General features: G+C 35.7%; 1 long non-coding RNA gene and 1 pseudogene across 2 annotated transcripts; one reads left to right on the top strand and one right to left on the bottom strand.

Moving 5' to 3' along the window:
• Nucleotides 1-32,307: 32,307 nt before the first annotated feature.
• LOC117062090 lies at nucleotides 32,308-38,582 on the bottom strand. The gene is made up of 3 exons (XR_004428211.1): nucleotides 38,301-38,582; nucleotides 34,433-34,558; nucleotides 32,308-33,537 (listed from the first exon to the last, which is right to left on the bottom strand). It is a non-coding gene; the product is annotated as an uncharacterized LOC117062090 (long non-coding RNA).
• Nucleotides 38,583-63,849: 25,267 nt separating this feature from the next.
• On the top strand, nucleotides 63,850-65,339 carry LOC117062088 (annotated as a pseudogene). Its single transcript, XR_004428209.1, has one exon. The product of XR_004428209.1 is annotated as a phosphoserine aminotransferase-like (transcript).
• The last annotated feature ends 6,750 nt before the right edge of the window (nucleotides 65,340-72,089 follow it).

The following is a 72,089-nucleotide window of genomic DNA, read 5'->3' as shown; positions in this document are numbered from 1 at the left end:
CTGTACTCTTATGACTCCTTTACTTTGTTGTATGCTTTTATATTCTCTTTTCTGAGACTTCTGTGGTTGTTCTAGTGAAAAAAATTGATACGGTGAGTCATGAACTTCTAATTAGAGGTCCTCTTGAACCTGAAGAAAATTTGCTCAAGTAAACTTCTGAGATTCTAAGTTTTTACTTATTCACCTTATCTACTAGAAAGATGAGTAATGACCAGTCTTTTGTATTTTATTGATTAAGCCACATATATAAATAGATGGATAGACAAAATCCAAATATTAGTGATGAATATAAAAACCAAATTACAGTCCATTATTTGACCCGGAAGTGAAAGTTTGAAGACAAATAAGTATTTAACAGTAAGTGATAACATTTGAAATTAAAAAAAAAAAAACTAAAAAACAAAAAGGTGTCACTTATGAACATCAAACAAATATAAATGAAGAAAATTCTTAAGTGTGAAAAACCAGTGTGAAGAAAGCTTTATATAGCTAGGAGCTATAAATAATAAAAGCAAAATATAGTAACTAATGCAAAAGTTGTGCATAAGAATTGTATTTTAAAATGATAATATTTTAGTGACTATATATAATAATTTTGAAATGCAATATGTCACTAATGTTTATTTTTAACATGTTGTATCATGGACTTAGCAGTTTAGGTAGAAAGCTCTGTGAAAGTGAAAGTTTTCCAGAGGCTATAAAAGAGCTTTCAAAATTCAGGGGCATTTTCATAAGCCACCTCAAATTCATAAAGCAAACTGTCAATAGGATTGAACAGCAATATTTACCTACTCAGAAATATTTTCTTTCTAAAGGGTAGTGAACATATCACTCAGCACAACTACTTGTTTGAGATTGTTGTAATTACAATTTCTGTAACACAGCATCAAAACATAAATTTAAGAAATCAGTATTTGCAGGTGCCAGACTCCAAGAAGCATTTTCTTGGAATATTGAATATATTAAAGTCACAAAATTGACAGCCTGGATAACTTTCATAACTAGAATGTCAGCATCCTTTTGCATTTTTAAAACATGTGAGGGATGGAATTCATTTTCTTACTTAGATTCCAGCTGTGGGAGGCCCATGGGAGTTTCTGAATTCTCTGCTCCTTAAAAATATGCTGAGTTCCATCACTGGAAGAATTAGAAGTTCCAGCTTTCCTAAGGGACATAATTGACTCAGGTGTCCTATTTATAGTAGAAGCAAAAGGCTTTGTCTTTTGTCTCTTTGTAATTTGAAAAAAAAAGTAGTACTTTAAGTATATTATATTATAATCTCCTAAAGGATTCCAGATTTACTTGCAGAATGACCAACACACCCATATGCAGCTATTGCAAAGTGTCCTTTAAAATACTGATAAGTACAACACAATGAAAACACAACCCTACCAAGAAATTCAAACTGATAGTCAACCTACTAAAAGTGTGTGAGGGGCTGTGGAGGTAATAGGTTATTAATAATGCTAATGGAGTTACATTATGTGAAATTTGTTTTCACCTCAAGCCAAAATTACACCTTGATACATAAAATAGATCCCATAGAGGAAAGAAAGCCCCTCCTGCACTATAGGTCCCTCAGTGTAGAAACTGCATTGAGATAATGGGACAGCTATCCTGGACTGCACTGGATATTTCTTTTAAAGGTGAAGCCCAATCACCCCTTTCACCTTCAACCCTTAAACTTTATAAACTACTCAAATGTAGCAACTTCCAGAGAAGAAAAGTGAAGAAAGAAGGAGACTGGAAGAATCAGTAAGTTTCATATGTCACATTTTTCTATGAGAGGGTTTCACCATAAATATACTATTCTAAGCAGAAGTAACTACATCAAAAGTTCTCCTCCTTGCCATTTATGGTGGAATCTTTACCTTTTATTTTTGCATTAGTATAGTGCATTATAGAACCAAGTTTTAAAGTTAGAAGTCACAGTTTAATGTGGTAGTCTTTGCACTGAAAAACTTTCTGAGAAATTAAAAAATTAGACGAAGAACCATGCCCGTCAACCTGACCCACATCTTAAATTTGAGACAAGAATTCTGTCATCATCTAGTGGAAAATAAATGTCAAATTTTAGAAAATATAGATTGGGAAGATATTTATGTATACTTTTTTTGTAATAAAAAATTTAATTAAATTAAAATTTAAATTAAAAAGTTAAATGGAATTTCAATTTAAAAAATCTATGTTCTCATATTCCATCAGTGCTGGTTTAAACATTGTTAGATTTCTTTCATATGTCTTAAACTTCAGGCCAACTGTTTGTCCACGTTCTCTTTACTTAACCATGGCTTAACTGGTTATAGGTAGAGAGCTTACTTATAGTCCATTGCCACAAAATAAATTTTGCCACTTTGTAATTTCATGTCAAATGTGATGAAAATGAAGCAGTAGGAACTGAAATATATTTATTAACTTATTTTCAATTGACAAAAAATGGTTGTGTATATTTATGGGGTATACAATTTTGACCTATGTATTCATTGTCCAAAGGTAATTGTCCAAAGCTAATCCAGGGGAGGCTCAAAGCCACTCTGTACTGCCTTGTGGTCCAAGAGGATCTATGGATAGAAAGAGGAAAGAGACGTACAGTAAATAGAAGTGAGGTAGAGAAACAGCTGGAATGGTTACAGCATGGCATTTGCTTTATTTAAATATGGTTTGAACAGCTGGCTGCCTTTGATTGGCTGAAACTTGGTAATAGGCACAAGAGTAAGATACAATCTGCTTAGATATCCAATTAGGTTACAGTTCTCTATGTACAGAGAAACTATAGGTCAAATTTAAAATACCTACGGAAGCAGCTTTAGGCTCAATGTAATTTAACACCTTTGATCAATATTCCCCCTTTTCTCATCTCTCTGCCTCCCTTTCAGCCTCTGGTGGCCACCTTTCTACTCTTCGTTTCCATGAAATTGACTTTTCCATTTGGTTTTGTCCACATGTCTGTGGTGTCAATATTATACTTCAATTTTGGTGCTAATATAGGATTAAAGCAAATAATCTTACAAACAGTTTGCCACATAGAAAACCTATGTAGTATATTGGCTTTTGTTATTAATACTTCTTGTTACAATGTGGAAATGTTTGACACTTGGTGGGATCACACTTGATGGTAGGTATGAGCATATTTAAATTCTAATGAACTCAAATAATCTAAGTCAGCCTCTTCAAATCTCTTCCAAAGCTAATTTTCATTCACTATCTATTAGGTTGCCCTGTTTATTTTCTTCATAGAACATATTACCATCTGATATGTATTTGCTGGTTGAACAATAAAAAAATTAAGTATAATAATAGTAATTGCATCCTCACAATGTATGAGTCCTTACACATCACTCATTTAAGCCTCATTCTCATCCTACAAAAAAAGGCATGAAAATTTGTATATTTAAGAGGTTATTGTGGTGTACTTATATGTTAAGTAATCACTTTAAGATCACATGATTATCAGATGAAAACGTAAGTAATTAAATCCAAGTTTTTCTTATATAGTAGCTATCACTATGTTATTCTGCTTCAAGTAATATAGTTAACATTTTATATTATTCTACTAGTTATAATTTATTACTTTAGTCCTACTAAATTTTCTGACATTTTCCCACACACAAAAGAAAAAAAATAAAAGATAACAAGTTTATGATCTCATATAAAGCCAAGCATTTATTTATTTTCAATCCTTCATGAAAAAATATGCTCTTCCTTTTTTGCAAGATGATTGAAATACCCAAGATAGATCTTTCTTATGAAAAAAGAGTTGACATTAAACTATTAGAGCAATAAAGCAGAATATCCAGAGAGACTTTAACACTGTGAAAAGCGGTTGCAAAATTGTTCTGCTAGAACTGGAGTCTCAAAGGGCTCTGAGTGATAGTTACAACACAAAATAACAACTGAAACATGGGTAGAAACAAACTGCAATCTATTGGAAATGCAAATTATCTTTATTGCAAAGGTAATATATGCTTACTGAGGAAAATTTAAATAACCTTATCCAAAATAAAACAAGAAGAAAAATCTAAAACTCACATGTAATCTCACCAATTAAGAGACAGCGATTGTAAATATTTGGCTATAACATTTCAAAATCTTTTTATATTTATGTTTATACAAATGGGTTTATATTATACATAATTTTTAGAGTTTTTTCACTTAACAATAGACTGCAAAGATCTATTCATCACAATCACTTAGTTATCTGTATTATTATACTATTAACTATGTTTCCATTGTTGAACTCAGGAGAGTTTTTAGTTGTGTTACTAATTTAAATATGCATGTGAATCAACATTCTTGCAGGTGAAAACCTGAGCAGACTCTTTGTCACTCCTGTATGATAAATTCCTAAATGTGAAGTGAAACACACACACACACACACACACACACACACACACATATATATATAAAATACTCATTTGTATTCATTCACTCATTCAATTTGCACATCCATAGGTTGCTAGTAAACATGGTGATTTTCACCCATATGAATGTGGGTGACATTTTTAACATTTCTACCATTATTAACTACTCAGGCATCTAAATTATATGTATTAACTAATTATTTTTAAATGCTTCCAGCCTTTCTCATGTGATTAGTTTTTTCCTACGGTATTTTTCTTTCCTCATAATTTTTACATGCTCTTAATTCATTGAGGATTTAATTTTTTTCTCTACCATATGTTTCAGATAAGCATTTCTGCATCAACCATTATCATTTAAAGATGAATGATAAAATAATAGTACCTAGTTACTAAATAGAGTATAACAGGATGGATTGTAATCAGAAAATCATTAATAAAATACAATATATCGAACATCAAAGGGATTATACAAATGATAATCTCAGGTGATATTAAGTTTCTTTTTAGAAATTATCTTCAACTTCATTCATCTTCTCTTCCAATTTTGTTGTTAATAAAATAACTATTCTAATCCTTCCATCTGAGCTCTAGATGCCTTCTCATTTTGCCTTCTCATGAGCTTTGCTCATTTTATTTCTACTCTCCTATCCTGTAATTACAATTTATCCATATCTATCGACATTAGTATTATATTCACATCAAGTTCTAGGAAAGACAAGACTAATCTACAGTGAAGAAAAACATGCACACTGGTTGCAGGATTTTGGGAGAGGTTTGGTCTATAAATAGACTCAAAAATGGCATAAGGGAACTAGTAGTACAGTTGAAATCCCGTGGGTGATCTTTCAGGCCTGACCATAGTCAATCGCAAAGGCTTGGTCTGGCAGGTCTCATGGGGCAAAGCTACATACTCAACATCAAATTTAGCATATAGCCAATGCATTGCACCAAAAAACTCAGACCCGTATGATTAACTGTGCCCTGACAAATATCTGCATTCTTATCCCAGGTGCCTTCATTTGGAGGCCCCCTTATCTGAGGTCTTCCTCAGGCACCTCTGCAAACACTTCCTTATGGGGGTAGAAGAAGAGGCAGGGGGACCTTGAGGACCCTTCTCTCCACTCTGACTTAGTACTCCATACATTTTTATTCCTAGCTCTTCCATCTAACCCTCTCCAGACCCCAGCTACAAAAAACTGCAGGAGACTTTTAGAAAATACACTGCAACGAATGCGATGGAAATAAACTGCCACAAAACACACACACACACACACACACACACACACAGACACACACACAGAAACTGAGATGCTGCTAACAGCAACAGGAAACACACAGGGAAAGCATGGCCCTCTCCCCTTCTCCTCCAGCTTCCCAGTTTCCCTTCTGGTCTCAGAAGAATCTGAGCAGCTGGTAATGTTGAAGTGTGATTTGCAAAGTTCCAACCCCATCGTTGAAAGTAGAGGGATTGGAGCTGAAAGATGATGATTTAACAAAGGGCATACCATTCAACTATTACCATAACACCTATCACTTTAAGCCTCAATGTCCTCATCTTAAATGCATATATATGTGCGTGTGTGTGTGTGTGTGTGTGTGAAAAATGATTAACATATACACATATTTATGTATGTGACCAAATACACACAGATATAAATACACATGTATACCCTATACCAGACCAATAAGATTATTTGATACTACATGTGGAGGAAAAAAATACTCAGGACACCCTAACCAATGGAAGAATGTGATTTCTAATATTTATAATAGAATATTGCTATTGGAATCACTGCAGTTTTTACTTTTACATAATTAAATTTTGTTTTAAGTTTTTATTTTTTAACAAAGGAATTATTTCAAGTTTAAATTGTGTTTGTACTATAAAATAATGGTAACTATAAGATATAAATTGACAATGCAACATATCAATTATGGTCTGATCACACATAATATTCAAATTTGCAAGTATCCTGGAAAATCTTGAAGTTTATTATTGTAAAGATATGTTTTGAGCTATACATTTCTCTTTATTTTATGGAAAATAAGGACCATTCAAATAGCATGTAGGAAGCGTTGGCAATCAATCCAGTGGGTGCCGCCCAGAATGATTCTGAAAATTTGCTGATTTGTGTGTATGTATGTGTGTGTGTGTCTGTGTGTGTGCATGAATTTAAGGCCTATAACAGTACCTGGAATAGTAGGTTCACAATAAATATTTCTTAAATGCAGACATGGGAAATATCACACACATACGTTTGTATATTAAAAGGGCAATGCAACAATTTAAAGACTAAAATAATAAAAATAAAAGTGCATTGCAGAACTTTTTCTTTAAGGTCCAGAAGGACTTTGGACCTTTGGGTGGACTTAATCGCAAGCCTTACATCTTTCAGCAGATAGCCTATTAGGGCCATTTATCATGCTTGAGATGTGCACTTTATTTTGCTGACTTTGTTGTAATAGATTGCATTTATTGTCATTTGTGGGGTATTTGCACTACTTGAATAAAACATACGAGTTTTTCAGGGTAATTGTTTCATTTGTTAGTCTTCTTTTTGTCTCCTTTATAGCTTTCCTTTTTCTTGACTTGCTCCTTTTTAGTTGCTTCAATACATTTTCTCATGCCTAAATTCAAGGCAACTGTGATAGAAATTATGTAGCTCCTTATATTGTCAAAGGAGTTTAATATTGCTTAACTATGTATAGAAGTTAGGACTAGGTATTATCCCATGGAATAGTTCAGAGCCTGAAGGGAAGAGAAGTATGAGATTTTTACTTTTTTAACAAATGTGAAAAAGTTCGTTTTTAAAATTTCATGGTAGTGAATTTTGTATTGGTTACATGCATAGAGGGAAGACATCTACATTTATAACTAAATCATTGAGATAGAAAAATAATCTCACTGACTATATATTTTTACAATTGTGTCTTCCTTTCTGCCTATTCCCTCTTCAGGTTTGGCTCCCGGAACCAAAGTGACTTGTTCTTGTTGCATCTTGGGTTTGATGACTTTGGTTAGTAGCACTACCTTCATCTTCCCTCCTGATCTCCCTTCATTTTGGACGTAAATTTCTGCACATGTTGAGGGAAAAAAGTGCATTGCAGCAAACAGAAACAGTAAATATCCTTCCAAACTCTAAAGCTAAAAGACTTCTACATCTACTAACATTAAGTGGTCAGTGACTAAATGCCAGTCATTGGGCTAAGTACCTATGTACATTTTTCATTAAACTTGTGAAGATCACATGAGCAGATGGTACAGAGACAGCATTCAAATGTGGATATAGTCACCTCCAAAGGTATAATTCCTTATCATTTATTCTATAATACTTCAATAATTTGTCACCTTAGTACATGCTAAACTTGGAACTATGGTATTTAGTCACTAATTTATATGAAGGAATTTTGTTTTTAGTTTTGGCACCTTGTAATAATGTAAGCTAAGCATAAAAGTAGTAAGTGGTTGAGATCTAAAATAGATACATGTTAGAGGTCGACAGCGCAGAACATTTCTTCCATGATCTTTCAAAACTATGGCCTTTTGAAAAGAGGTATTTTAAAAGACCTCATTCTGGCATGATAGAACATGCATTATGGAAAAGGCATACTCTTGTTTGTTGGTTTTAAATCAGATGACCTATCTAAAACCAAATACAGATATCAATCAGGGTACAAGTAGGGAAAAATCAAAATTATCTAAAAGATTGGCTTCTTCACTCTGGAAAGCAATTTGGAGATTACTGAAAGAACTTAAAGCAGAACTACCATTAGACCCAGCAATACCATTACTGGATATATATCAAAAAAAAAAAGAAAAGAAAAAAATAACACAAAACATTCTACCAAAAAGATGTATGCACTCACATGTTCATCGCAGCACTATTCAAAATAGCAAAACAGGGAACCATCCTGATGTTCATCAGTGGTGGACTGGATAAAGAAAATGTGGTACATATATACCATGGAATACTATACAGTCATATAAGATGAAATAATGTCCTTTGCAGGAGCATGGATGCAGCTGGAGGCCATGATCCTAAGCAAATTAATGTAGGAACAGAAAACCAAATATCACATCTTCCCACTTATAAGTGAAAGCTAAACATTGAGTACTTATGGATATAAATATGGCAACAATCGAAACTGGAGACTACTGGGGGGAAGTGAGGGGAGAAACAGTCGAAAAACTATTGGGTATATGCTCAGTACCTTGGTTATGGGATTATTCATATTCTAAACCTCAGCATCACACAATATACCCAGATTATGAAAATGCACATGTATCTCCTGAATCTAAAATAAAAGTTGAAAAAAAGATAGGCTTCTAAACAGCATTTTGCACACATTAGAGTGTGCTAAATGATATAATACAAGATGATTTTGCTATATAGGACAGGGACTCTTCATTTTATGCTTCCTTCTTAACACAATGTAGTGAATTTACTAGGCCAAACACCAAACTCTTTCACAGAGTAGACCAGAGCAATAGATTTGTGGCTGTTGACTAAAATTCTATTTTTATTTCACTTTAAAACATACAGGTATCAGAGGCACTACCTCAGGAAATACTGGGAAAAAATTATTTTCATGGCTTGCTTGCTACTTTCTCTCTCTCTCTCTTCTCTCTCTCTCTCTCTCCCTGTCTCTCTGTCTGTCTCTCTCTCTCTCTCATTGCCTGCTATCTCTATCTCAACATATTTGTACATGTGCTCACACAAACATACATACACACCTCAACTTTCTCGTGTATTGCAATTATGTATAGCATATAGTCTTACTCAGCTCAGGCTGCCATAACAAATCACCATAGATCAGGTGTTTTAAGCAAGAGGAATCTATTTTCTCATAGCTCTGGGGGCTAGAAGTTCAAGATCAGGGTGCTAGCATGGGTGGTTTCAGGTGAGGGCTTGCTTTCTGCCTTGTACACAGATGCCTTCTCACTGTGTCCTCATATGCAGAAAGAGAGAAAGGGAAAGAGTGAGAGAGAGAGAAAGAGTGAGAGAGAGCAAGCATTCTGGTATCTTTTTTTGTAGGGGTACTAATATCATCATTAAAACCACACCTTCATGACCTCATCTAAACCTAATTAACTCCCAAGCACTCCTCCAAATATGATCACATTGGCAAACAGGGCTTCAGCATGAATTTTAAGGGAGCACAATTTAGTCCATACCAATGCTCTATTTAAAATTGTTTATGAAAACAATGAATGTAACCCTCATTATACATTTTATTTATCATTTTCCAATTCAAGTTAACCTTCCACATTTTTTAACCTACATTTTAATAGAATTCAATTCATCTATGTCCTGTCCATAATATCTAGCAGATACTTCACCTGGACTTCACTTAGAATATGTATTTTCAATATTACATATACTTTAAAAACATGTATCTTATCTCTTTCTGTTTAGATATTAAATAGACAACGAGAGATGTGACCTAATTCTCTCACAAATTGCCAACTCTGGCTTTTTCTAATTTTATATATTCAGGTGAAATGTTGAAGGATCAGAATTAATTCCCAGAGGCATTTTCAAGTGTATGAAATATGTGAAATATCACAAAAAAACAAAGGTTACTTTGTGAAGACTTTATGATTACTGCCTATGTTCCTCCTTCTTTATCACTCTCCTAGAAGAATAGCTGAAATTAAAGCAGTTAGTTTTTAACACTACTTTTTCTATTATCTCATTTATTTTATTTCAATATGTAATGGCCATTATTTCAGTCTTGGTTTTGAACTTTAAATTTGATGCAGAAAGTTAGATATTCTTTTTTATCATTGAGTTTCCTAGAGCAATGAGTTATATGTTATGGGAGTCTCACATGCTTTAAATGTGTTAAATATGTATATTCATTAACGTACATATGTAACACACACACACACACACACACACATTAAAAAAACAAAAACAAAAAACAAAAAACAATTCCAAGTCACTCATTTAATGAACTAAGACTTTGGGAATATCCAGCTCCAAACAATTGGAGGCAAAACCCAGCATAACTTTACTATGCTCTAGTGTTCATCTATAACATAAGAAAGTTCTGTTTGATGTTACTGAACCTCAGAATTGCTCCCTTGAAAGTCTGATCGTTTTATGGAATGCACTAAGAAGCACAGCCTTATGCCACATGAAAAGGTTTATCTGAGACCTGGACATTATCAGTGCCAGTCCTCAACCTTAGATTTGCTATTTTAATAAGAGCTGCTCTCCGCGCCGCCAGGAAATGAACTTAACTTCATCTTGGTGTAGGTGTGTGAATATGTGCTTTCCATGGAAACAATCAATCTCACAGCAAATCAACCTGTTAATGCCATACTATTCCACAAGTGTCTCTAAAGCATAGAATATTATGGCAAAACATGGCTTGTCTGTTAGGCACAGTTCAGAATATACCAATGTGTTCATATTTATCTTATAACCATGACCTCAAGGCCATTCTTATTTCATGGCCATGACAAAATAGGATAGAAGTACATCATATCTCTGAGAAATGTTCTGTTTACCTCAGCTTCCAGATTTTTTTATTGTTGATATTAGGCATTCTACTTTAGAAGAATGAATTGGCAGTCATCTTGAATGAGAAATGTTCCATCATAACCCACTTCATTTATCCCATCAGTACATGTTTGAGCTTTTGGGCAATATTCATTCTCATGTTATAGAAGCTGATTGATTACTTTTATTCTAATTTCATTCTTTCAAAGCTGTTATCCTCCAAAATTCCTCAATCAAAAGCTGTGTTTTTTTCTAAGCTATAAATATGAGCACAAATAAAAACTGGTGTAAGCTTATTTTATATGATGATTCTTAAATGCATATATATAGCCTTAAGATGTGTGTAATCTTTGACTAGTAGTTCATGTCCAAAAACATGTCAATGTCATAAGAACATATTTAAGCTTGTGAGCAAATTTGTCATTAAAATGGTGTATGCTATATCATTGTTTATCATATCAAAAATTTAAAGACTACTTGATGGATAAACTGATATAGCAGCTTTGAAAGACAGTCTATCAGTTACTTACAAAGCTAAGCATAATTTTTATATATTATCTAGCAATCATGCCCGTACTTATCTACCCATATGAGTTAAAAAGTCATGTCTACACAAAAAATCTCCATGCAAATATTTAAAGCAGCTTTATTCATAATCTCCAGAAACATGAAGCAACTAAATGTTCTTCAAAGGGTGAATGAATAAGGAAACTGTGGCACATCCATACAATGGAATAGTGTTCATTCATAAAAAGAAATGAGCTATTGAATCACAAATAGATGTGGAGGACTATTAAATGTATATTGCTTAGGGAAAGAATCCAGTCTAAAAAAAGTGCATACTATATGATCTAACCATATGACATCTGTCAAAGGCACATCTCAAAGATGTAGAGACAGTGAAAATGTTCAATGGTTACCAGGGCTACGGGAGAAGGAGGAGGGATGAATACATGGAGCACTGGATATTCTTTAGGAAGTGAAACTATTCTCTATGATATTTTAACTGTAGAAACATGATATTATGCATTTGTCAAAACTCATGGAATTATATAACACAAACCATGAACCCTAACACAAACTGTAAAATTTAGTTCATAATCATGTATCAATATAAGTTTATCAACTAAAATATATGTGACACACTAATACAAGATGTTAATAATAGGTGAGACTGTGAACAGGAAAGAAAGAGAATATTTTGGGAACTCTCTGTACTATTTACTCAATTTTCTGTAAACCTAAAGCCATCTTAAAACTAAAGTTGTTTAATTCAAAAGAAATGAAAGTGATTCTCCACTCCTAACATCAAGTACATTTTGAGCCATGTAAATACTTATTTATAATTATTTAGGAAGCTAAATATTATCAGAAAGATAGAAAATTAGAGGAAGAGAAACAAAACAAAGCAAATTGATAAACTTATTATGATGAAACTTAATAATTATTGAAAACTTTTAATCAAATTATTCTTATTTATAAAAGTATTTGGGACAAAATAAAAGAATATCCTAAAATTTAAAGCAATATGTTGTGACTCTGTACCAGAGCAGAATGCAAATATGTAAAGAAATAAAAATTATAAAGTAAAAATAAAAAGGCAATAAAGGATAGATTCAATATATCTAGCTACTGTGTATTGTGAGTTCTATGAGATGAAAATCTAAATCATGGAAAACATAGCAAGAAATGAATTGCATTAGTTTGTTGAAAATAGCAGCAAAAGACTTAGATTAGGTTTTTGACTAAATGATTGCAAATTCTAAGAAAGATAATATGTATTTCAAGAGAACATGGTGAAGCTACTTAGCAGTTAGAGAAAATTATCCAACCGACATTATGTCAAGGAGATAAGAGAAGACATGGGAATAGAAAGTAGATAATAACAGTGAATAACATCTGGGTCATAATCAACATGAGTTAGCAAAAGAGAACTCTTTCTACAATTTTTAAAAAGTTTTAAAATACTGCAATAGCTAGAGAAAAATAAAGTTCAAAATATATTTTTATAAAATGGGAACAATAAATACATATTATTGGCTAAGGACAGGGCACTAACTGTCCAACAGAGTGAATACACAAAAGAGAAAGGATACGTTCAATGAGGAAAGTTCTTAAGTTATGTCGTCAAGGAGAACAACAATGGCCCAGATTAGGAGAAGAAGGACTAATCGTTTCAACAATTGAGACTAGATAAGCAAGACCTGTATGCTGATGTTTCTAAGTTTGTGAAAGAGACAATAATTTAAGGGGAAATTATGAAAGAAAGCAGAACAATTTTTTTGAAAGTACAGCTGGGATTTCTATTATTGGTCTTTGTATTTGGAATACTGTTTTTTAAAATGGATGAAGTAGGATATAGAGGTAAAATTAAGTGATTGATAAATGGTACTGAGGACATTTTAGTTTAAAACTCAGAATTGTTATTGGTGACCAACTAGTTCAATGATTTTCTCCAATTGCACACAGTAATGCAGATATAGGACTATTAGAGTTATTTAAAATTTTCCCCATTTTTCTGTTTATTTTTCTCTTTTCAAGGGGAGGGGCTGTGTAACTGGAGTAAGGCATGAAAGGGAATTCAGATGCTGGCAAGAGAATACTTAAATGTAAATAATAAGATGCAGAAGGTAAGTTAGCTTAGCTGATGCATAGTCTAAGAAACACTGCCTGTCATGAAAGCATAATTCTGTGAGGCCTAGAATTTATGAATGGGAGTGAGAAAGAGATAACAAATTATGAGGTTGTGTCCAAAGACTACAGTATTGAATTTTAATATTTACTTTGTGAAGTAACTTTGTGGGTTAGAATATCTAGGTCAGTGTTTCTCAAAGTGCAAGCAGGAGCACAACCTGAATCAGAATTGCTTGGGGTTTTTATGACTATGGAGGTTCTAGGGCCCTGTTCCAGAACTAAGAAACCTCTGAGGGTGCTGCCTGGGGGGTAATATTGTTAACATAGACCCAGATGATTCTAAACAACAGTTGAAAAATCTGTAATAATAATTGCTATCACTATGGATATGGCAGAAGCTGAAGTGAAGTTAACTGGAGTTTGGGAATTAAAACATAGTGAGAGTAGAATTTTAAAACAGTGAAACCTTAGACATTGATGAAAAATATTAGAATGAAGAGAAAAAATAAAATGAAGTATTATTTCCTTAATCATCAAATAAGTATACATTACAACAAGTATGAGCTTCCTTGCTGATATTTGCTAGTCTGAATCAGGTGAAAGCTGGAGTAAACAATCCATGTATACATAGTGAAAGTTAGGAACCAATGAATCACAAATCAATGGTAAAACCTCAAATGCAATGCTGAGTTCTATAGTGCAACCACTGATTCTTTCCATATACCTCAATCAAATAGCCTTGACAGATTTATTACTAATGTCACCAATCTTTGATATATAGGAATGTTGAATATGCCAGAACATTTAAAATACTTTAATTCACCTTTCTTGTGCTATCATCACTACCCATCCTTACTGTCAGGGAGTCAATTGGTAAAATAAAAATTCTGACATAGTATTTAGCTTTTATTAAAAGGAAGTGAGACAAATATTTAGGAAGAATCACATTGAGACATTTTCACCTCTGGAACATGGCAAGAAACAGGGAAAGCCTGGGAAGACCTGTCATCATGAGCCCAAAAAGGACCAACATCAAGGCATTCTGAATACCACCAGACAAAAGCTAGAGTTATTTCCTTACTTCATTTACTTCTGTGAGGGAGTTCATTGTATGATTTCTTTCTTAAACAGAATGAGATCAGGAACATGTAAAACTGAACTTCAAGAGTTTGACAGCCATGACTTCATCTGGAAGAGTTACAGAAATTCAGGAATTCAGAGGCAGATCCATTTAACTTTTAAATGAAGCACCCATAGGTATTAGCATGATCTTCCATTTTCAGTTGTCTCTTGTGTGGAAGGAAGTGCATCCAATGTGGAAACAGTTTTGCATAAAGGAAGCACGAGATGGTTTGACTTGTGCAACAGAGGAGAACAGGTATTTATAAAGCATTTAACCAAAGAGAAAATAATATAAATCGTAAACCTAGGGACCTCAAAGTCATTGAATAGTGTGCAATGAAAGGTGTGTTTTAAATAGAAATGCCAGCTTTTGAGAGCTTTTCTTTTATTCTTCATGTTTTGATTCCTCAATATTGGAGTTCTCCAGATAGAAAACAAAGAATAAGCTGAAACAGTTAGTTAATTTATCTCATTCAAATAGAGTTAAAATTGCAAAGAGGGATTTGAATTAACTGTGTTCCAGAATTTCAGACTACACTAGACCCCAATCAAAAGCCTCCTCATATTTTTACTTCTCTGTGTGTGTGTGTGTGTCTGTGTGTATGTCAGTGAGGAAGAGAGGGAGGGAGAGACAAAGAGGGAAAGAATGTAAGTGTGTATGTGTAGAGTGTTACATGAGCATAGTCTACAACTCCATGTATTATTGTGTGTTTTGGTAGTAGGCTTACTAAAACATAGAAGGTAAGGCACTAAGAATTAAATTTGTTCAAGCTGCTTCAGCTCTCTGGATATTTTCAATATATGAAAGATCCCTGATATGTCCCTTTTTAAATGGAGGAGTGAGATGTGAGATTATACTGTAAAGTGTTATAGTGGCCTTTTCTATGCACATAAATGTAGACTGAAACACAACGAACATTTTTTAATGACTTGTTGGTTCAGAATTCACACCTAAATAAAAATGTACTAAGATGCTCTTTGATCCAGAAGTAGCAGTCAGTCAAGTATATGTAGTTAAATTGATTAAAGAACAAAATCAAATGCAGAAAAATTGTTACTACCAATTCTGACTACTGTGTTGTCGTTAACCTAAGTGCACTCGCTACTAATTTCCTTAATCCAATCCAACCAATTAAACAAACAGATTTTGAGGCACCATGTTATTTCCTAAAATAGTCAACACAATATTTTGAATGTTGTCAGACATAATCATGGGTTATTTATACCATTAAAATAGCTGGATGCCATTGAATGTAATACAAGAATAATCTTCATTAAATCGGTGTTTTTAGTTACCTGGAAAACACTGTATTCTGCTATACTGGTTGTAGGTAGAATTCTGCCACAGTCAGCCCACCTGAAAGCTGGATATCAAAGAAATCTCTTTGATCCAGCAATTAAATAAGAATTACTGGCCTAACTGGTTTATCTAGGATCCTGCTCTAGCTGTAAGACCAGCATCTATGCTGAAGAATTGGTGCTACACCAGTTGTTAAAGATTTTGAACATTGCCTCTGCCATAAACTCATCTGAACTCAGAGACATTCAGTCAAGGTATCTGAAGATGATATAGCCACAGAGGGCAACAAGAAATGAAAACAAAGGAACATATTTTTAAAAATCTATATTGATGCCCCAACCTACAGTTTGGAGAAGCTGAACTGAATTATAGGCAGCAATGTTATTTTGATAAGCTAATTTGGAGTAAACAATTTCACACCAAACCACATACTTAACAATTGCAGGAAAGTATCTTCAATGAGAGAAAGACAACAAAAAAGCCCAGAACTTATCACTTGTCTCACGTGCCTGGTGATAATCTGGCTCAGGTTGCTAGACTACTGCTGGTTAGTCTCCTGCTGGCTGTCAGATGGGACGAGGGAAAACATAGCAGACAGCTGGGCCCGCACACAGGGAGCGTACCTTGGGGCCCATTATGCTTATACGGCATATGTGCAAGGCAGAAAGGAGGGCTTCCAAAGCATGCCTGGATCTCATCTCACGGACGAGGCTGTGGTTTACAGCACCACAGTGGTATGAAAAGGAGAAACGAAGTCACTTCCACGCACATCACGCGCAGCACACTTTGATCCTGCCAACATGTAAATCACCATCCTGCAATCTATCACTCAGCTTAGTATTAATATCTGAAGTGTTTTTTTTTTTAACAATTTACAGATTTGACCTTATCTACGCCTACAAATGCTATAGATAATAAACCTAGTGCTTTCGTATGTTTCTTTAATTTTGTACATTATACTTTGAAACTCATTTTTGCATAAATGTTGAAGGTGACTGGGTAGAAATTATAAAAAAGGAGCAAGGCTGCTTGCTAAGACAGGGCTTCACAAGTAGAAATGGAAGATTAGAATCTAATCTGTAGTTTTAAACATGCGATTTTTTTCATGTTTATTTTCCCTAAATTTTCCAAAAAGAATTAGATATGCCAGGCACAGTGGCTTACATTTGTTTTATAATCCCAACACTTTGGGAGGTTGAAGTTGGAGGATAGCTTGAGCCCAGGAGTTTGAGACTAGCCTAGGCAAGATAGAGGGACTCCATCTCTACAAAAAACAAACAAACAAAAAAATTAGCCATGTGCATTGGACATCTCAGCAATTTGGGAGTCTGAGGTGGGAGGATCACTAGAGCCCAGGAGTGGGAGGCTGCAGTGAGCTATGACTGTGCCACTGCAATACAGGCTGGATGACAGAGTGAGATCCTGTGATGGTTAATATTGAGTGTCAACTTTATCGTATTGAAGGATGCAAAGTATTGTTCCTGTGTGTGTCTGTGAGGGCGTTACCAAAGGAGATTAACATGTGAGTCAGTGGACTGGGAAAGGCAGACCCACCCTCAATCTGGAAAGGTACAATGTAAACAGCTGCCTGCGCAGCTAGAATAAAAGCAGGCAGAATAACGTGGAAGAGCTAGACAGCCTGAGTTTTCTGACTTCCATCTTTCTCCCGTGCTGGATGCTTCCTGCCCTTGAACATCGGACTCTAGGTTCTTCAGCTTTTGGACTCTTGGGGACCTACACCAGTGGTTTACCAGGAGTTCTCCAGCCTTTGGTCACAGAATGAAGGCTGCACTATTGGCTTCCCCACTTTTAAGGTTTTGGGAACTGGCTTCCTTGCTCTTTGGCTTACAGATGGCCTCTTGTGGGACTTCACCATGTGATCGTGTGAGTCAATACTCCTTAAAACTCCTTAATAAACTCCCTTTCATCCATACATCTATCCTATTACTCCTGTCCCTCTAGAGAACCCTGGCTAATACAGACCCTAACAAGAAAAAAAAAAAAAAAAAGAAAACCTGACGTATAAACTAGGATTTCTTTTCCTCTATACAGAATCAGAGTAAATAAAGTTACCTGAAGACTCTTCATAGGAACAAGCTCTGGAACCTATAACTACCATCACTGCTATAAAGACATTTGCCATGTCAAAACATTCACATTCGTGTGGGCACAAGGTCATCTGGAGAGAGCTCAAGACACATCAATAAATAGTTACTCTAAAGAAAAACTCACTTCATTCAACTAATTCTACTATTCATAACGTTATATACATTAATCTTCCCTTAATTTTTGCCAAGGTTAAAGATTACTTAGCAGTCATCTTGATTAGATTTCAGCGTATTGTCAGCCATGTATTTGCAGAAAATATCCTTGGGTGAATTACTTCTACAAATAATAAATAATATACATCAGACATTGAATGTTGAGGCTTGTCTGTCAGTTGGTCATTTTATAATCAATCTCTGAAGGAAAGTTACTTTAGCCCCATGTATTTCTTCTTTTCTTTCTTTTTTTTTTTTTTTTTTGAGATGGAGTCTTGCCCTGTCACCCAGGCTGGAGTGCAATGGCACGATCTCGACTCACTGTAACCTCCACCTGCTGGGGTCAAGCAATTCTTCTGCCTCAGCCTTCCAAGAAGTAGCTGGGATTACAGGTATGCACCTCCATGCCAAGCTAATTTTTGTATTTTTATAAAGATGGAGTTTCACCATGTTGGTCAGGCTGGTCTCGAACTCCTGACCTTGTGATCCACTCGCCTCAGCCTCCCAAAGTGCTGGGATTACAGGTGTAAACTATCACGCCTGAGCAGCCCTATGTATTTCTAAAGCATTCTTGCATTTAATCCTCACATGCCTTGAGAATAATCTGGGTTTGTACTTGATGTTGTTGTTTTTGGTGTGTTTGTTTTATGCTGCCCACATTGGCCTACTCACTTGTGTCATATATTTATACCATCCATTATTCTTTCTAGTTGCTCCCACCTGTAGATTTCTTGGTAACATTTTAGTATTAGTTTAAGATTGTATCACCTGACTCTTTGTCATTCTCTTTACTCAAGTTCAGTAATAGATTATGCAAAGTTAATTAGGCATGCAGACTGACATCCAACATGTAAACTTCTTAATTCCATAACGTTTTCAACTTCTGGGACCTTCACTTTGACTCTATTTCAGCCACTGATTTCCATAATTATCTAAACTCACTGCAATTCTGAACTTTTGAAATCAACTCTCCCACTTTTTCCATCCTAACCTATCCTTGTAGCTTTCACATGTGACTGCCCCCTATACCTGTCTTGCATTCTCACCAAGAACTCTAGGCCTATTATTCCTGTAATATCTCTTTATTGATTAGCCTCCTAGCCATATCCCCACTACTGAATTTTCTATCTTCCTCTTTTATCTAAATTCTCTGCTGCATCATTTTAATCATTCTCTTGACAACATCTCAAATTCTTTTCCTTATTTGCATGCCTATTACATGCTGCCAGTTAAACTGTGATTTTGTAAAAATCTAAATATTGGCTTCTCAGCTTTTCCATCTAGCTTTCAAAAACTACTGGAAAAAAATAACAACTTTTTAAAGTGTTATTGTATTCTTAATTGACAAAGAATGATTGCACATATTTATGAAGTAAGACTGGTGGTATTATATTGTCCAAGGATCATTCTGCATTTACCTCATCATTGTAAGTATTGGTAATAGTCTCTAATTCTCTCAGAATATCTATCTCATCATATCTGTCCCTTATTCAGAGAAACATAAAGAGAAATAGAAGCCTCACCTCATGAATGTCGTTAACTTTTTGGAACCACATCATATTGGAATTTTATCTCAATGTGACGCAATTCGATAACTACAGCCTTTCTCTCCTTTGTTGTTCTTAGTTCGCATCTCTTCCCTTCCATTTTTAAACATGTTTAATGTCCTCACCCATTTAAAAAATATTCCATTGACTTTAGGTCCAAATAACAACCAAACAAACAAACAAAATTCAACCTTTTCACAAATAAGGTGTTTGAGATAATTTTATATATTTGTTATTTCCAACTTTTACCTTCTCTGTACTCCTACAATAAAGAATATGTGTAACCACTCACATAAACTGTTCTTGTCAAAAAAGGCACACGTACAATTGATTCCAATGAATACTCCTTAAAATGCTTAACTTCTCTAGCACATTTGACCGTGTGGACTGTAAAATAAAGCAGACTTTGAATATTTCACTTCCCATGATCAGGAGGCAGGCTTAGAGACTATATGCTCTAAGAGGAGTAGTATTCAAAGAATTATAACTCAAGAAAGCAGTTTTGGATACATCCAAATAGGTATATAGGTGTCAATATTCTTCAGTGTGGAGAATTTCCAAAAAAAGTTGGGGGTCATTTTATGAGTAATGGCAAAAAAATTACATAAGCTTGAGGCCTGAGGGCTTATGGTGATGGTATAAATCCTATTTATGGGATTGAGCTATGTAGTACACTCTATTTTTTCTTTTCTGTTCTCATCACCTTTAGTTCTTCAAGGTCAGTGCATGGCATGAAAGTGTTCCAATATGCTTGCATGTTTCACTGGGAAATCATAGGGGTATCAAAGCAGAAAGGCATCTTTGGTAGAATAATTTATGACCATGGGCAAATATCTAGGATCAGGAACTTCTCCCAGGAGTGCCAGTATATCATCAACTCACCAATGAAACTCATTTGCCCTCACTGGTTATCCCAGAAAGAGGAGCATGGCACCAATTTACTGCAGGTCTCAGAGTATTCAGATGACACAATGTGTATATGTGGACTTCATCTCTCACACCATGAGATCATGTTAACCATACCCCTTTTTCCTACATCCAGATAACACATCAAACATGAGCATATGGGATATGAAAATAAATTTTAATCAGACAGTAAGTTGCAAAAAGACACAGTCGTTAGTTTGGGCACGGATTACTGGAACTGGCCATTATGACACTCCCTATGCCTCATGCACCAAGCAGAGTAAGGGAGATAAAATCAGCAACAAAGAAATAAAGGAAATAGCTTTTCTTTTCCTGTATAATCTAATATGTAGGTAAATTTAAGACTAGACTAGAGTTACACTACTGTTATTCCACTAATTGTTAAGTTTTAAGGGAGAAATTCAATTACTTTAGCTTCTAATTTCCTCACTGATTGAGAAAAAGAACCTGTGATTATTAGTTTCTTTCCTATAACAATTGTGTGTAAGTCATTTTATCTTGAAACCTTTTTCTCCTATTATACCGCTTGGATAGAAGGCCTAAAATGATCCCACTTTATGTAGCGTGTCTTTGGTGGACTTCTTCAGGTAGTAATATAAGTAGTTTTCTCAACATGTAGACAATTAGAAGGATATGCTTGCAGTTGGTTCTGCTAGGTGAGAGGAAAATAAATACCTTCAACTTCAGCATAAACACATTAGCTACATGTAAAGATTTAAACCATTTAATTTGCATAATGATCATTTTATGCCACATTATTTGCACCTGGTTTACAAATTTACTGAGCTTTTCACAACAATTATCAATGATTGTATCAAAATGTCAAATATCCCAAAGTGACATTTTGCTGGGCAGTTATCAAAAAGATTTGCTTTCCCTTTGATATTTCTTGACAGTTTAATTTGTGGCAATTTATTTTGTAAGGAAAACTATTGAAAAAAAGTTTTTTTTTCACATTTTCTTTATCAAGGAAAGAATGAAGAAAACTAGATGAAGCTTAGACCTCTCAAAATTTCAACATTTAATATTGTTTCAGAGACAAATATGTACATCTTTTTAAATATGCAGATTACAAAAATAATTGATGACAAATTTTAAAATGCAGACAAGCAGCCAAAACACATTTTATGCCCTAAATCTCACGCCATACATTGTAATATTTGTTTCCTTTACTTTCAGCACTTTATATTATGCCTCTCTTTTAAATACAGTGAAGTTGAATATCTAGTTAGTTTTGTAATCCTTTATCAATATAAATTGTATAATAATAAATAAATCTGCTATAATTATTTATCAGTAAATCATAAACATGTTAATGCAGATAATATTTCTAGTAAATATTTTACTTTTTATATTGCATTTTATTGCATTGTATTATAATTTATCTAATCAAAGCCTTACATTAGATAGTTATAGTGTTCCTAATTTTTCTATTGCAATGAAGACTGTGATGGAAATCATAACAGTTCAACCCTACAATAGATCTATGTATTTCCTTCACATAAGTATTTTAAAGAAGAGTAGAATTTTTAGGTCATAGTTTAAGGTAAAAATCTAATACATTTTAGTTAGTATTGCTAAATGGCTTTCAATAATTATTGCAATAGAATAATACATTTAGGAAATATTATTTATCATCTTTTGATCATTTCTATTATGTGTATTTTTATTATATGGCATTCTTAATACATACAGATATGTACTGAGAAGTATTATTGAAACTTTAGTGAAAATAATGCCTTGTATCTACCATTTCTTCTCAGAACCCACAACCTTAAAAGTGAAGTAACCAGAGCTCTTCCTGTCTCTGAAATATATGAGAAATACACCTTTTGGATATATTTTATTTCCACTAGTTCCATAACCCCAGCTTGCATCCTCTCCTATTCAGTTTGTGTGTGTGTCTGTTTTTGCTTTTTTTTTTTTTTTTTTTTGAGACAGAGTCTTGCTCTGTTGCCCAGGCTGGAGTGCAGTGGCGCGATCTTGGCTCACTGCCACCTCCACCTCCCAGGTGCAAGCAATTCTCCTGCCTGGCCTCCAGAGTAACTGGGATTACAGACGTGCACCACCACGCCCAGCTAATTTTTGTTTTTTTTTTATAATAGAGGTGAGGTTTCATCATGTTGGCCAGGCTGGTCTTGAACTCCTGGCCTTTTGATCTGCCTGCCTCGGCCTCCCAAAGTGCTGGGATTACAGGCGTGAGCCACCACGCCCGGCCTGCTTTTGCTTTCTTAAAAAATAATAGTTATTGCCACTTTTAATAAAATGATTAAAGATAGCATAGAGCTTTATATACGCTCTTATTTCATTTCCCCAGTGACTAAATATTAATTTACCTGAGGTCTTTCAGAGTATATTAGAAAGGCATAATCGATTATTTATTTGAGATATATTTAATATAGAGTCTCTCTAAAATTTAAGATGAATATTTGTGTAATTAATAATGATATCAGATTTTTACCGGCAGTAAAAAATATATCCAATGAACAATAAATTTCTGGAACTGTTTAGATTAACTTCTTTAAGGGCAGCTCACATTTGCAGGAATTTTATTTTGCTCTTTGGCTAAAGTCATAACACTTAGAGTCACATAACCTTTCCAACCTTTTAAAAATATAAGCCCAACATCTGTATTCAGGAGATCAGGATAATATATTTACTAAAAAGTACATTTTTGGGGACAGAAAAAAACTTCAAAATAATTGATAGTATTGATAATTGCAAGTGATCTTACTAAAAACCTTAATGACTGTTTTGTGTGAACATTAATATTTGGACAAAATTCACTTATTTTGTAGCTGATTCAGGGCCTGTGGATTGTAATATTGATCATTCCATTGATTTGCTGTCTGGCACCAGGAGAGGTACTTAATAGCTATCTATCAATACTTCTTAAAATATGGAGTTGATTGTACTCATAATACTGTTTTGAAAGCTCAGTTGTAAAATGTCAAAACAATTACAAATCAACATATTTTAATAATGTCACTTTCATGTATTGCTAGCATGACTGCCAATTTGTTGTCATATTTTAAAAACTGCTAATTTATCCTCAATCTTCTACAATGCCCATCAATTCACAATTCTTATAGGGTAGAACTTCCCAAAACAGAATGAAAAATATATTTAAGCAAAAATTCAAAAAATATTTAGGTTAATACTTTAAAACTCTTTATAAATGTTTTAGGAGAGTAAATAATACTCTTGCTATGAGAAAACAGTAGGCATTTTCCCTCTGTAAAACCATGATTATGAAACTGGGATCTCAGAGAAAATATGCACAAAAATAGAAAATTTTTAAGAATTTAAAGATAAACTATTACCTCAGAAAATTAGACTTACAGATTGTACACATGTATACATGCATGTGCACACACACACACACACACACGCACACACTCTCCCATAATTGAGATTTGGGCTGTAATTTCCAACTGCATTAAATATTTTACATAATGAACTGAGAGAGAAAAAATGAGCTTTTCTGGAGACACTTATGGTAAGCCAAAGCATGGAGCTTTTTTTTTTTTTTTTGCTCTGCCATAATACATTACATGTGAGAGAGGTAAGAAAGTAAGAAACCACAAAAATGCGTTTAGCAGCTACTGTGAGTCAAACCTCATTCAATTAGTTTCTGCAACCATGTAAAACAGAAAACACTCAGAAAAAAACCTTAAGGTGTCTCCGAAGAATTTAGGGAAAAAAATGGTTTTGGGGCACAGGGGCGGACTAAGACGGTTTTCTGACAATTAGACTAATTAATTACACTAATAGTATGTGATAGTAATAAATGATATAATATACACTGATAGCAAAAATTAAGTATATTGTCTGTAAAGGAAAACATCACAACCATGTTCAATCAAGATGACATGGGCTAAACTCAGAACTGGAAAATTGTAATACAAAAGAGATTAAATTGAATTTATTGTACTTGATGGAAAATCTTTACTAAGGAAATGTTGATAGTTAACATGAATTAAGAAACGAAGAATAAACAGAGTTTGAGAGTGTTTACTCAACACTGTCCATATAAATAATCTTGAGACTGGAAAATAATCAGTAATCATTATTTTTGTCACAATAGTGAGCTGTATTTTTTTCTGAGAAAAAAAGAATAATCTATGAGTCTTCTCCATCGTTTGGATAAAATGGTGTTTGTTATTACTTTCTTTTTTAATGTATTTTAAACTGTTCTTTATCTAGCATACCGGTTCCCAAGTGTTGTTTCGGGATCAGAAGGGTCCATTTATGTTACCTCAATTTAAATTATATTTTTCTGTTTCAGTCCCTCTGTCTTCAAAACAAAGGACCAGAACTTGGAAGCTCTAGATAGTCTTTGAGTCTGAGCTTTCTTATCCGTAAAATGAAGAAAATTGTATCGATAATGATGATGCTGATATTGTTTGAACCATTTATATTAAAATATGAGATTACTTATTAACATAATAGCATGTTAATGAGATATCATAATTTTTTACAAAGGAGATTTATATATATACTGTATATATACTGTAACACTATATTAAAACATACATATATAGAAGTACATTATTATAAAAATAGAAGAAAAAAGCAAATATCACAATGTCAGTGTGCCAATTTATATGAAGGTTATATTCTAGAACTATAGAGTAGAAGTCTGCACACTAAGAACCACAGACCAAATCCCGCTCACCTCCTGTTTTACTGTAGCCTATTTTTCTCTGAGCTAAGAACAGTATTTACATTTTAAGTGACTAAAAAAGGGCAAAAGAAGAATATTTTATGACATATAAACGTTATATGACATCCAGATTTCAGCATCCATAAATAAAGTTTATTGAAACACAGCCATGCTCATTCATTTACATATTTTTTGGCTACTTTTGTTCTAACTACAGAGTTGAGTAGTTGAGACAGAGACCATATGACTCAGGAATACAAAACTATTTACTCTCTGGCCCTTTATGGAAAACATTTGCTAATTCCTGCCCTAGGTTATTTTTGTCATTTTATTTTTGTATTTCTCCTGACTTTTTTCAAATTTTGAAAATCTAATTAAAATTTGTTTTGTAAAATTAAAATATTTATTAATAATTGTAATTCAATTTAAAACATCATTACATTCCCTTGAATTTGTATCCAATTGATTCATTTAAATATTTATTATTACTCTTACAAAGTAAATATGAAAATACTTTATTGGTCACTTCATTTCAAAAATATTTCAAATAGGCCGGGCGTGGTGGCTCACGCCTGTAATCCCAGCACTTTGGGAGGCTGAGGTGGGCGGATCACGAGGTCAGGAGTTTGAGACCAGTCTGGCCAACATAGTGAAACCCTGTCTCTACTAAAAATACACAAAAAGTTAGCCAGGTGTGGTGGTGTGCACCTGTAATCCCAGCTACTCAGGAGGCTGAGGCAGGAGAATCGCGTGAACCTGGGAGGTGGAGGTTGCAGTGAGCCAAGATCGTGCCACTGCACTCCAGCCTGGGTGACAGAATGAGACTCCATCTCAAAAACAAACAAACAAACAAAAAATATTTCAAATAATGTTACTTTGATATTTTATTTGTACATTTTAGCATAAAACATGTAAATTTATGTTTTTTTTTTTTTTTTTTTTTTGCTTTCTATGACTGGAGTTAAAGCTTCTGTTAATGGTAATATCTGGCCAAGTTTTAAGGTGAGATAATTCGAATGAGTATAAAGATTATTGTACCTGGCTTGTGCCCAGAAAAACTCTCAGACAGAAGTATCCCAGGAGAAGAATCTGTCCAACCTTTCAAATATCAAATGGTTCACTGCAGTTCTAATTACTGCCTCCCTTCAAAAACAACTTCCCATTGAGAACACATTGAAATGAAATAACAAAGCATATTCCTGTGAGATAAGATAATTGATTATGGCCTTTAAAGGCACCGATTATAGAAGATTTGGCTTGTGAACCATGAATACATGTGTGTGTACATACATATATGTATGTATGTATCTGTGTGTATGTGTATATATACACAATACAGAATAACAATTTAATAATATGCCCTATGCTGCACCATATGCAATACAATGAAAACTCAAGTTACATGTCCATTTAATTTTTAAATATAGAAAAAAATTAACCTTAAAACCCTATAGCTGAACTCCTTAGGTACGTATTGGTTTTAAACATTTATGTTTGAAGGAAGAGATAAAGTATAGGGCTATGCATGCAAATATGAGAATTCATTATACCAAGAACGGCCAAATAAATAAAATGTTACATGGTCTATTATACATCAAGCTCTCCGAGAGAGTAATTTTATAACATCCTTTTGCCCTGTATTCTGCTTCTGTTTGCTAGATTGAGGAATCCAAATATTACACATATTATGTGCCTTTGCTCATCCCGTTCTAGTGCTCTAGAAAGCATTTATGCATTGCTTTGATGAGCAATGTGTAGTTCAATGATGTTTATTCTAGTGGTGGCTAGTGTAAATTGGATTCCAGGAATTTAATTATAGATCATCTTGGTGCCTTACTCCAGGAGTCTAATAGAGAGACTAATTTGATTGCTAGTTGCAGAGTTTCATTGAAGAAACTTCCCCAAATAGGATTTCCTGCCCACTGCCTTACATTTCTGTTTATGCAGGTTGATCAATGTTAAGATTATTAAATGTCAAGGACCACAAATTTAAATAATTTGTTCTTATTTTTCATGTGTGTTTATGTTTCTTTGTAGCTGGAATTTAAATTGTTTTAGACATAAAGGATATTTTATTTTAAATTAAAGTTGTTTAGCATCTTTCCCATGTGAGACATCAGGTTTTCAGGGAAGATACAAAAATGAAAAAATATGCATAACCTAGTAATTTACCCAAGTCATTACAGATGTTATATATGAAAAAATGGGGATTTTTTTTTTTTTTTTTTTTTTTTTTTTTTTTTTTTTTTTACTTGTAGGTAATAGACTGATTGAATGTCAGACTATGAGTCTTTTTTGTGGAGCAATTTTTAAGGTCATGCGATATTCCGAGATTTGGAACAAAGAAGCAGTCCATTACTAAGCAGTGGAAGAGCCGTTGCGAAGTTAAATGGACTATGGGAATTTCAAGAAAAAGGGAGATATATTTAACTTTCTTTATTTGAGCAGGTGCTTTCTTCAGTGTTGTCCCTGACAAAAGTTGCCTTCGGCACTTGGGGACATTAAAGGATGCCTTTGGCCACTGGATCTGCCAAATTATCAAGGAAAACAAGAATTTCCTGGGAACTTCATGGCCCCTGGGACAGCCCATGGCTGATGACTAACCTGTGGAGAATACACAACCCGTGCCTTTTGTTACTGAGTTCAGTTTATATTCTATAGTTCCTAAGAGACCAGGTTGAGTCTGGGACATCACTTGTAGTGACCACTCATTTGACTTCTTCCCTTTTCCTAGCTTGCTTTCTTCACTCCATTGCCCTGGGAAGAGTTTTCACTAAATCACTTGTATTAAAATACTTAGATCTGCTCCTTAGCGAATCTAACACTAGAACACACACTTAACAGTGCACATAAGACTGTTTTTCTGAAACTTACAAATTAGTAAGAATAATGGGCATGTTCACAATTAGGTATAGAGTTAGTTGAAAGAGATACTTACCATTTACAGTATGCTTCCAGATGATTCTGGTGAAGCATCCATGGTCAGAGAAGGATAAGTAATTTTCATTTGGCATATCTATTCATATTAATTTAAAATGGCTGCCCGAAATATTATCCGGGATGATGGATTCAAAAGGATTCGGCTTCTCAACCAAATATTACAGAGCCTGACACATAATAGAAGCTTAATAAAATATTTTTCAAATCCCTCTTAAATGAAGGAAAGAAAGGAATAAACTATTTTGTAATTGTGGCTTGGTGATACTGCCTAATGAGGTTTTAGTATGCTTTTATCTCTTTGTTGTTACAATGACTCTAGGTTGGTTTTTTTCTAGAAATTATTTCTAGAGAGGTTTCCACTTATAAATCACTGTAAACAGTACCTGAGAACTAAACTTGCCTCTTGAGAAGTACCCATTTATATCACTAGAAGACAGAGCCCAGAGTATTCTTTATGTAGACCTAGGATTGCTCAATTAAAGAACATTATCAACAGATTCAGTTATTTGGCTAATTTTCTTGTAAACTAAAAATAAATCATGGTAGAAGAAAGAGGTATGTTGAAGAAATTTCCCCGCAAAGGAAAATGGTAGAACACCTTATATATAAACAAAAAATCTTGGCTCAGAGAAAGAAACTCATGATCTACATTATTTGAGCCAGAAATAAAGAGGCTATAAATTTTTTAAAGATATTTAAATCAGGACCTATAATTAGTGCCTATAGTAAAATAAAACTCATTAATTTTTTATCAGAATAGAAAGTCATTGTAAAACTTAACCTTGTAAATGATAATTAATAGTTCACAGTTGGAAATATTGTAAAAGTCTAACAAATCCTCAGTTGTGATGGACATTTAAAGTTCAGTATTTACTGTCTCTGAAACTTGCCTGTGTCCTAAAGGGCATCTGCTTTCTAAGTTCTCAGTTATCACTATTACTTTACTGATAAGGGATAATAGGATGTTTGAAAATTCATAAACTCAGTAATAGTCTGGTGTTAAACAGAATCAGAATCTTAATACTTACATCTGTGTGACCTGGGAAAGTTATTTAGTCTCATAGAGCAACAGATTTCTTGTTGGCAAAATGGGATTGAGTTTTGTTGAAAGACAGAACAAGAGGAGGGGAAAGGCAAATTGGAGAAGGAAGAAATGAAAAAAATCCATTGCGTGTTGTAAACTGACAGTCTCTCAGATTCAGCAGAAAAATCAAAGGTTCCAATATGCAGTATAAAATATTAACTAACTTAAAGCTAAATGAATCAGAAAGGGATAAAGTAAAATGTGCACAAAATAAGTAGGAGTTAAAATACTAATTTCATATTGAAAACATTACTGTATGAGAAGAAAAATGAAACATTACCAATATAATCATTTAAAGAGTGGAACATTTTTAATAAAAATATGCATCATGAATGTTCATAACACTAACGTGAACAAATACATCAATAGGTACTGACAAGGATTCTTTACCAAATGTTATTTATCCTACTGAACATTTATTTGACCCAGCCCCCTGTTAAGTCAATCTAACAAGAACCTCTCATTCTCCTTATCTAATCGCCCTCAATACCTAATCAGGTTCTCATCCTTGACCACCCCCAAATTATGTCTGATTAGCCCATCTTCAGCAATAATCCTGTTAGGTGGAATTAGCCAGATTTCCCCTCGCCCCTGAGGTTTCCTCTTAGTAATTTACCATCCACACTGATGCCCATCATGTTACTTGCCTACAAATTTTCAATTCCCATGCTGTTTTTAGAACTGAGGCAAATTCTGTGCTAAAGTATCTTTTTCCATATTGCAATATTCCTGAATAAAATCTGTTTTTACCACTTTAATTGCTGTCCCGCTTTCTAATTTTTCTTTGATAGTATGTACCCACATGTTTTGTAAATGATACATTTTATTGTATGGTTTCACTATGACTTATTTACCCACTGTTTTATATGTTTGACATTTTAGAGATATCTAGTTTTTATTAGCATAAAAACATAATATACTTGTCTGGGTCTTTACGATATATTACAAATATATACTTAATAAGGTATATCCATGTGTACATATACATATAGACATACACACCCACATCTATAATATAGCATGTATTATACATTAGATATATGAAATATTCCATCAGATATTTTGAAACTCCATAAACTTATTTTTATTTGCAATTATTATGAGCACTTTATAGTTGTATATTTAGGGTACATATAATGTTTTCATAAAGGCATACAATGCATAATAATCAAATCAGGGTAATTAAAGTATCCATCACCTGAAGTCTTTATCACTTCTTTGTGTGAGCAACATTCCAATTCCACACTTACAGTTATTTTAAAATATGCAATAAATGATTGTTAACTATAGTCACCATATAGTACTATTGAATACTAGAATTTCTTCATTCTACTAACTATATTTTTGCACCCATTAGCCATCTACACTTTATCCAATCCTCCTCATGACACTTCCCCTCCTCTGGCAAACATTACTTCACACTCTATCTCCATGAGTTAAATTTTCTTTTTTAGCTCTCACATGCAATTGACATTATGTGATATTTGTCTTTCTGTGTCTGGCTTATTTCAAACAACATGATGTTTCCCAGCCCATCTATGTTCTTGTAAATGACAGGATTTTATTCCTTTTTATGGATGAATAATATCCTATTGTGAATACACACACAGAGACACACACAGACACACAGACATACACACACACTTCTTTTTCATCCAACAATCCACTGATGAACACATGGGTTGCTTTCATATTTTGACCACTGTGAATAGTGCTGAAGAAACATGGGAGTGCAGATAACTCTGATATACTGATTTCCTTCCTTCTGAATATATCCTCAGCAGTGGGATGGGTGGATTACACAGTAGTTCTATTTTTAATTTTTTGGGGAATCTTTATAAGGTTATTCATAGTGGTTGTACTGATTTACTTTTCCACCAGCAGCGTAAAAGCGTTCCCCTTTCTCCAAATCCTTGTAAACATTCATTATTGCATCTCTTTTGGATGAGTCATTTTAACTGTGGTGATATATATCATTGTGGTTTTGGATTACATTTTCTCATAATTAATAACATGGAGCAATTTTAATGTGCCTAAGGGTCATTTGTATGTCTTCTTTTGAGAAATGTTTATTCAGAGCTTTTGTCTACTTTTCAATCAGATTATCAGTTTTGTTTCTGTTGAGATACCTGAGCTCGTTATATATTTTGGCTATTAATCTCTTGTCAAATTGGTTCTTTGCAAATATTATTAATACATTCACCCACTCTTTGTCTTTGGATTGGGTAATTTAGTTCTTTTTCTTTCAATGTTATTATTGATAGGTAAGGTCTTACTTCTGCCATTTTGTTATTTGCTTCCTAGTTGTTTCACTGGCCCACCCTTCCTTCCTTCCTTCCTTCCTTCCTTCCTTCCTTCCTTCCTTCCTTCCTTCCTTCTTCCTTCCTTCCTGTCTTTTGTATAAAAGTGATTTTCTTTTCACTATATTTTAATTTCTTGCTTTTTGTTTTTTGTGTATCAGTTATAGGTTTTTGGTTTGTGGCTACCATGAGGCTTGCAGATAACATATTATAGCAAATTATTTTAAACTAATGACAACTCAACTTTTATTACAAGAAAAGAGAAAAACAAGCAAAAAAATGATAATAATAAAAGAAACCTAAGAAACTCTACATTTTAACCTCATTCTCCCCTGCTGTCTAACTTTTTGCTTTCTCTATTTTTTGTTTTTTTTTGAAACGGAGTCTCGGTCTGTCGCCCAGGCTGGAGTGCAGTGGCGCAATCTCGGCTCACTGCAACCTCCGCCTTCCTGGTTCACGCCATTCTCCTGACTCAGCCTCCGGAGTAGCTGGGACTACAGGCACCAGCCACCGCGCCCGGCTAATTTTTTGTATTTTTAGTAGAGACGGGGTTTCCCCGTGTTAGCCAGGATGGTCTCGATCTCCTGACCTCATGCTTTCTCTATTTAATTATTTATATGGCCTATCTCCTAAAAATTGTTGGAGTTTTTTTTTTTTCATAGGTTTGTCTTTTTGTCTTCCTACTGATGATATGAGTGGTTTATATCACCACTATTATAGTGTTATTCTGCGTTTGTCTGTGTACTTACTATTACCACTTAATTTTATACTTTCAAATCATTTATTGTTGTTTGTTAGCCCCCTTTGTTTTTGGATTGTAGAACTCTCTTTAGCATTTTTTGAAGACAAATCTAGTGTTAAAGAAATCCCTCAGACTTTTGTTTTTCTGGGAAAGTCTTTATTTTTGTCATAACCGTAGAATAATTTTGCTGTCATAGTATTCTAGGTTGGACTTTTATTTTCCTTCAGCATTATCAATACGTCATCCCACTCTCTTCTCTTGCTGCTTTTAGAGTCTTTTCTTTATCCACGACTTTTGAGAATTTGATTATTACATGCCTTCAGGTAGTCTTATTTGGGTTGAGTCTGCTTGCTGTTTCATGGCCTTCTTTTACCTGGAAATTTATATCTTTCTGTAGGTTTGAAAAGTTCTCTATTATTATTTCTTTGATTAAAATGTTTATCCTGATCTACTTTTTTATTATTTACTCTCCTCTGATTGTGTATTTTCATATAGTCTGTCTTCACGCTGACTCATTTTTTCTTCTGCTTTGTCAGTTCTGCTGTTGAGAGACCCTGATGCAGTTTTCAGCTTTTCAATTGGATATTTTAGTTCCAGAATTTCTGCTTCCTTTTTACAAAATTTTTTCAATGTATTTTTTAAATTTCTCTGACAGAACTCTGCATTCCTTCTCTGTGTTATCTTCAAGTCTGTTGAGCTTTCTTAAAACTGCTTTATTGAATGTTCTGTCTCAATAGTCAACATATCTCCAACACCCTGAGATTTGTGCCTGGTGCTTATTTAGCTTGCTCAGCAAGGTCATGATTTTCTGGATGTTCTTGATACTTGAGGATGTTTGCTGATGTGTAGGCATCGAAGAATTAAGTATTCTAGTATTGACTTCTTTGTGGTCATCCTTCTTGAGAAAGCTTTCTAAGTATTCAAAGAGAATTGAGTGTTGTGCTCTAAGCCTGTAGTCACTGCAACCATACTGGTATTGGGGGTGCGCCAAGCCCAGTAATGCTGCAACTCTGGCTGACTCTTGGGGGTGCCACCTTGGCGGACTTGGGTAAGATAAGTGAGAATTCCCGTAGTAACCAAGCAAAGTGTCTCACGCCTTTCCTCTTTTTTCCCCAACCAAAGGAGTTTCTATGCATTGTGCTACCTGGAATTAGAGAAGAGGTTACGTTAGCATTCCCATGCATGCCGTAGCTGGCACCGCACTGGGTCACACCTGAAGCCATCACAGTACTGAGTCTTGCCCAAGGCCCATGGCAACTACTGCCTATTGCTAACGTTTATTCAAGGTCAAGGGGCTTTTTTACACGTGGTGGTGAATTCTGCCAGGTTTACATTCTTTCTTTAAAGGCAATTGATTTTATTCTGGCCTGGGGTGCATCTGGAAATGCCATACAGAAGCTAAGGCCTGAAATTGGAGGCTTCAGGAATCTGCTTCATGCCTTATTTTACTGTAGCTGAGCTGGTACACAAGTTGCAATACTAAGTTCTCTGTACTCTTTCCTCTTCTTACCACAAGCAAAAGGAGTCTCTCACTGAGCTGCATTGTCTAGAGTTGGGGGAGGAATGATGTTAGCACTCCCTTGGCTACTACAGCTGATGTCATGCTAGGTTACACACACCCCAAGTCAACTGCCTTTGAGACCAGAAAAACATTAGAGCTTATACAATGACTGCAGTTCTTGTGGCCTGACTGCTGCTCAATTTTCTTCCAGATTCCAGGCCACTTTAGTCAGCGATAGTGAAGCCAGCTAAACTTAGGTTCCTCCTACGGGGGGGGAATTCCTTTTTGGCCCAGGACTGATATAGATGGTCCCCTGCAGGAACCAGCAGAATTCTGCCATGTGTCATGTTCCCCTGTGACAGAGCAGTACTGAATTCCAATGCAAAGTTCCATAATCACTTCACTGTCCCTCTCCCAGGACACAGATTGTCTCTCCCTATGACACAAGGAATGGGAGAGGGGTAATGTAGGTAATGCAAGAGTCTTCAATGCCTCTTTCCTAGATATTATGTTAGAACTAGGTGCTATCACTACTCACCTGATTTTTATTTCTGATAAGGATGCTGTTTTGCACGGATAGTTGGTTCAATTTGGTGTTGCTGAATGGGGACAAATGTTGGAGAGTTCTATTCCGCCATCTTGCTTTGCCTCCTTCCTCTATAAACTTATAATTAATAAATGAATAAGCAAAATCAATTATTCATAATAAAAGGCCTAGATGAAGGCATTTTGGTTTGCAATATAAATAGGTTAGCATTTATAATTGCTGGAAAAATATTGGTTATTCAACAGGTAATGTTTGAAAAAAAATACTTACCTCCGTTATTCCTACAAAAGCAGGAAAATAAGGTCTCCATATCACGTATGAACCCCAACAAGAACTCTAGTAACTTAAATATTATAAAGACAAATGTAAAATCTAAAATGATTTTTAATATCTTTGTCATTTTCAAGTAAGGGAATCATTTAATAATTATTTTTGTGAATATACATATGAAAAAAATTGATGGGATATGTTTTTCTTTTAAATGTATGTTATATTTCAACATAAAAGAAGTTTTAAATGTGAACATCTTCACCTGACAAACTAGTTATATAAGCTAATAAGAAGAACATAATAATTTAGAACATGGGCTATGATCTGTGTGACCTGGGAATCTACATTGGTAAATGAATTGAAGTACAAATGCTGATAAACGGATAAATTGCTATGATATTTCTGAATGAAAATTTTAATTAAAACAATTATAAAACAGAAGGAAAGAAGATAGCAGATAGGAGACAGGGTGTGCAGCTGTCACTTGGATGGACAGAACAGTGTGTGGAGAGTCACACAGTGAACTTTTGTTTCAACAGCCACTGTGGGAATATCCCAGGAAAACTAAAAGAATTCACTACACCGCTGCAAATTCCACCAGACGGGTGAAAAATTGTGTGTTCCCAAAATCTGAGGAGGAAAAACCTTCCTTCAAACACATATCCCCACTGGGTAATCTGAAAATCCAGATCAGTAGAGAAGGACATAACTTGAGCTAGAGCTAGAACAGATTTAGGGAGCTGTGTGAAATGTAAAAGTAGCAGTGGGAAGACCTTATAGGCACTCCCAGTCTCCAAAGCTCAAGCCTGGGAAAGCCATCCCTGAGTATATCTCACAGGGGCCCTTAGGGAAGGCAGCCAGCAGAATTAGGGAGGAGTCACAGAGTATAAGAAACTTCTGAACAAATTTTGTAATAATTTTGACTGGGCAAGGGCTTTTTTGCGTAGAATCTGGGGAGCAAACAGAAACTGCTGCAGATACAATCATAGGAGCCACCGACGACACTGTGGGAAGACTGGGAGGGGAGGGGCCTGAAAGCCGGAGCATGATTTCTCAGCCAGGAAGTTTATGGCCTGGAACAAGATCAGGGTTCTGCAAGCAGGCTGCCTGGATCTAAACTTGGTGCTGTTAGCAGGGCGGGGAGCAAGACCAGCCTCACCAACTGTGCGGGAGCTGGGTGAGATCTTTTGCTACAAGCTATCTCCCACTTCTGTGGTGAGCTATATGGCACAGCAAAGACAGCAATAATCTCCTCTAAGGTAAAACCTCATTGGCCTGAGAACCACACCCCATCTCCCGCAGTGGCTGTAGCAAGCCCCACCCAAGGAGAGACTGAGCTCAGATCACCTAACCCTATTCCACCTGATGACATTTCTCTACCCACGCTGGTAACTGAACACAAAAGACAAAAACTCTTGAGAGCTTTATGGCTCCACCCATCACCTGAGATACCAGAATATCTCCCCGATCAACTTAGGCCAAGCTTATATTCCACTGCTACTACCACAGCTGATGCTCTCTTGAAAGCATCACCTCTGGGCTAGAGGCCAACCAACTCTTGCCATTACAGCAACTCATAACAGAATAACCCTGCTCCCAGGAAGGAGAAAGCAACAGCTAATTCTACTGCCAGAAAAATCCTGGCTAACCAGAAGTCCTGGTTACCTTTCTCAAATGCTGGCTATTCTAGCAGTGAAGTTGCTAGCAGTCATGGACAACTTCACTGCTAGCATAGCCAGCATTCAAGAAAGCCAGAGCACTAAACACATCTTCAACCAGGGTTCTCACCAAGTCTACTCTACTCCCCTGCCACATCCACTAGAGTTGTGCTGGTACACATGGCTGTCTTGGAGACCTGAAGATGGATCACATCACAAGACGCTTTGCAGATATTCCCCAGCACCAGCATGGAGCCCCGCTGGGTGGCTAAACCCAGAAAAGCAGTAACAATTGCTGCAGTCTGGCTCTCAGGAAGCCCCATCACTAAAGGAAGGAGGAGAGCACTACATCAAGGTATTGCCTCATGGGACAAGAATCTGAACAGCAGGCCTTGAGTTCCAAATCTTCCCATTCGTAGGTACTTTCTTTCTCACAGCAGAGACACAATTTCAGTGCTAGGTGAAGTAGAGAATGTCTGTCCTTATTCTCCAACAGGCAGGCAGCCCCTATAATCATAAAGGGCCTCAGAGCAGGGGTCCTTGTTCCCCACTGGTATACTACCACAGACACAGTTGGGGCTTCCCCATAGGAATGCAGCATGGATGCACCAATAGACAGCCTTTCTGGAACAATCCAGGGTAAGTACAGCTCCACAGGAGTAGTAAATTCCAGATTCAGCCCTGCACTAGAGGTAGAGTCATAATTCCCCCCTACTTGGAACATCAACCTTCCTATAGACAGAAAGAGGTGCCTGTGTGATCTGAATAGTCACAACACTGGGACAACAAAGTGAGACTGTGAGGTGGATGGCTTTCCTGCTGACCTGTCAGGGGAACTGAGGTAGCTCCTAATCTTAACCCTGACAAAACCTTAACACATCTAATAAAAAGCTCCCCCAGCAACTTTCATCAAGGCTGGGACATCGGCCGACCAATGGGCATTACATCTACCTACCTGCCTTAGCCCCAACAGGTGCCTACCCAGAATTATCTACCATCAACTCAGTAAATAAAATACCAGGAAAATAATAAATCAATCAATAAATAAATAAACTATATACCATGAGAGAACAAGATAAGTTTCAAGAGATACCTACCATCCCAACTCCATAGAAGACAGAGAACTCGCCTACACACCAAAAATACAACTACTACAACAGGTATTGGACAAAGTCAGCACACAAAGACTCTGTAACTAAGGACTTTATACAGTCTTCACCCACACAAGAACCAAAGTTCAAATTAGGCTAAAATAAATATTAAACTCTAATCCTTAAGAGGAAAAAGCAAGAACAAAAAAAAAAAAAAAAAAAAAAAAGTTCAACCAGAAACAAATTCAAGAACAATTTTTTGAAATAGTCTTCCCAAATGAGAGGAAATCAGAAAAGTAATTCTGGTAATATGACAAAACAGGGTTCTACAACACCCCCAAAATATCATGCCAGCTCCCAAAATATGGATCCAAATCAAAAAGAAATCTCCAAATTGCCAAGTAAAATAATTCAGAAGGTTGATTATTAAGCTATTCAAGAAGGTACCAGAGAAAGGTGATAATCAACTTAAAGAAATTTTGAAAACAATACACAATATGGAAGAAAAATTCTACAGAGAAATAAATATGAAGGAAAAACAATCACAACTTCTGGAAATCAAAATCACACTTAGAGAAATATAAAATGCACTGGGAAATTTCAACAATAAACTAGAATACATAGAAAAAAGAACCTTGGAGGTGGAAGACAAGGCTTTTAAATAAACCCAATCACACAAAGACAAAGAAAAAAAGAATTTTTAAAAATGAACAAAATCTCCAAGAAATTTGGGATTATGTTAAATTATTAGCCAAACCTAAGAAGAATTGATGTTTCTAAGGAAGAAGAGAACCTAAAACTTGAAAAGTTTATTTGAAGGAATAATTGAGGATAACTTACCTGGCCTTGCTAGAGATGTAGACATCCAAATACAAGAGTCTGGTAGAACTCCTGGGAAATTCTTCATGAACAGATCATCACCCAGGCACATAGTCATCAGCTTATTAAATTCAAGACAAAGGAAAGAATCTTAAGAGCTGTGAGACAAAAGCATCAGGTAACTTGTAAAGGAAAATCTATCAGATTAACAGCTGATTTCTCAGCAGAAAGCTTACAAGCCAGTAGAAACTGGGGTCCTATCTTTAGCCTCCTTAAAAAAAACAATTGTCGGCCAAGAATTTTGTATCCAGCAAAACGAAACTCCATAAATGAAGAATAAAGCATTTTTTAGATAAATTTAATACTACCTAGCCAGCACTATAAGAAATATTAAAAGGAGTTCTAAGTCTTGAAACAAACCCTCAAAATACATCAAAATAGAACCTCCTTAAAGCAGAAATCTCACAGGCCCAATAAAACAATAAGACAGTGAAAAATAAACATGATATTTAGGCAACCAGCATGATGAATAGAACAGTACCTCACATCTCAATACTAACACTGAATTTAAATGGGTTAAATGCTCCACTTAAAAGATACTGAATGGCAGAGTGTATACAAATTTACCAACCAAGGATCTGCTGTCTCCAACAGTCTCCAAGAAACTCACCTAACACATAAGGACTCACACAAACTTAAGGTAAAAGGGTGGAAAAATATATTCCATGAAAATGAAAACTAAAAGTCAGCAGGATTTACTATTCTTATATCAGACGAAACAGATTTTAAAACAACAACAGGGTAAAAAAAGACAAAGAAGGACATTATATAATACTAAAAGGATTAACTTAACAGGAAAATATCAAAATCTTAAATACATATGCACCTACCACTGGAACTCCCAAATTCGTAACGCCATACTACTATGCCTAAGAAATTATATAGATGGCAATACAATAATGTTGAGTGACTTCAATACTCCACTGACAGGACTAGACAGGTCATCAAGACAGAAAGTCAACAAAGAAATGATGGTTTTAAACTATACCTGAGAGCAAATTGATTTGATATTTACAGAACATTCTACTCAACAACTGCAGAATATACATTGTTTTCATCAGCACATGGAACATTCTTCAACATAGACCATATGATAGGCCACAAAACAAGTCTCAATAAATTTTAAAAAATCAAAATAATATAAAATATCCTCTTACATCACAGTGGACTAAAAGCAAAGATTAACTTCAAAGGGAAATGGATTCACAGTTGAATTATATCAGACATTCAAAGATGATTTGGTACCAATCCTGCTGAAAGTATTCTAAAAGATTAAGAGAGAATCCTTCCTACATTTTTCTAAGAAGCCAGTAGCACCCTAATAACAAAATCAGGAAAGGATATAACAACAACAACAACAACTAACTAGAGACCAATATCCCTGATGAACATAGATACAAAAATTCTCAACAAAATGCCAACTAATCCAACAACATATCAAAAAGATAGTACATCATGATCAAGTGGATTTCATATCAGAGACACAGAGATAGTTTAATATATGCAAGTCAATAAATGTGATACCTCATATAAACAAAATTAAAAACAAAAACCATATGATCAATAGACACATAAAAAGCATTCAACAAAATCCAGCATCTGTTTATGATTAAAACCCTCAGCAAAATTGGCATAGAAGGGATATACCTTAATGTAATAAAAGTCATCGATTACAAACCCACAGCCAACATAATCCTGAATGGGGAAAAGTTGAAAGCATTCCCTTTGAGAACTGGAACAAGACAAGAATGTCCACTTTCATCACTTCTATTTAACATAGTACTGGAAGTCCCAGCCAAAAAAAAAAAAAATTCACAGAAGAAAAAAATAAAAAGGGCATATAAATCAGTAATCAAACTGTTGTTGTTTGCTGATGTTATGACCTTATACATAGAAAAACCCTAAAGACTCATCTAAAGAGCTCCTAGGTCTGGTAAATGAATTCAGTAAAGTTTCAAGGTACAGAAGCCATGTACAGAAATCAGTAGCACTGCTATACACCAACAATGACCAAGCTGAGAATCCTATCAAGAACTCGATCCCTTTCACAACAGCTGTAAAAATAAAATATAATACTTAGAAATATAATTAACCAAGTAGTTGAAAGATCTCTACAGGAAAAACTGTAAAACACTGCTGAAAGAAATCAGAGATGATATAAACAAATGGAAACATATTCCATACTCATAGATAGGTAGTATTAATATTGTAAAAATGACCAGACTGACAAAAGCCATCTACAAATTCAATGCAATTTCCATCAAAATACCATCATCATTCTTCACAAAACTAGAAAAACAATCCTAAAATTTATATTGAACCCAAAAAGAGCCCACATAGCCAAAGCAAGACTAAGCAAAAAGAACAAATCTCGAGATATCACATTACCTGACTTCAAACTGTACTTCAAGGCTATCGTTACCAAAACAGCATGGAATAAAAATAGGTACATAGACAAATGGAATAGAAGAGAACCCAGAAATAAAGCCAAATACTTATGACCAACTGATCTTTGACAAAGCAAATAAAAACATTAAGTGGTGAAAGGGCACCCTATTCAACAAATAGTGCTGGGATAATTGGCAAACCACATGTAGAAGAATGAAACTGGACCCTCATCTCTCACCTTATATAAAAATCAATTCAGGATGAATCATAGACTGAAATCTAAAACCTGAAACCATAAAAACTCTAAGATGTAATATCGAAAAATCTCTTCTAGACATTGCCTTAGACAAAGAATTCAAAATCAAGAAACCAAAAGCAAATGCAACAAAAACAAAGATAAATAGGTGGGACTTAATTAAACTAAAAAGCTTCTGCATAGCAAAAGAAACCACAGAGTAAAAAGACAACCCACAGAGTGGGAGAAAATCTTCACAAACTATGCATCTGACAAAAGGCTAATATCCAGAATCTAAAAGGACCTCAAACAAATCAGCAAGAATAAAACAATCTCATCAAACAGTGGGCAAATACATGAATAGACAGTTCTTAATAGAAGATGTATAAATGGCCAAGAAACATATGAAAAAATGCTCAACATTACTAATACTCAGGGAAATACAAATTAAAACCATAATGAGATACCATTTCATATATATATATACCATATAATTTAATAATCAAAAAAAAATAGACATTGGCATGGATGTGGTGGAAAAGGAACACTTTTATACTGCTGATGGGAATGTAAAGTAGTACAGCCACTATGGAAAACAGTATGGAGAGTCCTTAAAGAACTAAAAGTAGGGAGTAGCCAAGATGCTCACCCAGGAGCAGCTAGTGTGTGTGCCTCACATGGAGAGAAACAGAACGGGCAAGTAAATACAATACCTTCAACTGAAATGTCCAGGTACTTGCCTTGGGATTAATCAAGGAAACAACTTGACCCATAGAGAAGAGAAAAAGCAGGACAGGACAATGGCCCACCTGGGAGCAACACAGAGCCAGGGAATCCTCCCCAGTCCAGAGAAATGGTGAGTGAATGAGTGTCCCCAGGAAACCATGCTTCTCCCACAGATATTTTCAACCCTCAGATCAGAAGACTTTCTTTGTGGACCCACGCCACTGAGACTTCAGTCTTCAGTCTGACAAACAGAACTACATGGAGTGTCAGCAGTACAGCTGCTAAGGCATGCCTGTAGACCCTAGAGACTTACATACTTGGGACTACCAGAAAAAGTAGCTTCAGCTCCTGCAAAGTGAGATGTTAGACTCCTGTACATACCCCTAGGAAAGAGGCTGTATCCAGGGGGCTGAGCAGCAACAGCTCACAGGTCTCACTTCCACAGCACTTCACAAAATAAGACCCATTGTCTTGGAATTTCACCCAGTTACCCATTCCTCCTTACTGGGCAGGACCTCCCAACCAGGGCCTCTAGCCAACCCTGCCTGAGCTCTCCAGCCACAAAGATCTGAATTCCCCCCAGGACAGCATTCCCAGAGGGAGGAAGTTTGGGCACCTTTGCTGCTTGACAACAGCCATTCTAGTGTTTGGACTTCAGAGGGTCTGAGATGACCAGAGGCTGAAGTGGAAACCAAGCACAGGAGAGCTACTCTACCAAAATGTGGCCAGATTGCTTTTTTGGGTGAGTCCTGATTCCATTCCTTCTCATTGGGTGGGACCTCTCAACTGGGGTCTCTAGCCACATCCTCTCCAGTCACGTCCTACATGTTCCTTTGGGCTGACACCCGGTCTGTACCTCCCTGGGACAAAACTCCCAGAGGGAGAGACAAGCTGTCATGTTTGCTGTTTCACTGCCTTCACTGGTAACACTTCTAGGTTCTGGAAAATCCAAGGTGACTAGGGACTGGAGCAGTCCCCAAGCATACCACAGTAGCCCTATGGAAAATTGGCCAGGCAGTTATGTGGGTACCCATTCCCATATCTCATCACTGAGCAGGTCCTCCAGGCCTGGGCCTCCAGCACCCCTCCCACTAGAACTGTTGAGCCAGTACCAACTAGGCAATGCCCTGGACAGAGCATCCAGGGGGAACTGAAAGTTTTTCTGCCACTGCCTCTGTCACCCTTGCCACCCGTGGACTAACCAAGGAGCAAATACCCTAAATGCCTTATTTATACCTCCAACAAGCTGCAGTTGACCCAAGGAGAGGAAGCCATTCCATCTTCCACAGGTCCCACACACCCCTTCACAGCTCATTACCAGACAGGGAACCCCTGGCTTGGGTCTATAGGACAAACTCTCCATCTTGAGCTGACTGCACTGAGCGACTGCTGCCCTGCATATCTCTGGGGTAGCGTCCCCAAGAGTCAAGAAAATAACCCTTGCCCACAACCACTATTAAAACTTCTTCCTCTGCTGCCTCTAAGCTGGGAAAGAAACATAAAAATTGAGATTGCCCAGAGCTGCAGTGGCCAGCCCAGGAGTGCCAAGTCATGTACCATAGCCAGCACTCAAGGGGGAGAGGAACCCACATTTTCAGACCACTGAGAAGGAACACAGCAGTAACTGTGAGGAAACATGGGGGAGCCACAGAGCTAAGCAAGAGTCTAATGACCAAGAAGTTTAAGTGTTACCAGCTGGCTTACACCCCAAAACTTGAACACCAAAAATATCTCACTAATATACTCTTTTCTGAAACTAGAGACAAAACATCAGCTTTAAAGAAAGAACTTCCACAAATCCTTGGCCTGATTAAAACATCCAGAAAAGAAGTCTATTGACTATATTCAATCTACAACGCAGTTAAAGAAGCACTCACATGCAGAGATGAGAAAGAAGCAACACAAGAACTCCAGCAAATCAAATGGCCAGAGTGTCATATGTCCTTCATATGACTGTACCAGTTCTCCAACAAGAGTTTTAACAAGAAAGAACTGGCTGGAATGACAGAAATATTATTTGGAATATAGATAGAAACAAAGATCATCAAGATTCAGGAGGATGGCAAACCCCAATCCAAGGAAAATAAGAATCACAATAAAGTGTTACAGGAGATGAAGGACTAAATAGCTTCTGTGATAAAGAACCTAATGAGTCTGACAGAGCTGAATAACACAACAAAAGGATTTCACAATACAATCACAAGTATTAACAGCAGCATAAACCACGCTGAGGAATGAATCTCAGAACTTGAAGTCTGGTTCTTTGAAATAAGACAATCAGGCAAAAATGAAGAAAAAAGAATAAATACAAACGAACAAAACCTCCGACTATTATGGAATTATGTAAAGAGTCCAAATCTATGAATCACTGGAATCCCTGAAAGAGAAAGAGAGGAACAAAGAACTTGGCAAACATATTTCAGGATATTGTCCATAAAAACTTCCGCAACCTTGCTAGAGAGGCCAACAAATTCAGAAAATACAGAGAACTCCTGCAAGATTCTACACAAGGTCATCCCCAAGATACATAATCATCAGATTTTGAAAGGTCAAAATAAAAAGATTATGTTAAAGGCAGCTAGAGAGAAAGGACAGGTCACCTACAAAGGGATCCCCATCAGACTAACAGCAGACCTCTTAGCTACAACACTAAAGCCAGAATAGATTGGAAGCCTATATTTAACATTCTTAAAGAAAAAAAAATTAATCAAGAATTTTATATTCAGACAAATTAAGCTCCCTAAATGAAGTAGAAATAAGATTCTTCTCAGATTAGCAAATGTTTAGGGACTTCATTACCACCAGATCTGCCTTACAAGAGATCTTGAAAAGAGCATTAAAATAGAATAGAAAGACTGCTACCAGCTAGGACAAAAACAAACAAACAAAAAACAAAACACAATTTAACACAAAGACCAGTGTCACCGTAAAGCAACCACACAAACAAGCAAACATAATAACCATATAACAGCACAATGAGAGAATCAAATCCACACATATCGATACTAACGTTAAATGTAAATGGACTAAATGCCCCACTTAAAAGGTACAGAGTGGCAAGCTGGATTAAAAAAAGCAAGACCCAATGGTATACTGTCTTTAAGAGACCCATCTCACATGTAATGACCCTCATGGGCTCAAAACAAAGTGATGAAGAAAAATCTACCAAGCAAGTGGAAAGGAGAAAAAAGCAGGGGTTGCAATCCTAATTTCAGACATAACAGATTTCAAACCAACAATGATCAACAAAGACAAAGAGGGGAATTACATATTAGTAAACGGTTTAATTCAACAAGAAGACATAACTGTCCTAAATATATGTGCACCCAACATAGGAGCACCGATTAATAAAGCCAGCTCTTAGAGACATTCAAAGAGACACAGACTCCCACACAGTAATAGTGGGAGACTTCAACACTCCACTGTCAATATAAGACAGATCACAGAGGCAGAGAATTAACAAAGATATTCAGGACCTAAGCTCAGCATTGGACCAAACGGATCTTATAAACCTTTACAAAAGTTTCCTCCCAAAAACAATGGAATATAAATTCTTCTCATAACCATATGGCATATATTCTAAAATTGACCACATAATTTGGCATAAAACAATCTTCAACAAATGTAAAAGAACTGAAATCATACCAAACATACTCTCAGACCACAGCACAATGTAAATAGAAGTCAACATGATGAAAATTGCTCAAAACCATATAAGTACATGGAAATTAAAAACCATGCTTCTGAATGACTTTTGGGTAAATAATGAAATTAAGGCAAAAATCAAGAAGTTTCTTGAAATGAATTAGAACAAAAATACAATGGACCAGAATCTCTCAGACACAGCTAAGGCAATATTAAGAGGGAAACTAATAGAACTAAATACCCACATCAAAAAGTTAGAAATATTTCAATTTGACAACCTAACTTCACAACTGAAAGAATTAGAGAAGCAAGAATATATCAATCCTAAGGCTAGGAAAAGATAAGAAACAACAAAAATCAGAGCTGAACTGAAGGAAATTAAGACAAAAAAAAATCATTCAAAAGATCAATGAATCTAGGAGTTGATTTTTAAAAAATCAACTAAATACATAGGCCACTAGCTAGATTAATTAAGAAGAAAAGAGAAGTTCAAAATAAACACAATTAGAAATGATGAAGAGAATATTACTACTGACCCCACAGATATAAAAACAACCATCAGAAACTCCTATGAACACCTCTATGCACACAAACTAGAACACTTCGAAGAGATAGATAAATTCCTGGACACATACACCTTCCCAAGACTGAGCCAAAAAGAAATTTATTCCTTGGATAGATAAATAACAAACTTTAACATCAAATCAGTAATAAATAGCCTACAAACCAAAAAAATCCCAGGACCTGACAGATTCACAGCCAAATTCTACCAGATATACAAAGATTGCTGCTACCATTCCTGCAAAAACTATTCAAAAAAACTGGGGAGGAGTGACTTCTCCCCAATTCGTCCTGTGAGGCCAGCATCACCTTGATACCACAACCTGAGAGAGACGCAACAACAAAAAAGTTCAGGCCAATATCCTCAATGAATATCAATGCAAAAATCCTCAACAATATATTGGCAAACTAAATCTAGCAGAATATCCAAAATACTACCCACCATGGTCTAGTAGGCTTCATCCTGGGATGCAAGGTTGGTTCAACATACACGAATCAATAAATGTGGCTCATCACATGAACAGAACTAAAGACAAAAAATACAAAATTGTCTCAGTAGATGCAGAAAAGGCCGTTGGCAAAATTCAGCATCCCTTCATGTTGAGTACTCTGAATAAACTAGGTATTGAAGGAACATACCTCAAAATAATAAGAGTCATCTATGACAAACCCACAGCCAACATTATACTGAATGAGCAAAAGCCAGAAGTATTCCCCTTGAAAACCAGCAAAGGATGTGCCCTCTCACTACTTCTATTCAACATAGTATTGAAAGTAATAACCAGAGCAATCAGGCAAGAGAAGAAAATAAAGGGCACCTAAACAAGAAAAGAGAAAGTCACACTATTTCTGTTTGCAGGCAATATGATTCTTTATCTAGAAAACCCAATAGTCCTTGGCCAAAAGCTCCTTCAGCTAATAAATTACTTCAGCAAATCTGCAGGATAAAAAAATCAATGTACAAAAATCACAAGCATTCCTAGACACTAATAAAAGACAAACCAAATGCCCAATGAGAAAGGCATCCCATTCACAACTGCCACAAAAATAATAAAATACCTATGAATACAGCTAAGTAGGGAGGTTAAATATCACTATAATTAGAATTACAAAACACTGTTCAAAAAAATCAGAGAAGATACAAACAAATGGCAAATACTCCATACTCAAGAATAGAAAGAATCAATATCATTGAAATGGTTATACTCCCCAAAGCAATTTATGGATTCAATGCTAGTCCTATCAAACTACGAATGACATTCTTCACAGAATTAGAAAAAAAATTTCAAAATTTACATGGAACCAAAATGCAGCCCAAATCGCCAAGGCAATTCTAAGCAAAAAGAACAAAGCTGACGGGATCACATTACCTGACTTCAAACTATATACTGCAAGGCTACAGTGACCAAAACAGCATGGTAGTGCTACAAAAACAGGCACATAGACCAATGTAACAGAATAAAGAGCCAAGATATAAGCCTGCGTATCTATAACTATCTTATCTTTTACAAAGCTGACAAAAATAAGCAACAGGGAAAAGTCTCCCTATTCAATAAATGGTGCTGGGATAACTGGTTAGCCATGTGCAGAAGATTCACACTGGACCTCTTCTTTATAACATATACAAAAAATCAACTCAAGATAGATTAAGGACTTAAAAGTAAAACCCAAAACTATAAAAACCTTGAAAGATAATCTATGCAATACCATCCTGGATCTAGGAACAGGAGAAGATTTTATGACAAGGACACAAAAAGCAACCACAACAAAAGCAAACATTGGCAAGTGGGATCTAATTAAAGAACTTCCACACAGCAAAATAAGCTGTCAACAGAGAAACAGACAACATACAGAATGGGAGAAAATACTTGCAAACTATGCATCTGACAAAGGTCTAATATCCAGCATCTCTAAGGAACTTAAACAAATTTACGAGAGAAAAACAAACAACCCCATTAAAAAGTAGGCAAAGAGCATGAATAGACACTTCTCAAAAGAAGACATACATGCAGCCAACAAGCAAATGAGAAAAGCTCTATATCACTGATCATTAGAGAAATGCAAATAAAAAACACTATGAGATACTATCTTATACCAGTCAGAATGGCTATCAAAAAACAAACAAAAAAAATAGATGCTGGTGAGGTTGAGGAGAAAAGGGAACACTTATACACTATTGGTGAAAATGTAAATTAGTTCAAACATTGTGAAAAGCAGTATGGTGATTCCTCAAATAGCTAAAAGCAGAACTACCATTTGACCCAGCAATCCCATTACTGGTTATATACTGAGAAATAAAAAAAATTCTACCCTAAAGACACATGTACATGAATGTTTATTTCAGCACAGTTCACAATAGCAAAGACATTGAATAAACCTAAATGCCCATCCACGACAGCCTGGATAAAAATAAATGTGGTACATATGTACCATGAAATATTACACAGCCATAAAAAAAGAATGACATCATGCCTTTTGTGGGAACATGGATGGAGCTGGAGGCTATCATCCTTAGTGCAGGAACAGAAAACCAAATACCACATGTTCTTATAAGTGGGAGCTAAATGATAAGAAGTTATAAATAGAAAAAAAGGAAACTACAGACACTGGGGTCCACTTGATGAGGGATAGTGGGAGAAGGGAGAGAAGCAGAAAAAATGACTGGCCAACCTCCTGTTGACTTCTATTTTTATTGTGCTGTGACCTGAGAGTGAGTTTAATACCTTGGTGATATAATAATATGTACAACAAATCCTCACGACCCTTTTTTTTAATCTATGTAACAAACTTTCACATGTACCCCCAACCCTAAAATAAAAATTAATGAAAAGTAGAACTAACGAAAAGTAGTTCTCAAAGTAGAGCTACCATTCCACCCAGCAATTTCACTGTTGGTTATCTCCCCAAAGGAAAATATATCATTATATGAAAAAAACACTTGCACACACATGTTTACAGCAGCAAAATTTGAGTTGCAAAAATATAAAACCAGGCTAAATGCCCATCAACCAACAAGTAGATAAAGAAAATGTGGTATATATACACCATGTAATACTCCTCAGCCATAAAAAGGAACAAAATAATGGCATCTGGAGCAGCCTGGATGGAGTTGGGAATCATTATTCTATATGAAATAATTCAGGAATGAAAACCCAAATATTGTATGTTCTCACTTACAAATAGGAGCTAAATTTTGAGAAGACAAAGAATGATATAACAGATTTTGGGGGTATTCAGGGGAAAGGGTGAGAGGTGGGTGAGGGATAAAAGACTACGTACTGGATACAATGAACACTGCTTGGAGGATGGGTGCACCAAAATCTCAGAAATCACCAGTAAGGAACTTAATCATGTAACAAAAATACACCTGTTCCCCAAAAACTATAGAAAAAATAATATTAAATAAAAATGCATGCTGATGAGATTGCTGGGAAAAATGAATCCTTGTACACTGTTGGTGGGAGTGCAAATTAATTCAATCATTGTGAAAAACAGTGTGGCAATTAATTTTTTTTTTTTTTTTTTTTTTTTTGAGATGGAGTCTTGCGCTGTCATCCAACCTGGAGTGCAATGGTGTGATCTCAGCTCACAGCAACCTCTGCCTCCCAGATTCTAGCAATTCTCCTGCCTTAGCCTCCAAAAGTAGCTGTGATTACAGGCACCCACCATCATGCCTGGCTAATTTCTGTATTTTTTGTAGAGACGTGGTTTCACCATGTTGGCCAAGCTGGCCTCAAACTCCTGACCTCAAATGATCCTCCCACCTTAGCCTCCCAAAGTGCTGGGATTACAGGCATAAGCCAGCACACCTGGCTGACAATTTATCAAAGACCTAAAAAAACCTAAAAAGACCTAAAAGACCTGCTAGCAGAACTACATTTGATCCAGTAATTCCAAAGAAATATAAATCATTCTGTCATAAAGACACATGCATGCATATGTTCATTGCAGCACTAATCACAATAACAAATACATGGAATCAACCTACATACATATCAAAGATAGACTGAATTTTAAAAATGTGGCATATGTACACCATATAAAACTATGCAACCATCACAGAAAATGAGATTATGACCTTTGCAGGCACATGAATGGAGCTGGAGGCCATTATCCTTAGCAAACTAATGCAGCAAAAGAAAACTAGATACCACAAATTCTCACTTATACTCGAGAGCTACATGATAAGAAAACATGGACACACACAGAGGAACAGACATTGGGGCCTACCATGAAGTAGAGGGTGAGAGGATGGAAGGGATCAGGAAAAATAACTAATGGGTACTAAGCTTAATACTTGGGTGATGAAATAATCTGTACAACAAATCCCCATGATAAAAGTTTACCTAAATAACAAACTTGCACATGTACCTCTGAACTCAAAATAAACATTAAAAAAAAGGAAGAGAGAGAGAGAGAGAGAAAGAAAAAGAAAAAACTTAATTATAAGAGCCTTAAAAATATATATAACTGTGCTGAGACTTTCTACTCTAAAAGTGTTTTCTTAGTCTGTTCTCATGCAGCTAATAAAGATGTATCTGAGATTGGGTAATTTATATAAGAAAGAAGTTTAATTGACTCACAGTTCCACATGGTTGGGGAGGCCTCACAGTCATGGCCGAAGGCATATGGGGAGAAAAGTCATGTCTTACATGGTGGCAGGCAAGAGTGCATGTGCAGGAAAACTTCCCTTTATAAAACCAGCAGATCTCATAAGAATTATCATGAGAACAGTAAGAGAAAAACCTGTCCCTATGATTTAACTATTTCCTACCACATCCCTCCCATGACCTCTGGGGATTATTACAAGTCAAGGTGAGATTTGGGTGGGGATATTGAACCAAAACATATCATTCCACCCATGGCCTCTCCCAAATCTCATGTCCTCACATTTCAAAACCAATCATGCCTTCCAAAAGTCCCCCACAGTCTTAACTCATGTCAGCATTAACTCAAATATCTAAATCCAAAGTCTCATCTGAGACAAAGTACTTTCTGCCTATGAGCCTGTAAAATCAAAAGCAAGTTAGTTACTTTCTAGATATAATTGGGGGTAGAGGCATTGGGTCAATTTCTCCCAAATGGAAGAAACTGGCCAAAACAAAGGTGTTATATGCCCCACACACGTCTGAAATCCAGTGGGGCAGCCAAATCTTAAAGCTCCAAAATGATCTCCTTTGACTATAGGTCTCACATCTAGGTCACACTGATGCAAGAGTTGGGTTCCCATGGCCTTGGGCAGCTCCACCCCTGTGCATTGCAGGGTACAAGCCTCATTCCCAGCTGCTTTTACAGGCTTTTGTTGATTATCTGCAGCATTTTTAGATGCATGATGTAAGCTGTTGATGGATCTACCACTCTGGGGTCTAGAGGATGATAGCCCTCTTCCCACAGCTCCACTAGGCAGTGCCCCAATGGGGACTCTGTGTGGGGGCTCTAACCCTGCATTTCCCCTTGCACTGCTTTAGCAGAGGTTCTCTATGTGGACTTCACCACTGCTGCAGACTTTTGCCTGGACATCCAGGTATTTCCATACACCTATGATATCCAGGTGGAGATTCCCAAAGCTCAGCTCTTGTCTTGTGTGTACCTGCAGGCCCAACACCCACGTGGAAGACATCAAGGCTTGGGGCTTGCACTCCCTGAAGTCATGGACTGAGCTGCACCTTGGTACATTTTAGCCATGGCTGGAGCAGCTTGGACACAGAGCACCAAGTCCCTATGCTGCACACAGCAGGGCGGCCCTGGGCCCAGCCCAATAAATTATTTTTTTCCTTTTAGGTCTCTAGGTCTGTTACGGGAAGGGCTGCCATAAAGGTCTTTGACCTTCTCTGGAGACATTTTCTCCGCTGTTTTAGTGATTAACATTTGGCTCCTAATTACTTATGCAAATTTCTGCAGCCAGATTGAATTCCTCCTCAGAAAATAGGTTTTACTTTTTTATCACATTGGCAGGCCGCAAATATTTTGAACTTCTGTGCTCTGCTTCCCTTTTAAACATAAGATCTAATTTTAAAATGCATCTTTGTGAATACGTAAAACTGAATGCTTTTAACAGCACCCAAGTCACTTCTTGAACACTTTGCTGCTTATACATTTCTTCTGCCAGACACCCTAAATCATCTCTTAAGTTCAATGTTCCACAAATCTCTAGGGCAGAGGCAAAATGCCGCCAGTCTGTTTGCTAACATAATAGTAAGAGTCACCTTTGTTCCAGTTCCCAACAAGTTCTCCACCTCTGTCTGAGACCACCTCAGCCTGGAATTTATTCTCTATGTCACTTTCAACATTTTGGTAAAAACCATTCAACAAGTCTCTAGGAAGTTCCACATTTTCCCACATCTTCCTGTCTTCTGAGTCCTCCAAATCTCTAGGAAGTTCTAAACTTTTCCACATCTTCCTGTTTTCTTCTGAGCATTCCAAACTGTTCCAGCTTCTGCCTGTCACCCAATTCCAAAGGTGTTTCCATATTTTCAGGTATCTTTACAGCAGCATCTCACTACCTAGTACCAATTTACTGTATTAGCCTATTCTCTGCTAATACAGACTTACCCAAGACTGGGTAATTTCTAAAGGAAGGAGGTTTAATTGACTCACAGTTCCACATGGCTGAGGAGGCCTCATACTTATAGCAGAAGGTGAAGGAGGAGCAAACTCATGTCTCACATGGTGACAGGCAAGAGAGAGTGTGCAGGATAAAACCATCAGATCTCACAAGACTTATTCACTGTCATAAGAACAGCATGGGAAAAACCTACCCCCATGATTCAATTAACTCCCACAGGGTCCCTCCCATGACATATAGGGATTATTACAAGTCAAGGAGAAAGTTGGGTGGGGACACAGAGCCAAAGCATATCAAGTGTCATGTGAGATACAAAATTTTACATATATTATTTTAGTTCATTGTTTCTTTAATGGTAAGACGGAATATGTAAAACAAAAATAGAAAAAATACAGAATTAAAAATTTTATTTATGGTTTTTGCTAAAATGAAATACTACATGGCTATCAAAGTCAAGTAGTCAAATGACATTTAAGAACATGTCACAAATACTTGAAAAATGATGTTATTGGGAGTAAGAGAAACTCTAACAATACAGTCCTATATTTTAACATGTATTTATGACCTATACTTATGTATTTATTATCATATATTTATCTGAGTTTAACAATTAAACTATGTCCTTTCCTTCCTAGTAATACAAGCCTAATAAAAGTAAGTTGGAAAAGAGATGGAAATCCACATTTTCTGGGCACTTAGAAGGTATATATGTCACACTGTGCTTTACATATTCAGTCTCATTAAATCTTTACAAGGCTTTTTAGTTATTATTACTATCAGAACATTTCAAGGGTTCAGCAAAGTTAGAAAAGCCACTAAACCTGGATGAAGTAGTTCTAGAATTCAAATCTGGATTTTTCTGGCAGTTAACCTCTTCCTTTTTCGTTAGACTAATCCATTGTGTAAGTGGTATCCATTATCAACTGGCAGCATGTCATCTTGGCAGCAAGATGGTCTGTCACATAAGACAATCTAAAACTAGAAATTTCAGTAGGGGAACTTAATCTTTCTCAGTACTCCTTGAAGCCTGGTGGGATTCCTTAGAGCCTCCCAACTGTTACTACTTCCTTTTACTACAGACCCAGACTAGTGAAGACACAGTCAAGTGCAAAAGCAAAGAAAGGATAGGCTGAACTATGTGATTTTTAGGAACATTGGACTATTGAGTAAATATTTCTCAATAAAAGATTATAGATGCCACACAGTTACACATCATCTCTTTGCTAGAATTAAAACCCTTTGATTTAGCAACATTTCTTTTACAGTGCAAATGCTTTACCTTTTTATGACTCAATCGCCAGTAATGTAGGTGAGAAGGTCCATTTCCATGATAAATAAGGATCAACTGTGAAGGAAAGGGAGAGTAAAGTTAATGGACTGATGAGCAGAAAGAGATGATTTTAGAATATTGAAGTGAAGGGTTTGAATATGGGAAATTACGAAAGCAGCAGACAGAAGGGAGAGAGACAGGGAAGCACAAACTGGGGCATTTTCAATATGTTTTTTCCAGTGCCCAAAGTATCATGCCTTATTCACAGTACCATAAAGAGTCTAACAGAGCCTGACTGAGTTTGAGAAAGCTCTCTTTAGCATAAAATCTTATTTCTTCTGCAACTTTTTCACATATTTATACTACTAAGAAAGTTGTCATTTCAGTAGGAAGAATTCAAAGCCAGAAAGAAGGAGATCTTTGTGGTACATTGATAAATAAGTTGGTAATTAGCTATATTGCTGCTTTTTTTTTTTCAGTCCTTTATTCATTCCTTTGTTTGTTTCCTATTCACTTCTTAAATTTCTTCATTTCTCCTATTTTTGTTCCTCCATTGGTCCCTCCCTTCGCAAATATTTACTTCCCTTGTAAAGTATGGTGGATCCTTTACAAGGTGCTAAATATAAAGAAGAAAATGAGACATTGTTCTTACCCCAAAGGAATTCACAGTCTAGTGTTTCTATTACCAAAAATAAGTACTAGGAAGAAAAGCCATTTTCGCCATACATTAAAAAAATAAACTTCACAAGTTGGGTCTATTTTAATTAAGTGAGAAATAAAATTATATGCATTTATTTTGGATTTTAACTTTTTAATGAAGAGTTTAAAGATGGAAATGAAAAATCATCTCATTTTAAAATTTCACTTTGTATCCTTGGACCAGTGTCTCCCATTTCCTCCATCCCCCAGCTCCAGCAACCTCCAAAAATCATCTTTAATTAAACAGTACAGATGTTGGTTTCAGGATGTTTTCACTCTTCTTAATCTAATTTTGCTGTGTATGTTTTTTTTGGCCTTACTATTATTTCTCTGCATAATATTATTTATATGCCAATAACACTTGCTACCTGGAGTCATGGAAGGGATCATGATCTAAGGCAAGGTTCACCAGAATCCTTGGCCTAGATGGAAGGACAGGGGTGGGAGGTGTTGTGGAAGGGAGGATCAAGGGAAGTTAAAGGATTGTAGTAGAAATTTATATGTGCTGTTTTTATTTGCATTTGCATTTTTTCCTATGGATAATATTTATGTTTTACTTTAGATCATCAGAAAAGTCTGTGATTTCCCTAAGTTTAAAAGCCATAGGTTTAAATTCAAATATAAATTAAATATGCTACTTTTTATTTCATTGACCCTTCTACATATTTTTTTTAGCTTGTTTCATTAACACAGAACTTTGGCAAACACACCAAAACCAGAACAAAACAAAACAAAAAAAAATATTTAAATAAACACTTTTCTTCCCCTGTCAAACACTTGCCTTAGCTTAGTTCTCGGTATAATACAGTTACAATAAGTATAAATTGGTTCCTAAAAATTAATTTTACATAACATCTGAAATATACTTTCTATCAATACAATTGTAGACATTAGCATTTTTCTTTCTTTACAGGAAAACATTACCTTGAACATTGTATCCTACAGAGACATTTGACTTCTCAAGACTGAGAAAATGAGAATATCACATTGTTTGTTATCACCACCCCAACGCAAACACATTTTTGCCCCAAATCTGCAATTATGTCCACTTTTTAGTTCATGATATTACACCCATATCTACATTATCTAGTAAAAATGACCATGGCAGCAGCAGGAGGAGGAGAAAATTAGCTGGGTTGAAGAGAAATTAATTCTCCATGATTATTTAAATTTATTTCCTTAAAAAAATTGGCACTTGTTTTTCAGCATAATCCTCAGAGCTGTAAGGAAATGCACAGAACTTAGGAATAGAAAAGCTATTTTGGATCCAGGGCTAATAGATTGCAAATAGTCCAGATGTTGCTATATGTACTTCAGATAGATTATTGAAGTCCCTAGTGACACTACTTTCCTAGTTAGAGAAATGTTTTATTTTTTTAAACTGGGTAGATACTGTATTTTGAGAATATTCCTTCAATATAATTAAAGAATTATAGAGAAGAAATATCTACTGAGAGTTTTTTTTTTTTTTTTCAATCTCAGAAATGCTGCTTGAAATTTAAAATCATGTAGAGTCAATTCTGCTCCTTGGAGTCTAAGAATCTGACACTGGGTTTTGATACATATTGTATTAGAACAAGCTAATCTCTATATAGTATGAACGGAGTATTAAAATTGACTCTTACACATAAAATGTTGTTCCTGCTATTTCACCACTACCCTGGTTTCCCACTTCTTAAGGCCTTGTCTTGAAAATAAACCTATTTAAAGGCATGTTACTTGAGGAGAAACAGCTTTAGAAAATTTGGTGGGTGAATTTATCACTATATTTTTATCTAGAAAAGCAAGGCCCTACAGAACTAAAAAAAAAGAAGAAAAATAAATTTTAATTAAGCCACATGGGAGTATGGCAAAGGCATTAAATTTATTTATTTATTAAATACTTCTTTTTAGTTTCTTTCTTCATTATATTTACCAAGTATATAAAAGGGACAACTTAGTTCAAAACACTGTGCTAAAATTACAAGTGTCCTTAGAATAAAAATAACAGTTTCTGAACTCTTTAAGCATACCTTCTGATTGACAAGACAAACAAAAACAACTACTGGTCGTTTGATTCTAAAAGTAATATATGGTAATTGGGAAAACTACATGTAAGATATTTTTTAAATGTAAAAGCACATGCATACACAAATGAACACACGACACAAATAGTCTTACCCATTTCTTAATTCCAATTTCCTAAAGTAATTTTAAAAGATATTTTTGCTTGCTAATTGTAATTATTAACATATCTCCAACAGTTTTCTTCTTTCTCTCTTCTTTAGCTTCACGTTGAGCTCTCTATTTTTATATTTCTGACAATTATTAAGGAAGAGAGTAACGGGGTTCTATGAGTCCTGGTCAATGGAGAAATCTAACAAATGCAAGAGAATCACGAGCATCTCCCTGGATAAAAAGACATTTCATATTGACTTGAAAATGGAGATTAAGTAACTTAGTGCTTGGGAAGTATTATGAAAGTATGGCTTTCAGGATTTTTGAGAGCTTGGAGGTGGGAAAGGACTATGTGATTTCTGGTATAGAAATAAGGCCAATCTAGTTGATATGAAAAGCTAAAGTTTCTGGTTTAGGATGCAGCTAGGCCAGTAGGCAGCAGTTAGCTCCAACTGCTACTTTTGGACAGTTTATGCTAAGGAAAGCCTTCTCAGCTATGGAACGTTACTGAAGGGTTTTAAGTAAGTTCCTAGCATGATCAGATTTGAATTTCTGAATTATAACCCAGGATGCAAATCACAAGAAAACCATAGCGGAAAAACATGGATGGAAGTACAATAGTCAGAAAGCTATTACAGCAGTCGTAGGGATCAGAGATGGTATTTTAGACAAAAGTCACAGCAAAAGAAATGGAGATCTATTTTCAAGGTACAGTCTCAGTAGTTCAGTATGAGGTTCTAGTGAAGATGATGAAGACTTCTAAGTTTTAAATTTTACCTAAAAATAAAATATACCTATAATTTTTTATAAAACTTGAACATCTATGAAATCAGGAGATAAAACTTAGTCACCCATAAAGATTAAGGCAGAGGAACCCCAAGAGAGAAAGCACTTAAAGTCAAGTTACCTGCTTTCTAACTTTGCCAAACCCAGGTAAACCCCATGCGTCATGTGAATACCACTTTCCACTTTATCCTTCATTAAAGATGTGAAGTATATACATTAAATTTGGGATAAAGACTTATTTGCCTCTAAAATCTGTGTTTCCATTTCTAATTTACCTACAAAACTCAGATGGTGAATTTTTCACCTCTCCCTAAAATACTTAGAAAGGCATAGACATGGATAAAATTTTAAAATAACCCATGAAAAGTGGAGAATGACAGCCTCTTGTCAGAATCTCAAAGAACTTTCTAATTAATTAAAAAGTGACAGTTGATTGGTAAATCACTACCCAGTCTTCACCTTAAGCTTATCCCTACTTCACCTTATGAAATAGAGTGCACGCCAACAAAATGATAGTGATCAAACTTCCCACACAGTCTCAGATAGGTTCTCTACCAACCAAAAGAGCAAGCTGCTGTCTACCTTGCATTCAAATGAGAAATGGGAAGGGACCCTGAGACATATCTTTTCCACCCTAGTTTTGTTCAAACTCTGATCTTTATCTATTCAGCAACTATTTATATATTCCTTAATGGCACAGAGCTAGGATCTGAAGATACAGTGGTGCAGGTTCATGACGACCTTGTCTTCCTAAGATCTACAGTTTTCAAGAGACTGCAAATTTAACACTCATAGGACAAGATAGTAATTCACAGGTGCACTTTGAGTCTCCGTTCAATGTTACTGAATGGTCTTCCCTGAATCTCCCAACTCATAGGTTGCATTATAGTGGCCTGTATTCCTTTAGAATCCTTTTCAATCAGGTGTAAATTTTGTGAGTTCTGTCAATGTGTAGACATTATCAGCATCAGCCATCACCCACCACTGAAACTCTGATACCAACAGGAATCAACAAACGGCCTATGTATGGCTTTGGAACTAATAACAGTTCTCACTTTTTCAAAGGGTTGTAGAAAAATTGGGGGAAGAAGAAGTAGGAGGAGGAAGACAAGGGGGAGGACACTACAGAAAACAAAATGTGTGTGGTCCACAAAGTCTGAAATATTTACTGTCTGTCCATTTACAGAAAATTTGCTCACCCTCTTAGCACATAGTAAAGACCCAAGTAATATGTGTTAAATAAATGCATAAATGACATTTCAGAGCATTGGTCACTCAAAAGTACAATGACATAGATAGCTCCAGATACTCACATGCTCACTAATAATTACCAATGACACGTACTAGGAATTGTGGTTTCTATTAGCTTGATTAGTTCAGAGTGAAAAATAAGAGCTGGAATAAATAAGTTATGCTTATCAAAAGAACAAGTGTTCACAATGAAAGTCCACTAAAATGACACAATTAGACTATAAGATGGCGTATTGTCTTAGTATATATCTGAGAAGATTAATTTTATTTGTCAACTTGATGGGGCTAAGGGATGCTCAGATAACTGGCTAAAAATACTTCTGGGCATGTCTTTCTGAAAGAAATTGCCATTCGGATCAGTAAAGAAGATTTACTCTTCCCAGTGTGGCCAGGCATTGTCCAATTAATTGGGGCCCTGAATAGAGCAAAAAGGTTGAAGAAGGACAAATTTTCTGCATCTTTCCTTGAGCTGGGACACATATCTTCCCCTCAGGCAGTGGAAATCCTGGATCTCAGGCCTTTAGACTCCGGGGCAGGGGAACTTACAGGAGTTCTCCCCATCCCCGCCATGTTTCCAGGTCTTCAGCTTTGGACTGAATTACATTTGCTTTCCTAGTTCACCAGTTTTCGCTAGTTTCTAGCATCCATGTGACAGATTGTGGGACTTGTCAGCCTCTATAATTGTGTGAGTTAATTTCCATAATAAATCTTCTATATCTATATACTAATAGTTTTGTTTCTTTGGAGAACCTTATACAATATCAACAAAATAATTCATGACATTCAGAATACACAGTTAAAATGAAGTGAAGAAACACTAAGAAGAAGCTTGTGGATAAAGAGTACTTGCCTGTTAAGAAACATCTCATTTTAATTATATAGTAATGGAGATGGGGATCACCTTGTTTTGTTTTGTTTTGAGATGAGTCTCACTATGTTGCCCAGGTTGGACTCAAATTCCTAGGTCAACAGATCTTCCACCTCGGCTTCCCAAGTGGCTGGGACTACAGGAGATCACCTTTTCAAAGCTGAATATCAAAGTCAGAAAATCAACTAAATGAAAGGTAGATTTATCTATAAAAATCAAAATGTCATTTATCATAAAATTCCATAAATAGCTTCGAATAAAAAGACATTGTAAATAATGACTGCCACATTCAATCATTCATGATAAATTTATTTATTCATGTCATATTCAAGTATTTTCCAGATTTAGTTTTTTTAATTAAAAGATTCTATGCTGCAGTAAAGAACTAAACCATGAAAATACATTTCAATCAGGAATGACTACACAAAATAATATGTTTCATCTCAAGCAGAGAAGTACTCAAACATTGAGGTTAATAGTATGAACTCTATAATAATAATGGTCATGTTCAAATAAACGTCAACTCTAGTGGTCCCTGTTGTGAGAACAAAGTTATTTAGTCACTTTTTGTGACTATTACCTTATCCACAAATGAACATATTAATACTACCTTCTTCAGAGCTATATGAGAAATAAATGAGTTAATACAGATAAGGAAATTAAATGAATTTAATACAGTTAAAGCCTTAGAACAAAAAATAATCACTATATATCAGTAATGGTGTTAGTAACATTGTTAGTAATCCATAAAATAAAATTTAAAGGAATGGTGATTATATCACCATGTTATACCATTTAGATTTACCAAGATTAGAAAAAAAAAAAAAAGGTCAAATATGGTTGCTCACACCTATAATCTCAGCACTTTGGGAGGCTGAAGAAGGAAGATCATTTGAGTTCAGCATCTCGAAATCAGCTTCTTTATCCTATTTTCTCTTTGCATTTTAGTTTGAATTTGTGCTGAAGGATCCTCAAGCTCACTAATTATTTCCTCAACCATATCCAGTCTGCTGATGAGTCTATCAAATATATTTTTAATTGTTACTAGTTTTTTTATTTCAAGCATTTTCTTCTGATCCTTTTTTAGTTTCCATCTCTCTGCTTATATTACTCATCTATCCTTGAATGTTGTCTAATTCTACCTGTAACATATTGGCCATTATTAATATACCTACATATGTGTGTCTGATAATTTCAGTGTTACTTCTGAGTCATATTCAGATGCTTGCTTTGTCTCTTCAGACTGTCATTTCCTGACTTTTTAAATGTCTCACAATTTTTTTGTTGAAAGTTGAGCATATTTGTATCAGATAATAGGAAATGATGCAAACACACCTTTACTGTGAGATTTTCTGTTAATTTGACTGTGAGTTGTATTGTGTTTAATCTTTGTTATAGCTGTAGGTGTCAGTAGTTTTAAATTCTGCTAGCATCTACTTTCTTTCCTCTGTTACTTTTGTGTTCTCTTAGGAACTTCTTAAAACCTGAGACTTGCAGCTATTTCAACTGTAATCCACAGTTATTAAGCTGAAACCTTATTGATTTGGTGGTTTTATGGGGGAAGGGAAGCTTTCTATAATATTATAATTAAATCAATCTTTTAGTGACCTTGCATCTCTTGGTGGTGACCTTCACAAGTGTTTCTTTCTCCAGTTGGTGAGACAGAAAGGCCAGAGGATGCTTTGTTAGATAACTGTCCTATTCCCAGGTGTGATAACGATCTGATAAGGTCTTTTCTCCTACCTGCCAGCCAGGTTTTTTTTATGGTGAATGATCTGGGTATATTTCAAGTTGGTTTCTCCACTGCTCCCCAGACCAGAAGCACCAGGGAATTTCTTGATTCTTTACCATGAGAACTTACTGGAGGTAAAACCCATAAACATGTTAGGGACTTCAAAGACTGCGAACCGCAGGAGTTTATTCCTCATGCTATTTCACACTCCACTTCCAGCCATTTGTTAAAATTACTCTTTAGGTGCTTCTATCAGTTCATGGCTTCAGCATCTTCTATTCCAGGTAAGCTGATATGTTTTTTGTGAGATCGGTGATTTTTTGGGCAGTGTCTCCAGATTTCAGGGTACCAGTTTACTCTACTATCTCAATTCTTTGATTGTTCCTAGAAAATCCATTGATATTTAGGTTGTTCTGGTTTTCTTGTTAAAAAAAAAAAAAAAGTTAATGACCAGCATGCTCTTAACCTATTAGAACTATAGCTAAAGTCAAATGCTTACAATATAATGTTTGAAGAAAACAATGTTTTATTTTTAAAGAAAGAAAACAGATCAAAATGCAGAATGTATAGAAATTATTGCAACCCTGTTAAATCTACTAACAGTTTGAAATGCTTCCCTTTAGGTGGGAGGGTTACAGTTGGTTGTCTGCTTTTTACCATTCTATGTTTTCCAAATTGTGTTCAGTGACCATATTTTACTTTCATAATTACAAATATATTTGGAAACATTCTAGAACTCAAAGCAGAGACATAATTTAGTTATCTAATGACTTTGGAGAAAATCTGCTTAGTTTTGATTCTTGGCTTACCTCATATTCTGAGTGATCCTGGGTGACTTTCTTAATTTTTCAGTGTCTCAGATTTCTCATCTATAAAATAAGAATACTAGTATTGGTATCCCCATAAAGCCATCATCAGAATTAAGAGATTAATATATGTAAGCTTCTTAGTATCTTCAAAAACCTTTATTTATTATATTATTTGAAATAAGCGATTGAGAAATCATTTAATTGTTAAAACAGATGTAATCTATTTTTCATTTCCCTTGACAAAGCCATAGTCTGAGTAACTCATCATCTTCTCAAGTGGGCCAATTATCTATTCCTCACCATCTGTTTGGCCACTGATGTAGTCCCTTGCTCCTAGTCATATGCAATGGCCTTTAAGAGTGTGGAGGTCTAAGAATGCCGGAAGGGCATCAGATTGAAGAGAATTTGGCCATGAGAAATCACCAGGGGGGGGAAATACATATTGTGTGTGTGTGGTGTGTGTGTGTGTACAAATATTTAGATGAAATAAAATATGCCACTTTAAAAAATTGTTTTTACAATCTTGGCTTGCAACTCTGACATCAGTACAATAAATGTGAATATAATGTTGACCCACTTGACAGTCATTCCTCTGTGAAATCAATGTGTCATTTGTGTGAGGGATTTTAGTGGAGTTGGCAGGGATCATATCTGACCTTCCTTGTTTATGATACCTTTTGCTAATATTTGTTTTATTCTTCTTTATAAGAACAAACATATTTCTTTCTGACTCTTAAAAACTGAAATATTTTAGTGGGACTGAATCTGTCAGCAGCATGACTTGATGTCTTTGATTAACCCATTCCTGGGAAAATGGGTAAACTTTAATTGTTAATGATAAAAAATAAAATGTATAACAATACTGCATTATAGAAAGCTTCTTAAACTATGCCTGTCATCGCCTAATATTTTTCATACTTGTCTGTAATCCACATAGAGCTTTAATTGACACTACTGTTTTTAACATGAAAGAGAGTAGAATTCTTCATTCTGAAACTACAATTTTAAATATGATTTTGAAAGTAGATTCTTGAAAATTACAGAGAATATTAAAAATGTTGGGCAGTATTCAAAAAGAGTTCGTTCAAAATCCTTATTTACAGTTTATCTTGTATTCAATATAGAAAAGGCAAACAATGCAGGGATACACAATAATTTGAACCTAATATGGAGCTATATGAAAACCATGTTTTTCTCTATGATCAGTAAAATATATCTATTAACTTTAAAGAAAAACAAATTTAAAATGCAATGTTAAATGCTGATAAAAATAACTAATTTTTAAGCCTGTGCACACAGTGTTGTATACTTTAAATCTAATATCACTTTTAATCTTCACAACTGCCAATGAAGTAGATGCTTCTGTCACTATCACTGTATATATGTAAGTAATAAAGTCCTTGGGAAATCTAGAAGTGTTTTGTTATCAGAGAGATATGATGATACATAACAGTTTGCAACAGTTCTGAACAAAGTCACAGGATCATTAGGTTTCTACACAAGAAGACCACAATCTTTGCATATATAATTCATAAAATTTTGATAACTAAAAATGCATATCACACAAAGAAAAGAATGAGAAGTATATTTTGCAGGTGGCATTAATAAAACTTTTTTTGTTGTTGTTGGTTTTTTTTTTTTTTTTTTTTTGCGACGGAGTCTTGCCCTGTTACCTAGGCTGGAGTGCAGTGGAGCCATCTCAGCTCACTGGAACTTCTGCTTTCCAGGTTCAAGCAATTCTCCTGCCTCAGCCTCCCCAGTAATTGGGACTACACGCATGCACCACCACGCTTGGCTATTTTTTTTTTTTTTTTTAGTAGAGACAGGGTTTCACCCTGTTGATCAGGCTGGTCTCGGACTCCTGACCTCAAATGTTTTGCCCACCTCAACCTCTCAGAGTACTGGGATTACAGGTATGAGCCAATAAAACATTTTTAAGAATACTTTTCATTTCATACTTCCCCCATAAACTAGAATGACATTCAAATCGAAAAGATGGTTGTAAACAAGCACGTCAAAATCTGTAAGTTCAAATAAATTCTATTTGTCCAACACTTGGAGAAGCACTGTTGGTAAATATCTGAAACTGAAAAAATAAGAACAGTGTAGACTCTCACCGCAGTGGCAGGGAACGCTAGCCATTCACGTGTTCAGTCCTCGTTGGATGACTCGCCGCCCCCGCCGACTCACTATGGACTCCCCGAGGCAGGTGGTCAACTTTGGGCCTGGTCCTGCCAAGCTGCCGCACTCAGTGTTGTTAGAGATACAAAAGGAATTATTAGACTACAAAGGAGTTGGCATTAGTGTTCTTGAAATGAGTCACAGGTCATCAGATTTTGCCAAGATTATTAACAATACAGAGAATCTTGTGCGGGAATTGCTAGCCGTTCCAGATAACTATAAGGTGATTTTTGTGCAAGGCGGTGGGTCCGGCCAGTTCAGTCCTGTCCCCTTAAACCTGACTGACTTGAAAGCAGGAAGGTGTGTGGACTACGTGGTGACAGGAGCTTGATCAGCTAAGGCTGCAGAAGCCAAGAAGTTTGGGACTATAAATATTGTTCACCCTAAACTTGGGAGTTACACAAAAATTCCAGATCCAAGCACCTGGAACCTCAACCTGGCTGCCTCCTATGTGTACTATTGAGCAAATGAGACGGTGCATGGTGTGGAGTTTGACTTTATACCCGATATCAAGGGAGCAGTACTGGTTTGTGACACGTCCTCAAACTTCCTGTCCAAGCCAGTGGATGTTTCCAAGTTTGATGTGATTTTTGCTGGTACCCAGAAGAATGTTGGCTCTGCTGCAGTCACCATGGTGATTGTCCCTGATAACCTGCTGGAGTTTGCCCTTCGAGAGTGCCCCTCGGTCCTGGAATACAAGGTGCAGGCTGGAAACAGCTCCTTGTACAACAGGCCTCTATGTTTCAGCATCTACATCATGGGCTTGGTCCTTGAGTGGATTAAAAACAGTGGAGGTGCCACGGCCATGGAGAAACTTAGTTCCATCAAATCTCAAATCTCAAATGATTTATGAGATTATTGATACTTCTCAAGGATTCTACGTATGTCCAGTGGAGCCCCCAAATAGAAGCAAGTTGAGTATTCCTTTCTGCATTGGCAATGTCAAAGGAGATGATGCTCTAGAAAAAAGATTTCTTGAGAAAGCTCTTGAACTCATTATATTGTCCTTGAAAAGGCATAGGTCTGTGGGAGGCATCCAGGCCTCTCAGTATAATGCTGTCATGATTGAAGATGTTCAGAAACTGGCCACCTTCACGAAAAATTTTTGGGAGATGCATCAGCTATGAACACATCCTATCCAGGATAAACTCTGTTCTTGAACAACATACAAAGTTTAAAGTAAATTGGGGATGGCTACACACAGTAGCCACACACACAGTATTTTTCTCAAATGAACATGTTTATTGTAGACTCTTCTTTCTTGAAAGAACAACAGCAAAACATCTACAGCTCTGTAAAGCTGATGGGACATAATGTTCACCTTAATTCTGACTTGAACTGGAAGCATTTTGAGAAATTTTGTTGCTTTTCTAACAAATTCCCACTTGTTTTGCCTTTGCTGCTACTATTTCTAGTTAGATTTCAAACTTGCCTGTGGACTTAATAATGCAAGTTGCAATTAATTATTTGTGGAGTCATGGGAACACCCAGCATAGAGCATAGGTGGGGCCCTCTAGGTGCTGAATCTAGACATCTGTGGGGTCTCCTTGGTTCAGCAGCTGTTGATTCAAGGTCAATATTGACCATTGGAGGAGTGGTTTAAGAGTACCAGGCAAAGGGCAAACTGTAGATCGATCTTTATGCTGTTATTACAAGAGAAGTGACATACTTTATATATGTTTATATTAGCAAGGTCTGTTTTTAATACCATATACTTTATATTTCTATACATTTATATTTCTAATAATATGGTTATCAGTGATACATGTAGACACTTTTAGAATTTATTAAATCCTTGACCTTGTGCGTTACTCCATTAGTAATAGTTTCACCCCCTCCCCAGTCTTCCCCTTCCTCTTTCTAAGCTGTTTTATGAATAAGATCTAGAAGTTCTTGATTTATTTTTACTGTTCTTTCCGTAAGTAGAAGAGAAAGTTGATTGGTTGGTTGTTTTTCAATTATGCCATTAAGCTAAGCATTTCTGTTAAATTACCTTATCCTTTGTTCTCTTGACTGTTTTCTTTGTAATGTTTGAGGACGAGAGTGATACTTTGCTGAAAATCTTTCCCCTATTGTTTATCTATTGTCAGTATTTTATGTTGAATATGTAAAGAACATTAAAGTCCTAAAACATCTTAAAAAAATAAGAACAGTGTAACAAATTTGGTTCTGGGCAAAATTTTCAAATGAGGAGGAGCAATCTGGTAGTAGATGGTATTAAACTGACAATAGAAAATTTATTTAAATAGCATTAAAAATAAACCAAATTTAGAAACTTTCATTTCCTGAAGACATGGCATAAAAAATAATAGGCCCCGGCCGGGCGCGGTGGCTCAAGCCTGTAATCCCAGCACTTTGGGAGGTGGAGACGGGCGGATCACGAGGTCAGGAGATCGAGACCATCCTGGCTAATACAGTGAAACCCCGTCTCTACTAAAAATACAAAAACTAGCTAGGCGAGGTGGCGGGCGCCTGTAGTCCCAGCTACTCGGGAGGCTGAGGCAGGAGAATGGCGGAAACCCGGGAGGCGGAGCTTGCAGTGAGCTGAGATCTGGCCACTGCACTCCAGTCCGGGCGACAGAGCGAGACTCCGCCTCAAAAAAAAAAAAAAAAAATAATAATAATAATAATAATAGGCCCCTGTTTTTCTTCTTCCTGGAAGTCATGCCTAAAGATAACACAAAAGTGAGTTCAAAAATGAAATATCTGAAAACCTAAGACCAGAATTCTGAGAAATCCCTCATGGGAGAGACGATGTTTTGTCTCCAGATGTGAATGGAGAAGTGGTAGGGAGGGAGGAAGAGAAAGGACAATAAACCATAGGTAAAATAATGCTGGGGTTTCCAGAATATCATATAGTTGGAATAATGCAGCATGCAGCATTTTCAAATGGCCGTCTTTCACTTAATATTATTCATTTAAGTTTCCTCTAAGTCTTTTCATTGGCTTGAGAGTTCACTTCTTTTCAGTACTGAAGAATATTCCTTTGTCTGGATGAGCCACAGTTTATTTGCTCATTCATCTTGAAGGACATTTTGATTACTTCAAAGTTTTGGCAATTGTGTATAAAACTGTTATAAACTTCTTTGTGCAGGATTTCGTGTGAAAATAAGTTTTTAAATCATTTGGATAAATACCAAAAAGCACAATTGTTGGATTGTAACAACAGCATGCTTAGGAAAATGCCAAATGTCTTCTCAAGTAGCTGCTATGGACTCAACTTTGTCCCCCCAAAAATTCATACACTGAAGGGCTAATCCCCAATGTGATGGTATTTAGAGGTGGGGCTTTTGATAGATAATTATGTTCAGATGATGGCATAAGGGTAGGACCCTCATGATGGGATTAGTACCCTTATAAGAAGAGACACAAAAATATCTTGCTTGCTTTCTGTCCACCATTTAAGAACAAATGGTTCTTAAGACAAGAACCATTCTATATTCCCACTAGCAATTAATGAGAGTTCATATTGCTCTACATCCTTAACACCATTGGCTGTCATTAGTGCTTTGGATTGTGTTTGTTCTAATATATGTGTAGTGAATCTCATTCTTGTTTTAAATTGCATTTCCCTGATGACATAGGATGTGGAGCATCTTTTCATATGCTTGCTTTCCCTCTGTATGTATTTTCTGGTGAGGTGTCTGTTCAGGTATTTTGTGCATTTTTTTATTCAGTTGTTGCTATTGGAAGATTCTGTATGTATTTGGGATAACAATCCTTTATCACATATATCTTTTGCAAATATTTTCTTTGAGTTTGTGGCTTGTCTTCTCATTTCCTTAGTAGTGTCTTTCATAAAGCAGAAGATTTTAATTTTAATGAATTTCAGCTTAATGATAATTTATTCCATGGATTGTGCTTTTGGAGTTATATCTGGAAAGACATCGCCGTACCTATTCTTTTACGTTATCTTCAAGTATTTGTATAATTTTATATTTTAGAATTAGGTCTATGGTTAATTTTGAGTTAATTTTTGTGAAGTGTGTAAGATCCACTTTATTTCTTTCCTCTCTCTGTCTTTCTTTTCTTTTTTTCTTTCCTTCTTTTTTTTTTTTTTCAACTGGAGTCTCACTCTGTCGCCCAGACTGGAGTGCAGTGGCGTAATCTCGGCTCACTGCAAGCTCTGCCCTCCGGGTTCATGCCATTCTCCTGCCTCAGTCTCCTGAAAACTGGAACTACAGGCACCTGTCACCATGCCTGGCTAATTTTTTTGTATTTTTAGTAGAGATGGGGTTTCACTGTGTTAGCCAGGATGGTCTTGATATCCTGACCTTGTGATCTGCCTGCCTCAGTCTCCCAAAGCACTAGGATTACAGGTGTGAGCCACTGCACCCAGCCTTTTCTTTTCTTTCCCTCCCTTCCTTCCTTCCTTCCTCTTTCTCTTTTCTTTCTCTCTCCTTCCTTCCTTCTTCTCTTCTCTCTTCTCTCTCCTCTCCTCTCCTCCCTTCCCCTCCCTCCATTTCCCTTCCCTTCACTTCCCTTCCCTTCCCTTCCCTTCCCTTCCCTCTTCCCTTCCCTTCCCTCTCCTTCCCTTCCCTTCCCTTCCCTTCTCTTCTCTTCTCTCTTCTCTTTTTTTTTTTTTTCCATATGGCTGTTCATTTGTCCCAGGATCATTTGTAAAGAAGAGCACCTTTTATCCATTGCATTTCCTTTGTTCCTTGTCAAAGATTGGTTAACCAAATTAATGTTGATCTATTTCTGGGCTCACTCTTCCATTCCATTAATATATATGTCTATTATTTTAGCAGTATCAACACTGTCTTCACTGCTATAGTTTTATATTAAGTCTTGAAGACAGGTAATGTCAGTCCTTTAACTTTTTCCATCTTGTGCAATATTATATTGGCTAATTTGGGTCTTTTCCCTTTCCATATAAACTTCAAAATTAGTTTGCCAATATCCACAAAATAATTTGCTAAAACTTTGGTTGGAATTTAGTTAAAACTACACATTAAAATCAGATGAACTGATATCCTGGTGATATTGAATCTTTATTCATGAGCTTGAAATATCTCTCTAAGTATTTCTTCTTTGATGTCTTTCATGAGAATTTTGGAGTTTTCTTTATATAGATCTTGTACATCTTTTGTTAGATTTACAAGGGTTTTGTTTCTTAGGGTGCCAGTGTAAATGGTATTTTGTTTTTAATTTCAAGTTCTACTTGTTTATTACTGGTATATAGAAAAGTGATTGGCTTTTCTTTTTAGTATGTTAACCTTGTATTCTGTGACTTACTATAATTGCTTCATAGTTTTGCCATTTTTTTCAATTCTTTAAGATTTTCTACATAGATAATTGTTCATCTGCAAAGACAGCATTATTTATTCTTTTTGAATCAGTATTCATTTAATTTCTTTTCTTTTCTAATTGTTAGCTAAGACTTTAAGTATATGTTGAGAATAAGTGGTGAGAGAACATCCTTGTCATGTTTCTGAGTTTAGGGAGAAATATTTTAGTTTCTCACAATTAATTATAATTTTAACTGTGGTTTTTTTTTTTTTTTTCGTAAATGTGCTTATCAACTTGAGGAATTCACTGTCTATTTATAATTTGCTAATTGCTTTTATCAGAAATTGGTTTTGAATTTTGTTAAGTGCTTTTTCTGGTTCTGTTGATATGATCATGTGATGTTTCTTTTTCACTCTGTTGATGTAATGGATTACATTAATCTAATTTTCAATGTTGAGCTAGCCTTAAATGCCTGGAATAAGTCTAATTTGGTAATGGTGTTGAGGCAGGAAAGAAAGAAAGAAAAATAAACTTTAAAAAAAGGAAAACAGGCTTTCTATATTAGGCTGACTCATCCCAAAGATAGTAACAGGCAAAGCCTGGACCCAGGTGACATCTTAATAACATTATCTAGGAAGCTAAGGCTCAAAAGAATGAGCTTTGGAGATTCCACCAGCACTCCCTCAATATAAGGATAAGAAAAAATAAATTTTCCTCTCTCCTTTGTAATTTCCCCCTCAAATCCCACCCCCCTCCATGTGATTGTACCTTGCTCTGCAAGTTTTATAAGGTTATAGATTCCTGTTTTCTGTGACTAGTAACTTCAAGTATTTTTTTTTATCTGAGTAGTACAATGAAGTTTATAAGACATGCCTGAGCTGGCCTGGATGGCAGCCGTCTAGGCGCCATGGCAAAGGTTATGAGATAAGCCCATGCAAGGCACTAGAGTAAGCCTAGATAACAGCCATCTGGGCCACAGAGCAAGAGTCACATGTAATCCTGAGTTATGCACCTTTTACAATTTGATTAACTGCCTTTGTTCTGCCTCTGTATCCTTACTTTCATGCCACTGTGCTTTGCACCACTGTAAGCTTGTTTCAAGTTAGCCTACCGCCTTTTAGAAGTGTGTATAAAAGTCAAGTGCCGTCTTTGTTCTGGGCCCAGTGTTTGGATGTTAATCTGCTGGGTCTGAGTTCACTCAGTACTGAGTTCCTCCTGTACTACCTATTGGTCTCTCTAGTCTCCTGATTCCCACAACAGTGTATAATTCTTTCCCTAAATTGTTGAATTCAATTTTCTAATATCTTGTCAAGAATTAAGAATTTTGCATCTTAACAGATACTGAAAGATACTCGTCTGTAGTTTTTTTCTTTTTCTTGTTTTTTTTTTTTTTTTGGTAAGGTCTTTGTCCAGTTTTGGTATTGGGGCTATGCTGGCCTCATAGAATAAGTTAGAAATAATCTCTCTGCTTCTATACTATAAATGAGATTATAGAGGACTTTCATAATTTCTTCATTAAATGTTTTGTAGGATTCACCAGCGACGCATCTGTTCTGGTGTTTCTGGTTTAGCAGGTTAATAAATACTGATTTAATTACTCTAGTAGATAAAGCCCTGTATTAGTCTATTTTCACATTGCAATAAAGATACTACTCAAGACTGGGTAATTTATAAACAAAAGAGGCTTCATTGATTCACAGTTCTGCATGGCTGAGGAGGCCTCAGGAAACTTAAAATCATGGCAGAAGGAGAAGCAGGCACCTTGTTCACCAGGAGACAGGAGAGTGAGTGCTTGTGAAGGAGGAACTGTCAAACACTTATAAAACCATCAGATTTTGTGAGAACTCACTATCATGAGAACAGCGTGGGAGAAACCACCCCTGTGATTCAATCATCATCTCCCACCTGGTCTCTCCCTCGACACATGGGGATTATGGGGATTACAACTTGAGATGAGATTTTGGTGGGGATACAGAGCCAGAACATATCAAGCCCTATTCACATTGTCTATTTCTTCCTATGTATTAGCAGATTGTGTCATTTAAGAAATTGGTCAATTTCATCAGGTTATTCAATGTGTAGGCATTGACTTGTTCATACTATTTCTCTATTTTCCTTTTGATATGCATGGGATCTGTAATGATGTTCCCTGTGTCACTTCTGTTATTAGTAATTGTGTCTTCTCTTTTCTCTTTGAGTTAGCTTGTATAGACTTATCTGTTTCACTGATCTTTCCAAAGAACCAGTTTTTGGTTCTTTTGATTTTTCCTACTAATTTTCTGTTTTTGATGTCATTGATTTATGTTTTAATTATTTTTATTATTTTATCTTGCTTATTTTGAATGTAATTTGCTTTTCTTTTTCTAGTTTTAAAGGGAGAAGATAAGATTATTAAAATTAGACTGTTTTACTTTCAATGCTACACATTTATCAGTAAGCACTGCTTTCACTGCATTCCACAAATTTAATGTCATACTTCTGTTTTAACTTACTTTAAAGAATTTTAAAAAATTCTCTTGAGATTTCATCTTTGGTCTATGCATTATTTAGAAGTGTGTTGTTTAGTCTGTATGTATTTTGGAATGTTTCTAGTTTAATTCCATTGGTGTGTAAGAGCATACACTGTATAATTTATATTCTACAAT

Source organism: Trachypithecus francoisi, unplaced genomic scaffold (genome assembly GCF_009764315.1).
Source record: "Trachypithecus francoisi isolate TF-2019V2 unplaced genomic scaffold, Tfra_2.0 Lachesis_group17, whole genome shotgun sequence".
NCBI lineage: Eukaryota > Metazoa > Chordata > Mammalia > Primates > Cercopithecidae > Trachypithecus > Trachypithecus francoisi.
Note: the sequence above shows the minus strand (reverse complement) of the source record. Positions and strands in the feature narration are given on the sequence as shown.